Raw genomic sequence first — 59,055 nt, forward strand, 5'->3', positions numbered from 1 at the left:
CACTAAGAAGAATCAAAATCCCACCAATGCAACAAAATTGAAGGAATCCCATGAAGAAGTAGCCACCATGAGTTTAAGAGATAGTGAATTGGTAGCAGTAGTGAATGTGAATTTAGGCAATCATGGAGGCATATCCTTAACTCACCACTATTTAAGCTCATTGCATTTGGATGCATCCTTTTTCACATCCAAATTGAAGAGTGCTCATTCTTTTTTTCTTTTGCATTTAGCATTCTCATAGCTCCCCAAGACTTACATAAGCTAACCTTACTGAGAGCGCTCTCAATGGAAGCAAGAACAGAAGAAGGAGAGAGACAGACAGAGAGCCACACAAGTTTGGTGGGTACAGAACCACCCTAATCTTCTTTTTCATTCATTTATATATGTATTTGAGTATTGTACATAACCGGGGTAAAGGCACAATGACCTTTAACCCCCACAACCTCCCACTTAAAGGACAATGTGCCTTTAAGGGAGAACAACCAGTGAGCATACTATCCAATACCCATCAATACATGACAATACTCAAACCGCTGACTAGGTAGACTCTTCGTCAGCATATCTACAGGGTTATCATCTATATGAACCTTGACAAGCTCTATGCGCTTGTCCTCAAGTACCTCCCTGATGAAATGGTACCTGACCTCAATGTGTTTGGTCTTTGCATGAAAGACCGGATTCCGTGCTAGCTGAATAGCACTCATGGAATCACTATGCAATGTCGGTACACCTGTATGAATCCCCAAATCTCCCACTAGCCGATCAAGCCATATTGCCTCCTTGCAACCCTCTGTGGCTGCAACATACTCAGCCTCTGTGGTAGACAAAGCAACGCACTTTTGTGCACGAGACATCCACGACACTGCACCACCTGCAAAGGTGAACACATGACCAGAAGTGGATCTCCTACTATCCACATGCCCTGTATAGTCTGAATCTGTGTACCCAAGTACACACATGTCTCCTCTACCAAAGTAGATGCACATCTCCTTGGTATCCTTCATGTACCTCATGATGCACTTAACTGCCTCCCAATGCCTCTTTCTTGGATTAGCCATATATCGGCTAACAACTCCCACTGCAAATGCAATGTCTGGTCTAGTAGCTATCATAGCATACATAAGACTCCCAACTGCTGATGCATAAGGAACCTTGGCCATCATGGCCCTCTCCTCATCTGATTTGGGACTATCTATATGACTTAATTTCACATATGGAGGCAATGGAGTACTCAATGCCTTCCCCCCCTCCATATTGAAACGCTGCAATAGTTTTGTAACATACTCTTTTTGTGAAAGCCAAAGGAGTTTCCTACTCCGATCATGCGTGATGCGCATACCAATAATATGACCTGCAAATCCCAAATCCTTCATATCAAAGGCCTCATGCAGCTTGGCCTTTAATGCATCTAGCTCATAAGTATTCTTGCTAGCCAATAGCATATCATCCACATATAGTGCCAGGATTATCAGGCTACTATCCTTAGCCCTTTTAGTGTAGAGGCAGTGATCAATTTCACTCCTAAAACCCTGGGACCGAATGAAAGCATCAAACTTCTGATACCATTTTCTAGGTGCTTGCTTAAGACCATAGAGACTCTTCTTCAGCTTGCAAACTAAATGCTCTTTGCCCTTTTCTTCAAAGCCTTCCGGTTGCACCATGTAAATTTCCTCATGCAAATCCCCATGCAAGAAAGCTGTCTTGACATCCATCTGCATAAGCTCCATATCCTCTGATGCCACTAGTCCAAGCATGCATCTAAGTGTGGTCATCTTCACAACCGGAGAGAATATCTCATCAAAGTCCACACCCTTCTCTTGCTTGAATCCTTTAGCAACCAAACGGGCCTTGTACCTAGGCACATCGTCACCTGTGACCTTCATCTTGTAGACCCATTTACATGGCAATGCTTTCTTTCCATGTGGCAAAGAAACCAAGTCCCAAGTCTTATTCTTCATAAGTGAATTAATCTCTGATTGCATAGCATACTCCCACTTGTGTTGATCCTCATGCATCATAGCCTCTCTGTAGCAAGAAGGCTCCCTGCAATCAGTAAGCATCACATAGTCTACCCCTAGAACAAACCTATCAGGTGGTCTAGACCCTCTAGATGATCTTCTCAAAGGCATTTCAGCTTGCTGTCCCATTTGCATATCAGCCACATTTGGCTCATTATTTCCACCAATAGATGATCCATCATCTACCCTTGATTGTATACCTGTGGGAGTACTTGGTGGTACCATTTCTTGCACATTTGGTGCATGGACAGCTTGCTATCTATCAACATATGTAGGTGGATTCACATTCTGGAAAGTGATTCTTCTCATTTCCACATCCCTCATGGGTGCCTTATGCATCTTCTTCTCATTGAAGACCACATCATGGCTGCGTATGATCTTCTTTGCTTTTGGATCCCAAAGACGATAGCCCATCTCTCCACTTTCACCATCACCTAGAAAGATGCATTTCCTAGACTTAGGATCTAGCTTCTTTCAAAGCTCTTTTGGCACATGTGCATATGCCTCACACCCAAATATACGCAAATGAGAGTAAGAGGGCTTCTTGCCACTCCATGCCTCTTCAGGAATACCACCATCCAAACTCTTATTACTAGGTGATCTATTGATCACATGCACTGCAGTCTTCAGCCCAAAAACCACCAGAAAGACTTGCTTTGGAAAGCATGCATTGCAACCTTTCTTGAATGGTACGGTTCATCTTTTCTGCTTTGGAGTACAAGGGGATGTGAGCTCCCTCTTAATCCCACGTGTATCACAGAAATGCTGAAAGTCATGAGAGAGATACTCTCCACCATTGTCAGTCCATAGGCATTTAAGCATTCTACTTGACTGATTCTCAACCAAGGCTAGCCATTTCTGAAATACCTGGAACACATCACTCTTCCGAGCTATAGCATAAGCCCACACTTTCCTAGTTGCATCATCAATGAATGTCATAGTATTCAGCCCCGCCTAATGACCGTGTAGGCATGGGACCACATACATCTGAATGCACCAAATCAAGGTTTTTAAACTCTTTCTTTCCCCTTCTTTTATGGGCTGATTTAGTCTGCTTCCCATAGAAACAATGCTCACAAAATTCAAAATCAGAGAAACTCAAATGCGGTACATAACCCAAACGGCATAAGAGTTTCATTCCATTCTGACTCATGTGCCCCAACCTGCAATGCCATAAAGAAGTGCTTGGCTGCTCGGTTATTGCAACAACATGATCAAATACCCCTGATACATGTAAGGGATACAAAGTCCCACACTTGGCACCCCTAGCCAAAAGCATAGAGCCCTTTTGAATTTTCCAACTCTGAAAGCCAAAAGTGGTGTGAAGACCAGCATCATCTAGCTGACCCACTGAAATAAGACTCTTGGTCAGCTTAGGCACATGTCTCACATGTTTCAAAACAAATGCAGACCCATTTGCAAAAGAAAACTTTATGTCACCTGCTCCCACTATGTCACATGCATAGTCATTTCCAAGATGCACACAACCTGTCTTTCCACTATCATAAGTGGAGAACCATTCCCTATGGGGAGTAACATGGAATGAAGCACCAGAATCCAAAATCCAATCCTGGGAATATGCATCATCTGAAGTGGTAAGCAACTCTGCAGATAAAGTAGACATGAAGAGAACATCATTGTCTTTATCATGTGTGACTGCATTGATCTCCTCGATCTTCACTTTTCCTTTGTCCTCCCTTGGACTCTCTTCCTTTTAATTTGCACCCCAGTTTGCATTCTTTTTCTTATCCTTTTGCTCTCTTTTCAGCTTGTAGCAATCCTTTTTCATATGGCCCTTCTTGCCACAATGGTAACACTCAATGTTCCGTGCCCTAGATTTGCTACGTGACTTCCCTCTTTCTTGGGACTTCCCCCTGAACTGTGATCTGCCCCTTTGCACATTTAAGGCTGCATCCTGCTTGTTGCCATCCATAGACTTCCGTCTAATCTCCTCGGCCAACAAGCTACCCACAACATCATCAAATTTCAGTACTCCACCAGGTGCAGAGTTACTGACAGCTGTACGGAAGGTATCCCATGAGGATGGCAATGAACATAAGAGAAATATTGCCTTAGTCTTCGCATCAAAATTCATTTTTTGAGCCTGAAGCTGGCTGAAAATAATATTGAATTCATTCAAGTGAGAAGCAATGGAGACCCCTTCCTTCATCTGCAGCTCAAACAACCTCTTCATGAGGTAAACTTTATTAGAGGCAGTTTCCTTCTCATAAGTGGCACACAGTTTCTTTCACAAATCTTCCGTAGTCTGCTCATTTACTACTGTGAAATAAACTGACTCTGCAAGATGAAGTCTAATAGTAGACTTTGCTAATGCATCCAACTCATTCCAATCATTCTTAGACATATTTGCAGGCTTAGCTTCAATCCCTGCCAAGGGTTTAATCTGCTTCTTTTGAATAAGCACATCCCTTATTTGTTCTTTCCACAAAGAAAAGTTTGCCCCATCAAACTTTTTAATGTTGAAAAACTCCTTTTCAGACATGGAAGAGGATGCCATGATGCAAATGAAACAAAATCCCAAATGCTAGTCCTGCAAGAGAGAATCACACTAAATACCAGGTGCACCCAAATGTGTATGCCACAATAGACTGAAATATCACCAAAACTCAAAGCTCAAAGCATCTAACTCATGTGCATATACTATGCATCCATATGAGCAAATCTGGCCCAAAAGAAAATGCCAAGTGCAATGGCAATCCAAAATGCCAATAAGTGCCAAATGACTGGCATATGCATTAATAATATCTCATCCAAGAGAGCATAGCACTATCAGTGCATCACCTGCAATGTGTCAAAGCTGTCCCTCATCATAAAATAGCATCCATGTGCAAAGCGTCCATAAAAATAGCATCCCACAAGACAATTTGTGCCTATCAACGCATCCAATAAGGACCGTAATGCATCCAAATGGCCTATAAATCATCCACTGCAACCCAATGCATACCACGAATGAGCACACACTGCTCAAACTATAACCAGAGTGATCTGCATAAGGTATGCTCAAGAAATCATAGCCCCACGGTAATGACCGCTACTGAAAGTAGAACCTGAGATGCCTCAAAACATGGGCGCCATTGCATAATCGGACTCAGCAAGAAAATTTGCAAATATCTCTCTTCTGCTAGAACTCCAAAATCCCAACCGATGAGTGAGAAATGGGAGTCAACACTTATCCACTACCATGTGGCATAAATCTAAGGTTTCAAAACCTTAGAATGAAAAATGCATAACAGAGAGACGAAATCGAATACACAGAGATCTATAACTCTGAAAATCCTCTACCGAATTACGCAAGAACTGACAGGTAGTGGTTTTTGGGCGTCCGAAACGCAATGGGACAGACGGTTTTGGAAACCGTGGTCTCAATCACTGGGTCCAACACACGGACTGAAAAACGTTTTTGGAAACAGAGCTGTTTGTAAACTCCACCGGAGTGTGAATGATGAGCAACATAGAAGTTTTAGGACCTCCTGAGTCCACCGGAACTGACAGATCTGCAAATGGTTGCTCCAAACTTGAGTTCTAACACTCGGGCAAAAAAATGCAGGAACTGACACAGTGAGTCAGAAATCCAATGAAATGACCCTAGATTCAAGAATGAAGGTGTTTCCAAGCTCCTGAAGTGAAGTGGATACCAAAAGCAAGCAATAGTTGCCTCTACAAGTCAATATGGGGTCTCTGTCGTCGAACGGAACAGGAAAAAGCTCAAAAAACGACTTTTTCTTTGAAACCACTTAATAGGCTCTCAAAACCACTTCGCAAAGCCAAAGTGACTTTTCCAAAGGTTCCTCCAAGGTCTCTGCACACTCGGATGCAAGTAAAGTCACCACAAAGCTTCCCACAGAGCTTCTCCTTCCTCCCACAGAGCTGCTGAGCTTCAAGCATTCACGCACGCTCAGCTAGATCACCCAGGCTCTGATACCAGTTGAGAGTGCTCTCAACGGAAGCAAGAACGGAAGAAGGAGAGAGAGAGACAGAGAGCCACACAACTTTGGTGGGTGTAGAACCATCCTAATCTTCTTTTTCATTCATTTATATATGTATTTGAGTATTGTACATAACTGGGGTAAAGGCACAGTGACCTTTAACCCCCACACTTACAAGAAGTAGAAGTAGTAGAATTTAACACTAGTTTGGTCTTGAGACTAGTTTGGTAGGAGGACATAAAAATGTCCAAGGACACTTTTAAATCCTATTAACTCAGCCAATTCCTAGGATTATTCAAAAATATCGATAAGGTAATTTGGTTTTTGATTATTTGCCATAATATTTTTTATGCTAAAAAAACTTGGACTTATTATGGATTGGAAGTTGCACCTATTACTTTGAGTTCTACCTAAATCTTTAAGGTCAACCTAACACCAAAATTTCAATTTTTAAGGTAAAATGGCCATACTTCTTAATTAGAATGAGTTTTTTTAGAATTTGTATGTTTGAGAGTCTAAGGATAACTATAACACATATGTTTAGATTGCTTTGGAGCTACATAATCGTACTTACTATGATCTATGGTCCCATATGTAATTTTAGTGAATGCTGATCGTGAGACAAAATTTGATCTTTTACAATAGGATATTATGGAGTAGCATGAGTTTTTAGGGGACCTGATATCATGTAGAACACCAAATTCAAACCGTGTTTTGATTGTTCATAATGCTATAATTGATGCTAAATTCAACATATAGGGGTTAAGTGATATCATAAGAACCTTAAAGACTGTAAAGTATACATACATAGTGACTCTAATAATGAATGAGTGATACTAATTAGAAAAAGTTATATGCAAAAAACTTATGTGCAGGATAATTCAAAACTATAAAAGTGAGGTTTAATGCAGAACTTGTTTTGGTAGTTGAGATTAGGAGCATTTAATCTCTTTTACTTGTAGCCTTTAATGTTATATGGTGAATTTTCCTTATGATATAATGTTGTTATAGCCAAGATATGACACTTTGTGTGGCTATTATGTATAGTATATAAAGATGCTTATTTATGAAACGTGACTTACAATGCAACCCGCTAGGCTAGCCACTCTTGTTAATTGCTAAATCAATCTTGCCAAAATGATTTTTTAACAAAGTTTTTTCACTCTTTGGTGTTTGATATACTTATAAACACTTTGTAAAAAATGATAGCTCATTGAGATTTTGTTTATTTTCAGTCATGCTAGATGAAGTTTCAAATTTGAGTACTATTTGGGTGAAACACTCTCTTACCATATACATAGTTTTTTGTGCTCCTTATATTTTTTTGAAGATAGTCCTATGAGTCTACCTTAAGCTCAAGTCTAGAGGAAATCACCCAAAAAAAGTCCTATCATTTTTATGTTAAGACACTTTTATGTCATGTTATGCTACCAAACTAGTGTTAAGAACATGGTAAACATCTTGTCTAAATGATAGATGCCCAATAGAGAGAGAGAGAGAGAGAGCCTTCCTTTATCCTTCGACATGATTGATGACTTCTGGCCTCTGGCCTTCTCTTATGCCTCCACTCTTTCTGATACTTGATCCCTGTAGCTTCGAGCACATCTCTTTTTAGTGCTCCTCATTAGATATAGAGCTATTGTCTACATCACCTGAGCTAGAGTCATCATTATTTGAATCAATATCTTTCATCCTCGTATATTCTTTTCTTTCTCTGACCCTCTATACCTTCTCTTGAATACTACTTTGCTTTCTTTGGCACGTTCATCTTCAAAGTGCATAGTGCAATCCAAATACCCATCAAAGAATCCACTCAATATTTACTATGAATGATATTCACATCATTATCCTTTTGTAGCAATGGATAAGCAAAACCCATGCGATATAGTACTACCATCCATCCATCATTCAAAAGGACTTTGGCATATCATTTGTCAGGGAGGAGGGATGCTTTAGCTTTCGATGGAACATTGCACCTCGTATGACAAATTGTACAAGATCAATCCCCAACATTCCATTGTCTTGTAATGCATCAAAGAAAAACACACATGGCTTCTCCCACTCATTAGTGGTCATCATCATGAAAGGAGTAATGATGATCTTTTTTGGTGTGCCAAATGGAACATTGCACCTCGTATGACAAATTGTACAAGATCAATCCCCAACATTCCAAGGTCTAGTAACGCATCAAAGAAAAACACACACGGCTTCTCCCAATCATTAGTGGTCATCGTCATGAAATGCTCTACATTAATGCCATTGATGTGTACCAGGTTTGTATCATCCTCTAACAACAAAACATCAAGACCCTGTACAGTGCTCTCCAAGGTTTTCTTCTTGATGTTTGGATACTACATCTCCAAACCCTTTGGCATATTTGTTGCCTCATAGGATATATGCCCTATTTACATGTTGTACTAACATCCATCAAAGGTTGATCCTATTTACATATGTTATATGAGCATCCATTATGCATTCAAAGGTTGATTTCCATGAAACATAATGCAAGTATAATCTTTGTATCTTGCAATGGTTGCCTTTAGATCCTAGGGACTCGGCTACACATCATTACTATGCTCTTCAAGCATCAATAGAAGCATTTCTTCTTTGCCACAATTCAATTGTAGGTCTGATGCCCTTTATTAGTGGTGCTTGCCACACCCAATCTGTAACTCCCTAAGAATTTTGAGAGATTTGAACTTTCCTACATGGTATGCAGTAAGAAATTCAACCTTTTCAATCCAAGCATGTACTTGGAGTTGTTTAGAAAAAGACGTATATAAGCAATGACCCTTGAAGACTTCGCCATGTATTCATCACCAAGGAAGTTTCCGTTTTGCACTTCTTTAAGTCCAATCCTACATGATTCACAAAAATGCTAGCTCATCAATGGAATCAAACCTATAAGTGTCAAGGAACCTATTTTTTTACAACATTTATCTCTATGCCATGTCATCTTGTATCTGGTCTAGCACAATGCAGCTTCATGAAATATGTCATTGATCTAGAAGCCTTCAAAGGCTTGGAAAAAGTCTTCACCCTTTTGAAATGTGGCATTAGGCAATAGTGGATCATCACCTTGAGTTCTCCTAACCACCATAGGATGTAGAGTGATATTGCCTACAAACGGTGCTTTGATTATCCTCGTATCTTCATAGAGCAAAGCTTTAGTCCACCAACTCTTGTTGATCGATGAGTAAGGGAGCTCAATCAATCTACATTATGGCCATGGTAAATTGGGATGATCCCCAAATGTATTCCTCATATTTAGGACTATGTAAGTTTGACATGCATATAGAAATCTTAGATAGTAGAGAGAATTTGCAAGTGCATCTTCTTTAACTGCTTCAACTACATCCTCTTAACTATCCAACTCCTCACTTGCTTCTAGACGACCTGCACTCAAATCATATGCATGTGCAACTAAAGTTGTTTTGGTTCTTTTTCTCAGAATAGCCATTGCAATCAAACGTAGTCCTTTGCATTCCCCTATCTTCTGTCATTACATCCTAAGATGCTGTGGGTGGCACAATGGCGTCCTTTAGATCCTAGGGACTTAGCTACACATCATTATTAAACCCTTCAAGGCTTCATCGGTTAAGGCCATGGGGAACCATGTGACCTTGGTTTCATTTGATTGATCTCCTCCTGCTCGGCATGTGGCATCAAAATGCTGGAGGAATCTTGCTAGATCACCCCAATGGGAATTTTGAGTTTTCTCAGGGGGTGCCTATTGTTGCGACCAAAATTATTGCGAGGGTTAAAGAATTGGTTCCCATTTTCTTTGAGTTCAAGGTCACCATCATCGCAACGATGATCTGCCATGTCGTGTCATGGAGGAGTCCAAGGTATTGGCTGAAGTTCAATGGGGAATTTGGGACAGAGGGTTGTCGAAGCCATTGCCCGGAGTGTAGCTCCATGCAGAGTTGGTGAGAGGTGGAACGAGTGCCTCTTCCGCAAGTGCAGGTGTTGATTTAGGTGTGTTAGGGAGGTTAGAGATGTGTTGGTGTACTAGGGACCGTCATGTTGATAATGTGCCTAGGATTGTCCTACATGAGTGTGGAAATGTGCCAGTGTATATGGATCGTCAATCCAAGGTCACAGTGGAAATTTATGAGCGAATTAGTGCAAAAAGAGGCCCACACGGGGGTGCAAATTAACGAGTGCTAGGCATAATTAAATGGTGTGAAATGGGCTGAAAAATGCCCCATAGTGTGGTGTTTCCATATGTGAAATCCTGGTTCAATCAGGGTCCAGTTTAGGTCCAAAATGAGTGAGTTACAATCTCTGAAAGTTGTAGTGAATTAGGGGCAAAATAAGGCCTTTTTTAGGTAGGGGGGATCTTTGACCTTAAGTGTCGTGTGAATGGTACACAATACTTGACTCTAGTCTTGACATATCAGTCTCTATCAAAAGCTTTGATATCATGTGATTTTGCCAAAAGTTGTCCAGAATGCTAGTTGTACCAGCTCCATGCTCCACTTTTTTGAAGGGACATTTCCCATCTCACCAGCAATCAAGTACTATATTTCTATCATCCTTTCTCAGCAGTATATGTCATAGCCCTACAACAAGGATTAGTCCGATCACCACGTTAAGCATGCACTATTTTGTGTTACATAAGACTTCTCCTTATAAAAGTTAAAGCCCTTCTTTTGCCACCTTGATTGGAGTTTAAAGAGCCAACTAATTGATACCACTTTAGTTACTCTAATTGCTTTAGTTCAACTAATCTAACTAATTGAACTTAACTAGTTGTAGTTAGTCAACTAGTGCAATTAGTTGAGCTAACTATAGTTAAGGCTAATCTAACCTAAGGCTCACCTAACCTAACCCTAATTAGTCTAACCTTACCTAACTAAGCTAACCTAACATAGGGGTTGATCTAACTGTAGTTAGTTTAAGGGGGGGGCAAGGGGAGGGGGGGGAATGTGGAGGTGGAGGGGTGGTGGCGGAGGGGGAGGAGGGATGGGGGAGGGGGCGGAGGTGGAGGCGTGGTGGTGGAGGGGGGGGGCAGGGGGAGGAGGGGGTGGGTGGTGGAAACTTGATGGACAAAAAACTTTGATAGAAATTCAAAGGGAGAAGGAGATGATCACCTCCAATGCTCTCCCAAGTATTTCTCGATGTAAGAGGATTGTTGAGGGCAAATAAACGGTGGGTGGATGGCTAGGTTATCTGCTGCGAGAAGGGCTCAAAATAATTCACCGATGAGGATAGGAGTAGGATGGTAGTCAATGGAGAGGGAGGAGGGTCTTGCGTAGGGCTCGGAATGGGAAAGAGGATGGAGGCTAGATGTGGAAGAAGAAGAATGAGGGGATAGAGTGGGTTTTTATAGGAATGGGTTTAGGGTTAGAATCAAACCCTTAACTCTTCCCGGGCCACAACTTTTCATGGTTAGCTCAGATCGCTCTTTTGTAAAAGATGAAATGTTTAAAATTGCAAGCTCTATGCATCGGTGTCCATTACATAACCTGATTGTTTCTTCAAGTGGATTATTTTTAAGAAATAAAGAAATTTTCTTAAGGTGGTAACCCAAGGCTGATGCTTGGGGTTGAATTTTTTGGCTAGAGTTGGAAAAAAATTTACTCTCCTTGCCCTTGAGTACTATGTTCATGAAAGTTTATGGTAGTTTGTTTTTTGCACATACTTGCATATGTTTACTCGTTACTTGAGACGCTAGTCTCCTCGACAGCAGCAGTGCCAAATGTTGGCTCTTTCCCATAGCTTTTGCAGGAATAGCAAGGTATAGAGCCTAGTTTTAAAATGCAAAGGTCAAATAGGATTGAGGTGGTGAAAAGATGACTATTAGAAAGGGAAAAAAGAATCTAGAGTCCGATATGTTTCCAAGTTATTACCCAAATCAATAAGACCCTTGAATGTAGAGGGAATAAATATGATGTCTAATATAGAGGAGGATGAGAAGGATCAGTTTCTTAACCAAAATCCTTTCATAATGCCATTATTTGAAATTCAAAAGTGAACGTAGAAAAGCTAGGGAGATTTGATACTATATGAAGAGGGGACAGTGGAGATGAGCAGACTTTCCCTCAGGATTTCAAGGAGTGTTCATTACAACTCTATCATGTCCCCTTAGAGGGAATGTCCTTCCTTTAAGTTAACTCAAGAGTGTGTCTATGTTGATGAGGAATTGATGTCGATGAGCAATAAGGGCCTCGAAGGTATGAACATTTTGTTATATGGATAGGTTAAGAAGTATGGAATAATCTAAAGATCAAGTTGCTTAAATTTATACAAAGACCTTATGGAATCTAAGCTACATAAGTGAGTGATAAAGAAAAGAGAATTCTAGAAAAAGATTGTTGAGATGTAATAAAATTAAAGAGCTACTAAATTGCAATACTTTTCTTGTTGGTATGACAACAAACATGACTATGGATTGAATAGGACACAAATGTAGATAAGGATTTAGTTGTACATAATTTGTTCGCCTTTACCAATAGCATAAAGAGAGTTGATTCTAAAGAAGAATTTGAATACTTGGTTCAAAATTTGTGAGTACATGGAGGCTATATTATTTGCTTTAGCAAGAATTTTCAAAACTTGCCACTGGGTGTTCCAAGTGTAAAGCTTGAGTGTTAAACTTAGTCTCTTTAAAAGAGTTATGAAAATTCTAGATTCATGTGGATATGAAAAGCCAAGCCATAAGTATGTCCTTTTTCTACTTGAGTCTCTTTAGAACTTGGCATGGATATTAGTATGAATATCGGTGTGAAGAAATGAGTAACATTGTTGTCTCGATGCCAACATGGGCTTAGGTAGCATGGAATGTGTGTGTAGAGTAGTGGCAAAGCTTTTCTTGTACTGGCATGTATAGTCAAGAAAGAAATGGGGAGGAAGGTAAAGAAGTTGAGATCAGATAGAGGAGGTGAGTTCACATCAAGTGAATTCGAAAGTTACTGCAAAAGTCACAGGATCAAGAGGCAGAAACCCCCACCACATACACCACAGCAAAATGGAGTAGCAGAGCGCAAGATGCGTGTCATCTGCGAAATGGGCACGAGTATGATGAATTGGAAAGATTTGCCAAAGACTTTCTAGGCTGAAGCATGTAACATGACAGTTTACATTCTGAATCGTAGCTACACGAAGGTTGTGAATGGGATGACTCCACTGTAGGCCTTTTCTGGTAAGAAACCTTCAGCTGCACATTTCAGAGTTTTTGGATGTGACTGTTTTATGCATGTCCCTAATGCTAACAGGACCAAATGGGAACCGAAGAGCCGGAAGTATATTTTCTTGGGATACAGTGAAGAGGCGAAGGGTTACCGTCTCTATAATCCTGTTACCAAGAAGGTAATAGTAAGTCGCAATGTGGTCTTCTCAGAACAGCCACATCAATTGGACGAGAATGCTTCCTTCCCAGACAACCAGGACCAAGATATCCATCTAGTACAACCACCAACAGTAGACCGAACTCCCCCAACGGTGCTTGGGAGGATTCAAGATAAAGAAGAGGAAGAAGAGCCTGCAGAACCACAACGGCAACGAACATTCCCAAAATCGGTAAAGCAACTTTTGGATGGTGGAGAACCTCCAGTCATTGAGAAGGAACCATCCGAACACCGCCGGTCCAAGAGATTAGAGCTTTTGGATGGCGGAGAACCTCCAGCCATTGAGAAGGAACCATCCGAACACCGCCGGTCCAAGAGATTAGAGTGGACGGCAGAGAACCTCCAGCCATTAAGAAGGAACCACCGCCGGTCCAAGAGATTAGAGGAGCAAAGAAGGGCGCAGGAACACTTGGTCAACTACGCTTTGATGACAGAGGTGATCCGTGCTAAAGAACCCAAGTGTCTTGAAGAAGCACAGGGTGATGATAGGTGTGGATGGAGGCTATGCAGTCGGAGTATGGCTCCATAATGAAGAACAACACTTGGGACCTTGTGGATCAACCACCAAAACGCAAGGTAATTGACACCAAGTGGGTGTACAAGACCAAGTACAAGTCCGACGGCACATTGGATAAGTACAAGGCTTGGCTCGTTTTGGCTCGTGGCAAAAGGATTCGCACAAGTACATGGTTTTGATTATTAGGATGCTTTTTCTCCCACAGCTCGACTAACCACAATTCGCGGTGTTTTGGTTTTAGCAGCACAAGAAAGTTGGCCTATGTTTCAGATGGATGTAAAATCCGCCTTTTTGAATGGAGATCTCAAGGAGGAGGTATACATGGAACAACCACCAGGTTTTATGATCCCCGGTTCAGAAGGTAAAGTCTATAAACTGAAGAAGGCACTTTACGATCTGAAACAGGTCCCACGAGCGTGGTACCAGCGGATTGATGCCTACTTTCTACAAAACGGGTTCAAGAGGAGCCCATTTGATGCAAATTTGTATATTTACACAGAAGGAGACAGGTGTATGATCGTGGTCCTTTATGTGGACGACCTTGTCATAACAGGGAACCATGAAGAAAAGATCTCATAGACAAAGCAGTTACTAGGAAGAGAGTTTGAAATAACAGACCTCGGACTGATGCATTTATGTTTGGGAATTGAAGTTTGGCAAGAGACAAAACAGATCTTCATCTCACAGCAGCTGAAGTATGCTGGAGAGATACTGAAGGCATTTGGCATGGCTAAGTGCAAGACAGTTGGCACTCCTATGGAGGTTGATGTAAAGCTCTCAAACAAGGATTCATCACCACTAGTGGACGAAGCGAAGTACAAAAGGCTTATGGATAGTTTGATTTACTTGTGCAACACACGACCGGATATCAGTTTTGCGATTGGTGTACTAAGCAGGTTTTCCAATAAGCCCCAGGAGAACCATTGGAGGGTAGGGATGCGGGTGCTGAAATACATTAAAGGCACACTTGATTATGGCATCACTTATACCAAGGGCAACATCTTGACCGGATTCTATGACTCGGATTGGGCAGGAGACGTGGATAACAGGAGATCAGTGACAGGTTATTGTTTCTCACTTGGATCTGGAGCTGTCATGGGTCAGCAAGAAGCAACCTACAGTTGCTCTTTCTTCTACCGAGACTGAGTACAAATCAACATGTTTTGCCTCTTGTGAGGCAGTGTGGTTGAGGAGGATTTTAGGGGACATGGGTGCAGTGCAGAACAAGCCTATGCAGTTATCATGTGACAATCAGAGTTGCATGGCAATTGCAAAGAACCCTGTGTTCCACACTCGCACAAAACACATTGAGATTCAATATCACTTTGTACACGAGCTCATCATGGATGGAGAGGTCGACTTGGTGTACTATCCGACTACAGAGAATGTTGCGAACATCTTCACGAAGGCTCTTGGAAGAGACTTGCTGGAGAGGCATCTTCATCGACTTAGCATTGGGCCGAAAAAGTAAGTTCACTTGCGGGTGGACATTGAGGGGGGCTATTAGATATCAATGCTTCACTCTTGTGTAACTACGCGCGAGAACCAGCTAACTCTACTTGTAAGCCCCCCATATGAGGAGAAGGCATTTGAGTAGCTCAACTATCCGGTAGGTCTTGGTTTGGACACCAGATGGGGGCCATGTGTGGCCTCATGGCTGGACGGCTTCAGATAGAGTTGGCACACTACCAACTAGGCTACATGCAAGTGCAGGAAGGCATCCCATGACTAACCGCACTGAGGGTAGACGGAGCATTTCCCGAGGCAATCCACTCTCGCGCTGCGGGGCCTGTTTGGAGCCCCAGATGATCTCGGATTGGCTCTAGGCTGAACAGTAACCGTAGGTTGAATGCTCTATTCTACGCCATGGTTCTAACGTGTGGTCGGTGGCCTATTTCGAGACTGACCTCCAGTTGGTCGTTTTGGGCCGACTGGGTCGGTCTCCCAATTGGGTCTAACCGACTACAACTGGTGGCTATATAGGAGCAAGCCCGTGAAGCCCATATTTATCACTGGCTACAGCAACCCTGATTCCTTAGCATCCAGCCTCTGTCCTCTACTGTTTCCAGCACGCCATTGAAGCTTCTCACACAGGAGCGCATGGCTGGGAGGCAACGCCATCTATTGTATACAGTAATTAAATTTTTGATTCTCCATACTATCTGCTTTTCTCTCTTGCATAAGAGATCCTGTTATCTGTTGAGCACAAACGTTGTATTGTTTTCTTACAAGACGAGTGAGGTCCAAATTCCCAAATCGGTCCAGCAAGAATGCCCTATTGCCCCTTTTTGCACTTATTCATGGGCTGAAGCCATGAGCATCTTTTTGAGATCAAAGGCATATATTTTTGGGCTAGGCTTGTTGCACTACTCTTTTTTTTAATGCCACTTCCCAAACTCTCACCTCCGTTAGAATAGCCTTGTATCTAGTTTATATCACAATAGATGCACATATTAATTGAAAATAAATCCAATGGCTTTTGGATCTATGAGGAAGAGATCCCAAATTGGAGGGATGATGTTAGTTTCACATAGATTCAAAGAAATGTCTCCGTCAAATGTTTGGGTTTCAGGTCGATGTGGGCATCCCTCCCTCACAATAGTCCACACCTATGTTGGAGAGCATCAAGAGGAAACCCCTCTTATGGAGTTCCTCTAGACCTTACTTCTGCTAGGCACAACCTAGTTTATTTATTGAAACTCTAGGGACTGAATCACACAACTCAAAAGGCCAATCGTGAATTTTTTTAGAGTGGCCTTGATGATTCAAGAGATGCCAGAGCCACAGTTGGCTTAGAAGACTTTAATTCTCCCAATGCACAGCCCTAAGATCATTGATCCAAAACTACAGTGTATATGGGAGCCTTTGAAAGATTTATTTATTCAATACATTAGGTCATGTATCCCCTCCTCAAGTGGTGATCGGATGGATAGCACTAGGTGATCTTTATGTCCACGCACACCTCAAGATGCCTTCCTCCCCCCCTTTCAAGCCATCGGGAAAGCTTGGAGCAACTTCAAGAATTCTCTTCAAAGAAATTCCTCCCTCCTTAAAAGAGGAGATTGACAGGCATCCTATCACATGTAATGATAGGCAAACCCCTAGATGTTTCTGGTTACATGCAACAGTCTAGATGGGAGAGGCCACACTTTCACCATGGTTTGGATTTTGGGTTTTGCATTTAAGATAACTTTATGGAGAGTTGATTAGACCAGATGCAAGATACAACTTACCCTTGGACTAAGTCCTTACAAATAAGAGACCGCACAATCGCATTAGGTGAATGGGAGCTTTTTCGAGGACAAGCATCCTGCAACTGGTTTTGGGTCTTTAATGAGATACAAATGGGGATGCCTTAGTCTTTGATATGCACTCTGGAGGCAAGTTATCTAGGTCCATGGATAAGGATATCTTGATAGTTCTACGTTTTGAGTTGGTAATGATTCTAAGGCACGTGTAGCAATGTTGCTTTGCTTTTGACTAGATGCCCCTCCACAGAAACATGCCTCACGGCTCCTAGAGCGTTTGGCATTATGGAAGTGTCCCCATGAAGTACTTACAACAGACCTCTATGAGACGTGGATTAATGCAAGAAACCATGAGAAGACTCCATTCTTCCACTACATTGTTAGCAATGCCAAGAGGTTCCCAGTTCGCATCAAGAACTCAAAGCCATTTTTTAAATTTAAAAAAGAGAAAAGAGAAAAGGCTCTTAAAACCTCTTTAAAACTAAAAAAGGCTTTGAAGTAAAAAAACCATTGTTCTCTTTGGGCTTTTAATGATCGTAGTAAATCAGTGGAGGTCCAGGTTTGGAACACCCTCTTCATGCCTGCATTCCTCTCCGCAAAAGAGTCTACTCAACATTGCCTATGAGGATTACTAATAGGCCAAGGTCATTAGGAAGGAGATTACTAACTTTTGAGTAGATTTGCTCCCTTCCCTTCTTCATCACCTAGGTCTCAATGGCTTGGCTCTATGTGTTTTAACCTCAAGTGTTTTTATGAGATGAACGGCTCCTCTTGGGCTTTTTCGGATCAACATCATTACTGTTGTATTCTCTAAACACCATTCCCTCCGCTTCCAATAACCTATACATGTCTCCATGGATACATGTTGGGACACAATCGCACCTTAAACTAAGTGAAATTGACTTACATGCAAAGTGAAGCGCCCATCCCATAAGTACTTGATATAGCATACCTAACAGCGTGTTTTTTTACGAATGTGCAAAGGATATCCGATGGGCACAATACTTTTCCTACGCCTCAACCTAGGTGGTATTGAAATGTTCTTAAAGACACACCCATCCGCTGAGTACTTGGTCAGATAACATACCTAAGGACGTGTTTTTTTACGAATGTGCATATCACTACGACAAAAACGATAAATAATGCGTGATCGACCATGCAAAGCATATCCGATGGTCACAATACTTTGCACACACCTCAACCTAATTGAAATGGACTTGCGTGCAAAGTGGAGCGTCCATCCCATAAGTACTTGATCGAATAACATACCTAACAGCGTGTTTTTTTACGAATGTGCATGACACTAAGGTAAAAACGGTATTTTATGCTTGATCGACAATGCAAAGTTAGACAAAATTTCTTCATACTTTCATGGTCATTTGATCAAGTATGCAAGGATCTTCCAGAGTTGCTTCTATCAAGAGGATTATCTTCCGAAGTGTAGAGAGGCTATCCCTTTTTCTCAAAGGTCACTATAGGTTTAAGGTGACACTTTCAACCGCAACCCTGGACCTTTTACTAGGATCATTTGTTGTGTCAACTTGACCCTTTCAAGTTTTTTTCATGCTGCGCATGGTGCCTTGCACACTTTGGACTTTCTACTTTTTTCATACCTAATAAAAGTCCTCTTTTCTTTTCTCTTTTTTTTTTTTTTGCGCTTTTTCATGCTAACCATGGAACTTATCATATTTATTCCAATGTGTCATAAGTCATCATAAATATGAGAGGCATCGGGTCCACCAAGAATTTAATGTAGAAGCTTAAACTCTTCAATAATTGGATTATGGATAGGACACAAAACTATCTACATGAAAGTCGAGCACTTATAAAAAGAGACGTCATGTGGACCAGCCAAGTAATTCAACCCAAGGGACCAAGGAAAATCAAACGTACGAATCTCCCAGCAGAATCAAAAAGCAAGAATATGCAGGAAAAAATGGAGAGCCTTTTATAGATCAAGCTGGAGTATAGATACGAACAATATTTTCCACATTATAATGATAGACTTTCTACACATGGAGAATCTTCACATAGAAAGTAGGCTGTCCTAGCTACACCTCGATCATTCTATATTTTATGGAGCCCCATATACCTCATTGCCATTGTTCTAGCATTGTTGTAAACAATAAGCCTATCAGCATTAACACATGACCAACATCAATGGCGTTGGTGTCTATTCATAGTGATGCTTTCCCATTTAACCATTGTATTTCGGTATGATATAGACTACCTGCAGATATGTTGAGATATTGCTCTTAAGTTATGTATCATAAAAAGAAGCTTCATATGCAAATAAATTATACAAAGACGAACTCCTTATATATATTGTGGTCAGGTCCATACACTCGATTTTTACTAGCCACGAAGTTCTTGGCTCTTAGCAGATCTCACCCAACTGTGAAATAGGCCTTCTTTTTACCTCACATCACATACCCACACCACCCCCAGATCCTCATCCAGGCAGTGTGTTTCATTTCAAGGAACACAAATCTGTTCCCACCATAGAGAAGTTGAACAAAATCCTCTTTGGACCTTCCTATTCTTTGATTATTGCAGAGGGGCGCTATTCTGTATTATTTCTCCATCTATCCCCCTATGAGGAGGGGGCCCTACACCAGGACAATTGTAGTCTTTAAAAAGCATATAACTGCTACTCTAGAGTCTAACGATCACATCATTACAAAAAAATTCAAGGGGTTTCCAGCTCTTAAGAACTTCAAGGAGAATATCTTAGACTTCAGTAGTGAGTCAAGAAATCGCAACTTGATCTTAAAATAAGTATCTCCTCAAAAAGTCTTATTCTCTAGTCAGCATCTGAACTGTACTTTTACTCTGAGCCTCCAGACAGGAAGCTATCGACTCCTACAACCTCAACAGAAAAATGCCCAGACTACGGTTTCCCTAACAGCACACCGGCACTACTCAAGAACCATAAAAGGAGGGTCTTACTGGGCATGATCAAAAGGGATGTTGAAAGAGCAGTCTTTCTATGCTGACAGAGGCTGTATGCACTACAGTGAATCTATACAGACCATTGGAAAGATGCCAGCAATATAAGATCCCCTATGCCCCACTTCATCCTGGAAAATCAATTTCTTCTGTGAAATAGTTGCACAACTTATTTGGCATCCAAGTACGGTACCAGAAGTAAAAACCATATGATCCGAATTCAGTTTTGAACCAAATTGGGGCTTCCTGGACATAGGCAATTTATGCATGCCATACTACCCTCACTAATGGTGGTGATGGCCTCCAGGAGGCCCGCCAGGTCCAATAACTTCCAACTGCATTCATCCAACAAAAAGGGCAAAAACAATCATTAGCATAACAATGTGTTCAGCTTACAAAACAGGGAAGATAGCAATATGCACACAGTACAATACCCATATTTTAAAACCTTCACATACATACGCTGTATAGACCTTCAATCCAACAACATCACGTCACATGTCTGTCCTTTGACCATATCAGCTTCAAATTCTTGAAACAATTGACTTCCTATAAGTTTGCCATGTTGGAAAGGTCACCTCCCCATCTGTAAGCCCCCAAATGAGGAGAGCATGGGGGAGGGAGACCTAGGGCAAGGTATGCCCAGAGAAAGGGGACAGCCGCTGTACGGATCAGTACAGGCTGCTGCAGGGCAGTGTACGGAAGGTGTGCAGGGTGCGCCAGGGTCCGGACAAGGGCTGAGCAGAGGCAGATCAGTAGCAGCATGGAGTCGGACTGTTGCAGCAGGTATTGGACAGGTCTATGGCCTGCAAACAGGGCTGGCAGGTGGCAGGATAAGCAGTCCTAAGGGGCTGGGCCCTGCATGGAACAAAGGGCTGGCCCTAAATAGGGCTGGATAGGCAGCCAACCAGCCAACCACCTGGTCGGTTGGTTAGGGCTGCTACAGACCAGCCAGTCGGCCCAATTAGGGCTGGCTGGTCGGTTGGTTCTGGAGGGCCTTGTGCCCTATATAAGGAGGGCCTTTGTGCCCTCATAACTCATCGTCTGGAGCAGCCCTCTGACAGCAGACAGGAGCAGCAAGCAGGCTAGCCTTGGGCCTATCCATAGGAGGTGAAGGTGACCCTGAAGGAGCTGCAGACTGAGCTTGAGTGGCAGCCCACCTAGGCTGGTTTCCAGACAGCAAGGTGGAGAAGATATTTGGACGGAAAGTCTACTTATGCTCAAGGTGGAGCACACGGGCTCGAGTCTAGAGATAGCCAGCAGATAGGAGAAGTACCTTGTGGTAAGATCAGAGGACCACACCATTGGTGGGACTTCGGATCTATCTCTTTTGTATTGTGTCCATAGCTTTGGATGGAAATATATTATTTTGGTGGTTTCTCTATCTGGCTGGTTCATTGTCAATTGATGAGTCTGCACATCTATTTTATGCACATAAGTTAAGAAGTTTGTGATTCCACACCCCACACCACACTGTGTGAGCTCCTGGGCTATTCTATCAGTCTTCCACTGTGCGTACCCTCTGTTGGGTCATTTATAACATGGTATCAGAGCCCAAGTAGGAGGCTCACAGGTGTGGGAGCTTGAAGGCAGGGACCTTGCTGAAGGACGACCCTGATTCAGACACTCTAGGAATCGACTTCCACGACTAGAGGATTGTGCCCTTGCGAGAAGGAGGGTGACTCAGGTTCAGTCAAGTGCATTCAGAGTTCTGGTGTGCCCTTGTGAGAAGGAGGGTGACTCAGGTTCAATCAGGTGCGTTTAGAGTTATGGTCTACTAAAATTTGAGTTTGGTTGACTTTGCTGTGTGGTATAAATAGCAGAGATGTCGACCTCTACAGCCTCTTCAGCCCCTGCTCTCCCTTTCTCCTCCCCCAGTTTTCTCTCATTCACTATCCCTAACTTTGGAGAGTCTGGGAAACTGGACGGGACCAACTACCCGATCTAGAAAGTGAAGATCCGGAGTCATTTAGTGGCTCGGAAGCTGTGGAAGCTAACAACGGGAGTGGAGGCGAAGCCGAAGGGCGTAGTGGATAGGCAAGGGAAGATATTCATGGCAGTAGACAGAGAGGAGCTCGAAGCTTGGGAAGACAGAGATGCCCATGCCCTGGCATTAATCATAGGAACTACGGAAAACTCCGTTCTTCCACATATCCAGATGGCCGAGACTTCAACAGAGACGTGGGTCACTCTGAAGGATCTATACGAGACAGACAACACCTCCCGATTTTCGCTTCTTCAGCATCAACTGTACAATCTTGATATGGAAGGAGATACGGTACATAGCCACTAATGAGGGTCAAGGTGGTGAGGGATCAGCTGGCAACAGTTGGTCAAAAGACAAACTCATGCCATTTGGCCTTGATGGTACTAAGGAGACTACCTCGGAGTTTCAAGAGCTTTGTTACAACTGTGACAGCAGAACAGAGGACCAAACCTCTGACGTTTGAGGAGTTGGGTCCATTACTGTTACAGGAGGAAGCTCGGGAGAAACTCTACAACGACGACAAAGACAACAAGGCGATGTTGGCGAAGGATTACACTGGCAAAAAGCCTAACAGTGGGTGGTAAGTCCAAGAAAGACGACTCTGACAACGAGGAGACTTCGAAGAGAAAGCAGAAGAAGTGCTTCTACTTCAATACGCCAGGACAATTTGCAAAGGACTGCAGAAAGAAAAAGGCGGATCGAAAAAACAAAAAGGAGTCCGACTCAAATTCAAAGGGAGAGGCCAAAGCAAATGTGGTAATCAAAGAGTTGTTCCTGGTGACATCACCGAGTGTTACCAAGGTTAGATATGTTGACCAAGAAATCACAGTGAGGATGTCCAACATAGAGATGTGGGCCGACAAGGAGTCAGATGCCTTTGTGAAGGTGACGAACAGCATGGAGCGCTTGGTACCTTCCAGGCGCGTGGCTGTTGACACTAACATAAGGGTGGATTCCATGGAGGGCCCTGGGGTCTCATGGTCAGATGGATGATGTACTTCAGAAGGGGACAGTACAGGATTACACAGGCTCTTGGTGGGTGCCTCAACGAGGTACAAGGTTTGCTTTCAGAGCAAACACACAAGAGGTACAACAATCTGGTATGTACTTTTTAAGCCTTTATAGCATGCTGCGAAGAGACTCTGCTCTTCATTTTTCTCAGGAGATACGAGATTGGAAGGAATTGGCCTTCTTCGAAGGCAGAAGGGAAAGTATTGGAGCTTCTTCAAATCTCGGACACAGATTGCTAGAAGGTGATGGACAAAGAGTACTGAAGCCAGAAGAATAGAACACTCAGCAAGAGTTCATGGTCTAGGTTATCTGGAAATATTCATTAGTTGCAGACCTTGCCAAAGGAAGGACGGGTTGAAACAGACCCTCAAAGCATGGTGCCTGGAAGACTCCAGGTTGTTCACTCATTATGAGGGGGACAACTGAAGATCGTGATGCCTGGATTGCTCGAGTTCAAAAGCGGGAATGTAACTGAAGAAGGTGGTGCCAAAAGGTGCTACCAAAGATGGATCTGTGTACCAGGATGGTGTGCGAAAGCAGAACCAGACCTGGTGGAACAAGAGCCACTAGATGAAAAGCTAGGAAAAGATTTTGACACCGAAATGTTCCAGAGGACTATGACCGGGGAGTTACTGGAGCATCGTCATCAACGAGTTGGCATTGGGCCGAGATGTGTTGGTGAGAGGGGGTGTTGGAAAGGTCCCCTCCCCATCTGTAAGCCCCCAAATGAGGAGAGCATGGGGGAGGGAGACCTAGGCCAAGGTATGCCCAGAGAAAGGGGACAGCCGCTGTATGGATCAGTACGGGCTGCTGCAGGGCAGTGTACGGAGGGTGTGCAGGGTGCACCAAGGTCCGTACAAGGGCTGAGCAGAGGCGGATCAGTAGCAGCATGGAGTCGGACTGTTCCAGCAGGTATTGGGCAGGTCTATAGCCTGCAAACAGGGCTGGAGGGTGGCAGGATAAGCAGTCCTAAGGGGCTGGGCCCTGCATGGAACAAAGGGCCCTAAATAGGGCTGGATAGGCAGCCAACCATCTGGTCAGTTGGTTAGGGCTGCTACAGACCAGCCAGTCGGCCCAATTAGGGCTGGCTGGTCGGTTGGTTCTGAAGGGCCTTGTGCCCTCTATAAGGAGGGCTTTTATGCCCTCATAACTCATCATCTGGAGCAGCCCTCTGACAGCAGACAGGAGCAGCAAGCAGACTAGCCTTGGGCCTATCCATAGGAGGTGAAGGTGACCCTGAAGGAGCTGCAGACTGAGCTTGAGTGGCAGCCCACCTAGGCTGGTTTCCAGACAGCAAGGTGGAGAAGATCTTTGGACGGAAAGTCTACTTACGCTCAAGGTGGAGCACACGGGCTCGAGTCTAGAGATAGCCAGCAGATAGGAGAAGTACCTTGTGGTAAGATCAGGGGACCACACCATTGGTGGGACTCTGGATCTATCTCTTTTGTATTGTGTCCATAGCTTTGGACAGAAATATATTATTTTGGTGGTTTCTCTATCTGGCTGGTTCATTGTCTATTGATGAGTCTGCACATCTATTTTATGCACGTCAGTTAAGAAGTTTGTGATTCCACAGCCCACACCACACTGTGTGAGCTCCTGGGCTATTCAATCAGTCTTCCGCTCTGTTGGGTCATTTCTAACATGCCACCACTACTATTTCTTAACCTCATGCATATCTGAAACATCGTACTTCATTTGTTTTTTTTTACAGATGATCATAACTGGCTATACATGTTAGCAAAAAAGATGCAAGCACCAGTAATGATTAACATGCAGTTGTACTTTACAAATACCTTTCTATTAAGCCCTAAGATAAAGCCCATCTGCATGGCTTTTTTCATATTTTGTATATTTAAATCAACATACTGCGCAGTCCAAGCTGTCCGTGGTTTTGGCTATTGGTTAACACATCATCAGGAAGGCCTTAGTTTCACTCATGAAGGCCGTGGAGCCTACTGTCATCTGTTCTGCAGAAAAGCAGAGGAGGGTGCCACCCACAAATTCAGCATCCAAGAAATGTAAGTCAGGTTCTTTTGTCATCCATGTAAGGTAGTTGCTATAGGACCCATATCATAGTTACCCAGGAAGTGGGGATGTTTCAGGTTGGGAGAACGGGGATGCCACGTCTTATGACACATCACATGCAAATATACCAGAACATGGAAAAATAATCACTTTTACAGCTCTAAACTTCCCATTTCAGCATTATAACTTTTTAAAACACACAAATCAATAGAAAATTGGAATGTACATTGATGATAGATGTTTATAATGTGCATTATGCCAAGGTCTGAGAATGAAATCATCGATGATACATCATGCTAGTAACTATAGATTAGAGAGCATAATAAATATGTAAACTCCACTCAAGTGACAACTCTACTCTCTCGTTTCTCGAATTTGACCTCCATCAACAGGAAAAGGTGTCATTCCTCCAGCAAGAAAAGGAAACTAAGAAAAATGTATAACAGGAAGTACCAATGAAAACACTGTTCGGTGCAGGAAGCAATGGAACCAAGTTGGAATGCAAGGGAGCAAAACGACAAGCTGAAGGAACTGATAATGAAGAAAGTACAAGAGCGGCCAATATATGGTCCCAAAGTCAACTAGTTGACTAAGGACTGGGACGTCCTAAATGAACTAGGTGTCCTAGGACTACAAGGCCATACTGTCCGCATAGTGTTGGTCACCTCCCCATCTGTGAGCCCCCAAATAAGGAGTCCATTGGGGGGTGAACCATAAAGGAAAACGTGTTACGGATGGGGCTGCCACATGGGCAGCAAACAGGCTGTCATGTGGGCAGCACAAAGGAGCTGGCACTGCCACGTGGCTGTCTGCAGATGGAGAGGGCAGAACTGCGGAGGGATTTCAAGCAGGAAGGGGGCAATTACATCAGCGATGATGTCAGCAACAATTGTCCAGGTGTCCACATCAGCAGTTCGGATCCCTGCAGCAGACTGTATGGAAGGTTTGGAGCAGATCCGGAGGCTGGAAAAGGACTGGCAGGAGGTACAACAGGCGCACCAGCATGAGGCCAGGAAAGGCAGGAAAAAACGCTGGAAGGGGCAGGTTCCTTGCCCTTATAAAGGGCCTGGGTTGGCTGGTTGGCTGGCCAGCACACAAACCCATGGAGGGTTCCCACAGTCTCAAATATAGGGCTGTGGGTCAGCTCACAGACCAGCAGCAGGTCGGCCCACTAGGGATGGACCCATTTTAAAGGCATCCAGCCCCTACAAAAGGAGGCATTTGAAGCCTCATACTTCATCCACAAGAGCAGCATTTGCAGGCAGATTAGAGCAGCAGAAGAGCCTTGCTTGGGCCTATATCCAAGAGGTGAAGGAGTGACTAAGAAGCTGCAGACAAAACTGAGGGGGGCTGCACACCTAGGCTGTCTTCCAGGGCAGTAAGGTACAGGGATCACGGACGCAGAGTCTACAGAAGGTCAGAGAGGACCACGCGGGCTCAGGGATCTAGAGGATAGTAGTAAAATTTTTGGTAACGTCAGAGGACCACGGTTTAGTGGGACTCTGAGCCTCTCTTTTGTAGTGTGTCCATTTGAGGACAGAAATATCTCTTGTTGGTACTATATCCCACATTAGGCTGTCTTTTGCAGTCCATCCAAGGTAAGGCTGCATATTCAGCAAAAATAACATATACCTAGATGAATCCAGGAACATTCCCAAACTCATCCTCTAAAAACACAACATAGTGCAGTTTCAATCTCATGATAGTCACTCACAAGGTTGAAAACCATAAACTCCACCATGCATAGCAGGGACTAGCTACTATGACATCCCCACTGACGTCATCAGCGCCCAACAGTGGGTGTAGACCATAGTATAAAAAATATGCTCTCACACATACAAATCCGCACACCCACACATACTTGAGCATCCATTTATACAAAGTCTTCGTACTGAGTTTCTGTCAGCAAAAATAACATCCCTACTGACAATAACCTTCCATGTAGCGCACTGAAACTTGTAACCTTTGCTTTGTGAGTTGTAGCCTATTAAGACCCATTTGAAAGCCTTACCCTGCAACTGTCCATGCCTCATAAGGTGTAACTGCCTTCAACGCCTAAGTAGGTGCCTGATTCAGCACATAGTCTGCACACATGAGAGCCTCTACCCAACACATAGACTTGCCCTTAAGAATCCACCTAGCGATTTCCATTAAGGACCGGTTCTTCCACTCTACAACACCATTCTGCTGCAGGGTGTAAGGAGTACATTGACGAAGATGCCCCGGGCTGCCAAAAAATCAGCAAAGTCTCGAGACACATCCTCGCCCCCCCATTCGTATGGAAGATCAAGAGTCTCATTTTTAGCCATGGCTAAAGAATTCTTGCAGCAAGCAAAGACATTGAACTTGGCTTTGAGAGGATAGACCCATGTGTGTTTGGTGTAGTCAAAATAATAGAAACCACTAAGAGAAGTCGTCTGCATTGGACAACAGACATCACTATGCACTAACTGCAACTTCCTGGATGCACCAACGGTCCCATCTTTTGGGAATGAGAACCAATGCATTTTACCCAACAATGCAGCCCTCACAAGTGCGATGTTTAAGTGCATGCATCTTTGGAAGATCCCAAACCCTTTGTAGCTGCATTTTGACCAGACTATTATAATTGAGGTGCCTCATCCTCTCATAGCATAAGTGTGTGTCTGAAATTACAGATTTAACAGCATAGGCGAGTGCATTAGCTTTAACAGCTGGCTGTCTCTCATATGCATCTAGATGAAACAGCCCTCTAAAACGTGTCCCATTTAGTATAATGCATTTATCATGCCAATCATCATAAATGGCACAACAATAACCATCAAAGACAGCCCTGAATCCATTGGTAGAAATGGCTGAAATGGAAATCTGATTCCAAGAACAAACGACCTTTTAGAAGAGTAATTGTATCCCCTGACACATAAGTAACCTCAACATAACCAATTCCTTTGACAGGAAAAGAGGCAATGTTTGCACAAGTGACAATGCCCCCCGTGGGAACAGCACTAAACGTCTGAAATATATTTCTGCAGGATGTAATGTGCTTTGAAGCACCACTATCAAAACACTAGTCAGAGTCAAAATCTGAAAGTGATAAGGCTGAAGCATCCAATGACGGATTATAATGGCATGTCATGATGGATTATAATGGCATGTCACAACAAATGCCCACTCATCATGACTTTCTCATTGCTATGCACATGGCCGGCTGGTACATTTGTGACTACAAGTCCCTGCTATTGCTTCTTTGCGAAAGAAATATGCTTCCGGCACTCAGACATGTCATGACATGGTTTCCTGCAGCGCTTCTTCTTCTTCCCATCAGAAGGGGAAGACGAGGATGGAGTGACTGAGATGAAGGTTTGGAGTTACTGTAACCCCCCCCCCCCCCTTTTCCTTTGCCCTTGCAATCTGTGGCAAAGGCCTGATCTGCATTAATAGAAGCAGCCTGGTTTTAACGGCTCTGCTCATACAAGAGTAGGGAACCAAGTTATTCAAAGGTATAGTGGCTGCGGTTACCCATGGCTACTAACCTCAATGTCGAGGCAAATCCCTTGTATGAGTCAAGACTCAAGAAACCCATCGAGTATCATGGAAACTACATGTGCATCTGATACATTCACACCCACATTGATAAGCTGCTCACCAAAGTCCTTGACTCTGGTGAGATAGCCATCTATGTTGTCCCCTTCCTGCATGTGTACACCATCAGCTGTGTCCTCAAAAAGGTAACGCTGGCCTCATTACGAACCTCATACAAATGGGACATAAGTATCCCTATGCATTCTTGGCTGTTTGCATGATCTGATGTGAGGGTTGCATGCAAATGCAATCATGGTATGTGCCTGGGCATCCCTTTGATCCTAACGGGCCTGTTCCGATGTAGGAGGATCTGGTGCAGCAACAGTAGTAGAGCCACAAGTGGCTGTAGTAGCAGTAGCACCACCGCTAATCAACAAAAGGGGCTAGCGAATCATGAACGAACCAAAGTGGCTAGCGAATCACGAACAAAGCACCTGTGTCATCAATGCGCTATCCAAGGTTGAAAACCTTAAACTCTATCACATATAGTAGGGAAAAGCTACTATGAGATCCCCAATGACAACATCAACGCCCAACATTGGGTGTAGACTATTAGTACTAACAAATTCTCTCACAATAGATATCCACACACCCATGCACACTTGAGCATCTACTTGTTGCCACATTTTTCCTAGTATGAGCCTTGTAGGCTAGATTTCGCTCCTTTAGGACAGGTAAGTACATTTAGTACTAGGCCTATCTAGGATTTACACACTTAGGACATGTAGGTCTAGTTAGTACATATAGTATATGGTTGTCCATTGTACTTTTATCCATTCTCATTCGTGCAAGTACATTGTTCTTCCATGCTTCCACTAAACAGTGGTATCAAACCAGTGTATGTTCAATTTTGCCTGCCCCCTTACATGCACATTTGCAGCCCGGCAATCACCAACAGCCACTTGCCACTTTCTAACAAGATTATTGAACCATTTGTCAGTTCATCACTTCACTGAAACAAGTCGCTGCCTATTTGTGCAAACTTTCACCAGTCTCACGACCAACAAGTGCTGCCTATTGCAACTCTAGAGCACAAGATCGCATGCTTTGATCGCCACGGCTTGTAATGAGGAGCCTATGTGATCGATGTAGGTTAGGAGTTTGTTTCGGTGTCCAGAGTAGGCCGGTGAGAGGCTGTGATCAAAGTGTATGTCGTGGTAGGCACAAGGATGCTTTTCACAGCAAAGAGCAGAGGGATGCTATGAAGGCAGAGTTGGATTTCATTCACCAAAAGGGCACATGGGAGTTGTATGACTTGCCTCCCGGCAAGCGTGCCATTAGCACAAAGTGGGTATACAAATTGAAGTAGAAAGCTGATGGCTGCATAGAGACCGTTACAAAGCCGTCTTGTTGCCAAGGGCATGCTCAGCAGCAGGGCATTGACTTTGCATAAACCTTTGTTGCCCCCAACTTCACGCATCACTACCATCCGTTGTGTCATTGCTATTGCAAGTCAAAGCATTGGGAAGACATCAAGTTGCCTTTCTTCATGGTGACTTGCTAAGGAATTCTATGTCTGCCAACCTCCTAGTTTTGCAGTTGAGGGATCCGAACATAAGGTATTCCATCTGCGTAAGGCCTTATATGGATTGAAGCAGGCACCCCAGGCATGGTGTGCCAACATTCATGCACATTTGATACGCTTTAGTTTTCACAACAGCCCTACTAAAACAACACTTCATGTACGAAAGACTAGAGCTAATTTGCTCATTCTTATGCTTTATGTGGATGATATGCTTATCACTAGGCCATCCACTAAATAAATTGCAGCCTTTACACACAATTTACTATTATGACGACCCATTGCTTAATATTGCCCAGCCGTAAGAAAGACTTGTTGTAGTAGTTTGTAACAAATCTACATGAACTTTGACTCTTGAGTCTTAATCAACCAAATGACTACTTTTTGCCACCATTTCCAGTGATAGAGGCATCAAAAGTCTCTAAAGATTGGTTAATATACCTTTGATAGGGTGACGCGCCACTTAAGATGGAAATATTTTTTATCTTTAAGGTTAAAGTGCTTGTCCATAACACTTAAATGCAATACACACATTTACTATTACGAAGACCCATTGCTTAATATTGCTCAACAGTAAGAAAGACTTGTTGTAGTAGTTTGTAACACCTCTACATGAACTTTGAATCTCAATCAACCAAATGACTACCTTTTACCACCATTTCTAGTGATAGAGGCATCAAAAGTCTCTAAAGATTGGTTAATATACCTTTGTAAGACTAGAATATATCCAATCGTACAAATTTAGAGTTTTTATTGTTCTAAAGTCTAAAATTCTACAAAGATAATAAAATAGAAAACGAAAGAGTTGATAAATTCTCTAAAGATTCGTTAGTACCCTCTTGCATCCCATCAATTTGGATGTTTACATACCACACTGATTGATCAAAAAGGAAAACCAAGATGGGCCATAGGTAACCCTAAGATCAAGATGGATTTATTTTGAAGTGATGGATTACTTGACATTGCCATAATCAAACCAAGGTCAAGATGAATGTGTTTACACGGCCATTATAGCACAAGAGTAACAGTTCTATCTAATGAACACTCTATTCAGTGATGTAGCTATAGCCCTACGATACTTTTCAAAACATCCTACAAAATACGAGTACTTCCAAGTTCCTAACATCTAGCAAGAAGGCTTAGCATGGTAATTCCTCAATCCAACTCTAACCTCTCTTTAACTCTGATAATACTAATTTGGGGTAGAGGCGTTGGCAGAGAAATAATAGAAGAATAGTGTTGGGATTGAAGTTAGCAATATATAGCCATGTTTCCCATCAAGCTGGCAATGTTCCCGCATCAAGTTAGCCTACTAATCTTCTACATCCTCATATTCGGAAAACCATGTCATCAAACGGGAGGATCTATTTGCTTTATGTCAGCCATGATCTTGGTTTATTTTTATGTGCACTTGAGATGAACCCATTCTACCAAAGGTAGCAGTCATAATTCCATCAGTCAACAGTCAATGCATGCTAACCCATTTGACAGACGAAAAATACAGCTCTTTAAACTAATTGAGGGCCTGAAGTAATGAGCTAAAACAGAAAGCCACAAAATGCAAATGATAAAATTTAAAATCAACATAATCGCTTGTTACTCTTGGGATGCAGACATAAAAAACATGACAGAGAATGAAATATGGGAGACAGGCAGGTTATCTGAGCAAATACCTTAAAAACTTGTGTGCAAACCGTGCATTCATACAATTCCCCTTTCTTCAGCTTGAACCAGACAACATCGTGCTCATCCTCTACAGGAGATGAAGGAAAATCCTTGTCAGACGCCCAACCTTTTCATTTTGTGTGCACTTTCAAGAGGCCCAACCTCACACAGAAAACCATCCATTTGAAAATACGTACCGCCTACTCCTCCAGAGCAACCTACAATACGCTCATCGAATTTTGAAGGGATGATCGCCGGGCTTTCCTGAAGTAAAAGAAGCTAATTAGCTTTCACCAGAAACCAAAAGTAACAAATTAAATTGGAGAACCACAGCATCACCTAAGAACTCAAGGGCTACTTGTACAATCTCAGGTGGCAAACAGCCACCCATGCTCAGTCACATAAACATTTTGGAAACAATAGAAAATTCTCTTAACATTTGGGGATATAATCTGGCAAGAAACCTGGGAATGAGAGACAATCAAAGCCCACGAAATCCTCCTCTTAAACCAGCACCAAGTCTCACTTTTTCCAATTCACTTCCAATGAAGTGCCAATGTCTCTCTTGTAATACTCAAATAGGCCTCTCATTTTGATGGTATCCAAGTGTTTTTTGATGAGCACTTTGCTTTATGGAGAGAAAATCAACTCGTTCCGATAGGAAAAAGGGGCTGAAGGTAACGTCCTGGCAACCACCAATGAAAAGCATTCCGAGGCCTCCTTCCGGCCGCCTCACTAATTAGCTTTCGCCGTAACTTGACAGTTTCGACATTCTACTGGATAGAAAGGAAATGCCTTTCCTTCTCCCCTCCATTTTCTTCCCATAACAGGAGGGTCTGGCCCCCCAGAAAGCACCCTCAGCCAGAGAAGATGGCCTGTAGGGCGCTTCTTATCTCAAACTTGATTGACTTGGCCAACGAATAAGGCCTGTAGGGTGCCCGATCTTTTTGTTGGATCAAACAGGAGAGTGCAAGTTCTACATAGTTTTGCCTGAGATTTGGCGTACATAGCAGTAAAAACAAATTCTTCTTACGTTCACCCTGACAGAAAAATAGAGGGAGGTTGCTTTCTTGAGGCCAACACTCCAACGCAGCAGAAGATTCACCCCAAGGTCACAAGATACTAAAGGTTGATGTAAGGAGGGCAACTCAGATCGAAAGAGAACTCAGATGTACAGCCAAAACAGAATAGATATATAGGTAGATCTCAAGTACAAAAACTTGCCAATGTATGTACGAACACCTCTAGAACAATCCCTAAGGTAAGGTAACAAACAAGTCTCTGTTTTGCTGCACCCTCTGGAGGAAACTCCTCTTCTACCACGTGCCTGTGTGATGGGCTTCAGTAGCAGCTCAAGGCTGAGCACTCCTGCAAAGATACACTCCAATGGTGTACTGCAGACTTTGCTGCACCCCTTATGCTCTCCTACTGTAAGTAGGTCTGGGCCTAGATGTATTGGAGATATCTGGACTTCTGCTCCTGCAAGGACACTCTGTGTACGTGGTCCTGACGATATAGATCCCTAGCTTCATTGCTGCAATCCTGCCCTCGACAATGCTGTCCAAGATTCTGGTCTGCAGGTTGGAGTGTCCAGAGAATGCTGAGCTCTTCCACCTTTGAATGATCCAAATGCCTCCAAGGGAGGCCGTTATATAGGGCCAGATCTGGCTGACCTCCAGTCTGCAAGCTGACCCAGACCGGCCAATCTAGAGCAGACCGACCTGCTCCAATCTCCACCGACTCAGTCTGCCCTGCTGCCAGTTCTGAGGAGGCTCTGTGCAGCCTCTGCTGCCCCAACCTGGTCGTTCTTCTGCTGACCCGGGACCAGGGCCCAACCTGCCCTTTAGATGAACCTGTTCTGCAGGTCCTGTACCAACCCCAAGGCCACATGGATGCCCATATGACTGTGACTGTTCCAGTCTCCCAGTCTGCCCTAATTGTGGTCAGTCAGCCCCCCCTCCATGCTGACCTGGATGGCCCCGTGGGCTGCCCCAAAATAACACAAAGAAGGATTCTGACCTTCTGCCCATATTGCAGCCATGTTGCTGCCCATATTGGAGCCTCATCCCATTCCCATACTGGTCCATCTGCCCACATTCTTACGTATGATGGCTTTCCTACTCGAGACCCAGTGACTCCTTCGAGTGCAAAGGCGAGATCAAGGGGACCCATCGGAGTCCCAACCAGAGGACAATCATCCCAGTGACTCGAGCCAAAGGCAGCAGAGGACACGCCGCAATTGGGACCCAGAGAGCACAACATGACAGACTGGCCCTCAAGTTGACCCACACGAGGACCGCATATATCTCCTCTATACTATTCAATTAGGGAGACAACCCACTGGAGTGATGGTAGTGCTCATCAGCCAACGAGCTACCTCCTGGACACCATAGAGAAGGAGAGAAGGGCCCAGACAGACTAATCAGACGGAGCACCAGCAATGCTCTATTCTTTCCTTCCTCAAAGGTGCGGCCGCCAGTCCTCACCAAAGCCAAAGCCAGTACCGATCTAGATCATCTCTTCTATCCTCAGCCGACCGACGGAGTTGGTCCCCAGCTAGCATACATAGGTTCCATACTCAGTTGGTCAGCAGACCAGCTGGCCCATTAACTGGGGGGGTTTCCCTCCCCTTCCTTCCTTTTGGTGCTTTGGGTTCTCATACAGACAGGCACTCGTGTACCCTCCCATAGAGACAGCGCAGTGTATCTCTCTACTGATATTCTCCTCTCAGACATCAGCCTTGGGTGTGGACACCATCTGGTTTTCCTTCAGTCTCATGGACCCTTCGGTCTTTCGAAGACATTACTAAACTTTCTTTCTTTCTCTCACAAGGTAGCTAATGGGGCATATCAGCGACAATACCTGAGAGTACTTAATGTCAACATCCTCCATATGTGGCTCACTTAATCATACAGCCACTGTGTGTCAGAGAAGAGAGTAGCTTGCTCTAACAAACTCCCACGCAGCAGAAAGAGGTGGATTGAGATCACACAACAGCACTCCAGGAAACAGCTCACTCCAAGTGCATGCATGTATGGAAAGACACTTCAGAACTAGAGAGGATACTCAGATAAACAGCCAAGAGAATATGTAGAGAGATGAAAAATAGAGTACAACATGTGCCCACTAAGGTGCCAAACCAGCTCCTATGCTGTCCTACTAGGTCCTCACACTCCAGCCACAGTAGACTCTTCTACATAGGTGTAGATCTGCCCCTCTCTGTGTAAGCCTAGAAGGGCCAAAAGGGCACTGACTGTACTCCTGGACTGCCGACAAAGGGTCCCTTTAAAGAGGGCATAGACTCTAGAGGCCTCACAGACTGGCTGACCAGTCTGTCAGCCAGCCAACCCGCTGCTGACTGGGCTGACCCAGTCTGTGGGTCCTGAAGGCTGTACCGCCGACAGGAGGATGTAGCTGAGCCGTGTAAGGCAGAGTTAGGAGGGAGCTCTTCACTACGCATCCAATGCAGCATCTTGCTGCAAGAGTTGTAACTCATTAGAGATTTGGCCTCTATTTTGAGCAATAATCTTTGAGGTAATTTGGCTGTTCTACTAAGATTTATGTGTCCTTTGTTGAGTAAACCTTGCACACACAGTGTTGCCATTGGGTTCTAGATTATTCCTTTGGTAATTAAGTGGAGGAAGGTCTAGCAAATATATCAAGCTCATTAGGTCCTTTGTGAGTGATTCTTGTGCATAGAATGTTTCCCTTTGGTTCAAGGTTCTTCCTTTGGTAATTAAGTTCTGCTGCTGCATGGGAGGTCCAGGAAGGCATCAAGCTCATTAGGGTACATGCCTAGGTACCCCAACATGGTGTTAGAAACGATGGAAATGAGACAAGGAAGTGAGACTAAGAGCCAAGGACCTAGAGGGAGCTGAGATCTGAAGCGAGGAAGCGTATGCCTTGGTGATCAAGCAAGCCATCCAGTAAGGTGACTTCTGGTCACTGTGACAACTTTGACAATTGGAGAGAAGTTGGAAGCCATTGAACTTTGAGGAGCTTGAGCCAAGAGGAAGCAAGACAAAGATTGCATGAGAATGCTGGTGATGAGAAGGCATTTGATGCTACCACCCATGATAAAAGGTAAAGATAAGGGCAAGCACGAGAAACGTACGTACTACGGCTATAACAAGAAGAAACAAGCTTCAAGGTCAGTACCATTAGCTAACCTTTTTTGCAATACATACGGGCACAAGAATCATATGTGCAGTAATAGCTCTACATCATTGACTGCCTTCAGATCCTTCCTGCTCAAGCAATTCTGCTCTCAACTGAGAGCATTAAGACCACCAAATTACTACTCCTTGACCAACATGTCTAACATCCTTGGGAGTCACTAGTTCTTCACTAGTTCTGGAACACCTTGGCAAGCCCCTGGCTTGTCTTTATAGGTCTAGCTCTAGTGACTTTTAAGAATCCATGCCCCAAATAGCCTGCTTTTGTCAAAATAGTGTTATATACCTAGATGAATCCAGGAACATTCCCAAATAGTCACTCATAAGATTGAAAACCGTAAACTCCATCACGCATAGCAGGGACTAGCTACTATGACATCCCCACTGACGTCATCAGTGCCCAAAATAGTGTTGCCTTTTCTAGATCAAATCTATCCAGGGATCTATACCTCATCCACGCTTAGCTCTATTCTCAACTTCAAGTCAATTCACACCCCTAGTTTGACTGCATCCTAAGTCTCAGCCAATATTGGGCTCAACCTTGGCCATGGCCAACGCTCCACGCTTAGCTCTATTCTCAACTTCAAGTCAATTCACACCCCTGGTTTGACTGCATCCTAAGTCTCAGCCAATACTGGTGTTATGCTGTAGCCGAGATAGCATGACCTCGGAAAGATCGGTGGGCATTTTCCCTAATATTTTATGTGCGTAAATAAAATGGTCAAGGGAAGTAACTGCCAAGGTCCAAGGTGAGGATGTATTGGCATCAACTAGGTGGTTCTGAGTGCTCAGGCCTAGGTGCACCTAAATGTGTAAGAATGCCAAGGGGCAAATGTTTTAATTGTGCCCCAAGAGAATGGTAAATGGTGTACCAAGCTAAAGGTCTAAAATGATGACATGTGGCAGGAGGGAACCATCTAGGGAATTGTGGATGTTTTATGTGAATGTTGATCATGATACTCTAAAAGTCTAGTGAGCAAGCCTGGTTAACTCAAAGTCCAACTTCTCAACATAGTCCTGTATTCAAAGTTCCAACTGGGTAACCCTCTGGTCCCATACTTCAGTTGAACTCCCATCCGCCATCCTGACCGTATAAGCATAGTCAGACGGACTAGTTTTCAACTTGAGCCTTTTAATAAGCTTCGAGTTAATTACATTGTGCGTTGACGCTGAGTCAAACAACACAATCACATCATGATTGGCTACTTGCCCTTTCATTTTAATCAACTCGGGCTCATTGAAAACCGTATACCCCGTTGCTGCAGGCTTTGAAAGAATGTTATCGGGTGCACCGCTTACTAACTTAGTAACAAACACACTTAATAACACAAGTACTAACCTTTGAGAAGGTCCCGCCAATTGCATCTGCATATGTTCCGCATTGGGACTCTCCTGCATTTCCGCGTTGCATTCAAATATTATCGTATTAGCCGTGCAACGGTCTTTGTTTAGTGGACAATCTTTCCACTGATGTCGCTGAAGGCAGCTGAAGCACAATCCTTCTTTTCTAGCTTTTTCTTTTTGCTCAGGGGTCAATGAGGACTTTAACCAAGCCCGGGCTGCCATTGGAGTTACTTTTCTTTTCACCCCAACGGTGGTACTTGTCTTTGCTTGTCCCTCAACCGGCTTCACCTACTTGGTTTAGCCACTTGGCTGCGAGACACTTGCCTTTGAAGTCCATTTCCTCTGAAATCCCCCTTTTCTCAGGTACTCGTGCTAAGTCCCTGCCTGCACAAACCCACTAGGTCTCTGCCTCTGGCATCCTCATAGTTCAGGGCTACTACAATAGATTCATCTAATGTAATCACATATTTAGCTCGAACTTCCATTTTAATCTTGTCATTCAGTCCATAGATATAGTCTTTCAACTGAACCGACATAGGAAGAGGGGGTCTGTTATTTTCATAACACATTCCCTGAACTTGTCGGTGTACTCTGCCACCGACAAATTCCTCTGGCGAAGGTTTCTGTAAGCATCCCAAGCTCGGGACTCTTCGTCAAGTGGAAGAAAGTGTTTCTAAAATTCGGCCTTAAACCCTTCCCAGGTGGTAGGGGCAACTTGATCTTTCTATTGCTTTATCCACCATCTATCCGCTGTCTCAATAAACAAGTGCGTGGTCTCGCGGATTTTCTTTAGATCAGATCTAATTTCACAAATGGCAAAGGCTTCTTCCCACTTGTGTAACCAAACCTCGATCACATCAGAATTGCGCTCGGTCATCCGACCAGCGTACTTTTCCGGTCTATAATTCGCAATATTAGGTACCTTGACCTTCGCACGTTCCGACGAGTGTATACTGGGCTCTCGCTCTGCTAGAGCTTTGCCCTTTTCATTTCTAGATGGTCTAGCCGACAAGGCTTGCACCATCTCTCTAATTTCATTTTGACCAACGTTCACTTGAAGCTGTTGGTTCATGATCTGTTGTAAGGCACCTTCTAATACAGAAATCCTACCCACCAGAGTAGGTGTTGTGTGATGGGACATTTGTTGTGTAGACCACACTCTAGATTCACCAAGATTTACCCTGGAATCTTGTCTCTCTGCCTCCATTCTTTCAAAAGGAACAATAGAATATTTTTTATTTTTTTTTAACTTCTTTCCGTACATCAAAAACCCCAAAAAGATATCACACTTCGAATTTCCCTTTTTTTTTTTTTGGTACAGGAATAATAGACTGCAACTGAAAAGTTGTATAGAAGGGAAAAAAAAGATGCTCCCTAGAATATCCCGGAGTCCCGAATTCCTTCTTCTGCCAAAGCCTTGCAAGTCTCGAAAATCCAAACTATTCGCTTCTCTCTCAGACGTAGTCCCACTCTTTCGGAATCATCCTGGTCTTCTCCATCCTGCTCTCTGTTTCGGAATCCGCCTCAGCCCACGGGCTATCTACGTGACCACAAATAGCACACGTCGTCACACACCCTGCGTAAGATACCAAAATGATACGCTTCCGCAACGTAATCCTACGCTGAAGCCTTGCTTCTAGTCCCGTCAACCGAACCGGTACCCGACCCCTTCGTTAAGGTAATCAGCCACGTATCGCCGTCCAACCACCACGTAGCCAACCGTCTTACGTATTCCCAACGACAGTCCAAAACTGAGCTATGCCATGATCTGCCCACGGTGCACCGCTTGCTACGTTTGCCCAAATCGTCACAACAGCTTTTGCATCATGATCCTGCGCGGAAGTCTCGAATTCCTTTGCGTAATACCACTACAAGCCTGTGGCTGTGCAGCTACAGTAGGTTGATACACGCCCTGCGCTCCTCGCCGTACCTCGTCGAGCCAATCAGCCACGCTGATTTCCGTCGTCACATATCCCGCGCCTGCGCTCCCTTCATACACAATCCCCTCGTCCAGCCTGATGCTCTGATACCAAAATGATAAGGTCACTTTATTGTTCTCTCTTTTCCGTCGATTCACGGGTTAATTCACAGGCGCTGGCATCCGTATTTCCTCCCAACCTCTCTCATGGATTACATGCACATCCATACAAACATGGAGACATTATTTGTATGGATCAGAGTTTTATGTGGATGTTGATCATGATACTCTGAAACATTTTTGTAAACAACCTGACTTGAGAGGCCGCCGAGCTAGCTGGGCAGAGTCATTTTCAGGTTTCTCGTTTGAAGAAATTTTTGCATACACGTGACTCACTAATCGAAGGTGTTGTTTTGTTTTAGGAGATAGAGGATAATGCAAGACGCAAACCAACAAGAATCCTGGACCGAGGAACAATGCAAGTGCGAAATCGGAAGATACCCACGGTGTTGGTTGCATGGCATGGTCTACCTCTATCAGAAGCTACCTAGGAATCCGTATACCAGTTACAGAAAGTATTCCCAGATTTCATCATCGAGGACGCTGATGCTTGAAGAGGGAAGGAATGTTATGCTCTAGCCGAGATAGCATGACCTCGGAAAGATCGGTGGGCATTTTCCCTTAGATGACCGACTTTTGTAATATTTTATGTGCGTAAATAAAATGATCAAGGGAAGTAACTGCCAAGGTCCTAGGTCAGGGTGTATTGGCATCGACTAGGTGGTTCTGAGAAATGTGTAAGAATGCCAAGGGGCAAATGTTTTAATTGTGCCCCAAGAGAGGGGTAAATGGTGTACCAAGCTAAAGGTCTAAAATGATGACATGTGGCAAGAGGGAACCATCTAGGGAATTGGTGGCTTGTGGATAGGCATGAAGGAATGTAATTACGTATCTTTGATGTGCATGCAATCCATGAGAGAGGCTGGGAGGAAATACGGATGCCAGCGCCTGTGAATTAGCCCGTGAATCGACGGAAAAGAGAGAACAGCAAAGTGACCTTATCAACTGGGTTCAACCTTGGCCATAGCCAACACTGAGTTAGACTATTCCTAAGCAGTGATCTATCCGAATCTTAGATTTATCTTGCCTTAATCTTGGATCTCCAATCATGGTTAAGCCCTAGTTAGTACCAGTAGAAATGAGATAGTTTGTCAAATTAGTGTCTATCTAAGTACATTCCAAGGTGCAGCCCCTAGGATAAGGTAGCAGATAATAAACGTGTCTAACACAGCTCTGCTCTACATCTCTAGTACAATGAGGCCCAACCTCCTCTGTGGCTAGGGATCAGTGTTTTATGGGGCTACTCGAGTCTTGGTGTTACATGTGCCATTCACACAAAGCTGCAAACCATTCATCGAAGCTTACCCATGAATCCTTTATGAAAAGCACTAGCAAGGTGCAATGTACCACAAATGCCAGCAAAACCAAGTTCTACTAGCAAGTGAGAGTTTGGCGGAGCTCTAATACAAAGGCTTGTGGCTAATACTCTCCATATTGCCACTCGGCTCAACAAATGTCCATCCCCACCTATATCGTAGATAATCTCACCAGCTGCCCTCTAGGAATCTACTTGAAACAAAGGGGCTCCCCCTATGTGAGAGAGTTATCCTCCTCTATGAAGAAGCAAACCCACCTTTACCTATTGTATTGAGCCCCTAAGGCCAAGCAATAGGGTTTAACTAGTAGGTCTTACTCTTCATGATTGGTAATCACATCTTGACCAAGCGGGACCGAAGAAGTACCTTGGGGCCTCTAGTAGGTAGAGCAAAGGGAAGGGTGCTAGCAAGCAACCTTGTTGAACTAGACAGGAAATAGAGAATGCCCTGTCTAAGGAGCTTGAGAGAAGTTGAAAGAATAGTCCACTTGCTTTTCCTGGGTCACATGTTAGCTCAATCCATAATGACAAAGAAATATCTGTAATCTGAATACTTTTCCAAACATATTACAGAAGATACAGCCTGACTCCTAGACCTGCACCCAAAACACAATTAGACTGAGGTTGATCAGCACTCTCAGAAGGTAAGGATACCACCATACACTATATAAGAGAGCAAAGTAAAGTAAACGGTACCTTTGTTCCAAAAGGCCCACTGGGAGGATCAAGATCGAAACGTTTTTTGCCCTGGGAAAATAGTTGATATCTCAATTAGTACAGAGCAGGAAAAGCAAACCCAAAAGGACATACAAGTGTTGAAAATAAGAAAGAAGCCTACCTCACGTTCTGCCAACAGTTCCTCAAGTTCCAGACCTGTTGCTATACCTAGATCCTCAGCATCATTGTCGAGCAATTCTGCCTCTGACAATTTACAAAATTACCATGACGCTTCAGTAATACATATTGGATGTTCCCCACTTCACTTTACAGAAAATTCGAGAAACAGTTACCAGCCTTGAACAGAGGTGCAAAGCTTTGCCTTAGACTATGATATGTCCGACCTTACAGATTCCAAATTGCAACTTGGAACAGAGTTCACAATGCTAAACATAGATTGACTGGATATTAAAGTAGGCTGCCTTAAACAGATGCGCCACTAAATACTTCATAAGATTTACAAATCAAGACTCAGCAATTGAGGAATGTTGATTCGAAAGAAAAGAACAAAGAGAGAAACATAATTGTTAGAAGTCAATGTTCCCCACCTGTGAGCCCCCATATGAGAACATGGGGGCATCTGACTGTGGGGGAGGGATCTTGGAGGGGGCAATTTGGGCTGCAGCAGGGCAGTATGGGCTGCATTCCAGGGCCTCCTGGGCCGGCTGTAGGTGCAACAGCAGTAAGGGGCAGAACTCCTTGGCAGCCCCTATTTATAGGCTGCCCAAGGGGGTCGGCCAGATCCAACCTGGCTGGTCGGCCAGCCAACCGTTGCCTCGTCGGCCCAGCCCTATAGAACCGACCAGGGGGTCAGCCAGTTCAAGGGGCTGTCAGCCCCCTAAATACACCCCCCTTCCCCCCTCACGTCACTCATCAAGTACTGAAGCCTCTTCTACAGGCAGTGCACTCTAGAGTGAGGAGATCTCAGCAGTTTTATCCCAGGCCCCTTTGCTGGATGTTTGTGCTCATCTCTGTGTTTTGCCAACAGTTTGTGAAAGAATAAAGTCTGAATTTCCTCTTTATTCTTTGCTGTTCTGAGTGAGTTGTTTCAATGAGATCATTGTGTGTTGAGCAGAGCTGCTGCGTGTGTGAGGATTGAGTGATTCTTTCTTCCATTTCCAACAATAAGGAGGGAGGAGAGAGCTATTTTTAAAGCCGAAACTACACGTATGTTCTCACCATTACCCACACATAGGCTGTAGTCAAGGTTACACAAAATTCCAGAATCCGTGGCTGGGCCTAGTGCTTACTAAGATGTAAGACTCAAATTGCCTCATCTCAAAAGCCGACGCTTGGTGTCCTACATCCATCCTGCCAGGATCTGTCACTTTAAACTTTCCCAACCTTGGATTTATGGAGAGATTGATGGATAGACGTTAGTGAAAGTGTATATCCTTTCGATGGGACACTCCCATGAGGCTTTTTCAAATCAAAAGAGAGTGACCACCTTATTACCGAAAGTCTGAGCCGCATGCCTATTGGCCACCTTAGGCCACACCCTCAAAAGATCCCACGGGGATATGAGAGAGAGGACCAATTGTGCTTATATATCATCCACCTACGGACATCCTTACGTACGCGGGTCTTACCTAGTTTCAATTGTCTCTCACAGGTCACCATCGCTTGTCCAAGGCCATTTTACGCTTCACAATCCACACGAATTTATGCATAAATGGCAGTAGCAAAAGATACACCTCCAAACATCCATTGCTAGACAAACTTTCCCCGAACTTCCAAGTTTTTCGTTCTCAAATTTCAGCTCTTCCATTACTTTGCTGCTCCTTCCTGAACTCCTTGTGCATCTCTTGGTAGCTTGGTTCCCATGGCTTGCATTTTGTCTTTGAGGCTGTTTTTTCCTGATTCCCATGTTGCTCTTTCCTTCTCCCACTCCTCTTTCTTGCTCTTCTCCTTCCGTCATTCATCTTGCAGGCGTCCGCTTTGTTTCTTGAGTTCAGCCAATGCCTTGTCTACATGTGCTTTTTCTGTCAACAACGCTCTACATTGATGGCTTCCAAACCTTCCACCTTCTCAACCAGTACAAGGCAAACCTTGTGAAAGTGAGAGATCACCTCCAAGATCCCACTCTTGGCACTCCTCCTGATGTGCAGGCATTTATGGCAGCTTCCAAAGCTTGCTTTCCCCATGTATTTTCCGCACAACCTCGTGTAGGCATTTTAGCATATAATTCTGTAATTCTCTGTTGCTTTTGAATGTAGAGAAATACTCCCCCCTTCCCTCTTGCGTGCCTGGCATGTTGTTGTATCTGTTGTCAAAGTTTTCCATGTTGTTTTCCCTTCACATTGTTGTATGCTTGTTTGCAATCAGGTCCTGGATATCAAGGGGTTTTCAAAGAGAGGTAGAATTCCCTGTGAGTGCCTCTTTCTTGCAATCTTGATTTTCTTGAATTTCTTGCTTTGATCTGAGCCTTTCTTGTTTGTTGTGCAGGGGCAGGAAGGGCTTGGAGTTAGCTGAGGGGTCGTGGGGGAGATGGTGGCTAGGGGGGGTAGGCCCTTGGCCTACTTTGAGGTAGGCAGGAGCTATTAGAGCTCCCCGTCTGGGTTTTGAGGGTGGCACAGACCCGTGGTGAGGTTGGCGGGAGCGCGAAGCCCCTGCGGTGTGTACAAGAGGGGCGCGTGTCCTAGAGGGATACCGATTGGCCACGCGACAAGGCAGCAAGCCACGGGGGCTGTGGCGAGCTCACAAGAGGGGGGCTCGATGGCGCAGCAGCAGGCTGTGGCAAGCTCACGGGAGGGGGGCTCAATGGCACAGCAGCAGCAGCAGAGAGAGAGAGAGAGAATTTTTAAGGCATCTCTTACAACAAAGGAAAGCATTCGGGGAAAGCCACCACAAAGAAAACAAAGAGAAAATGCCCATATGAGATGGAATGCCATGCCAACAACGCATGAAGAGACAACCAATAGGAATGACATACTGATGGGGCAGAGTTCTTACTTGCAGATGTAGAGTCCAAGGATGAAGCAGCACAATTCAAGAAGTAGAAACTGTATGTTAAAAGATGCAATGCCCAACCTTATGCCCACGTAACTAGCAAAAGCACCCACAACTACAACCTACTCTACAATTGGCAAAAAAAAGTTCAAAAGAACAACTGTTTCAACAGCCACATTGATAGCGTAATCTCTAGAGGATGACCTCATATATGCTTCAGAGTCGAACATAGATAGCCGCCAGTTGCAATGTATCGTTCCCATGCAAACAGCAGCTTACCTTGATGTAACAAATGACAGTTGCCAAGGTGAGAGGAAATGAGATATGAGGAACTATTCAAATGAAAATGTAGATGGATCTACAATCAAAGTGATCCAAGGTGTTTTTGCAATCTTTTACGATCGCCTTCAAAATTCTCTTCGCTTAAGCTTTGTGTGAAAAGACACATAAAATTGCAGTAGCGCAACAACCCATTCATTTAACCCAGCACATTGTGTACGATACTACCCTTTGGGTTATCTACGTTCCAAAAACATGGAATAGTTCAATTGATCGTTAAACAAACGTCCGTTTTACAATAATCAACGTTTTGAACCTCGAGTGAACATAATTCATGGAAAAAACACTCCGGGGAAAAGCAAACGTACAAAAAACCTTCTCAATAGTAGCTAAAAGAAGAAAAGCGCAAAGCGTTGCTAAGGAGTGCCTCGTTATTTTATCATCTGTATAAAGGTACGCGTTTAGAAACCTCCCTTCCCCCAAAAAACAAATAAAAGGTGCAAAAAGGAGCCGAAGATTGGAGCTCTGCGCCAGAGAAGATTTGTTTAGGTGAGCATTGCAACAGATCTTCATAATTGAAAGACTACTAGATCATCGGTGCTGTCAGCATAGCGATGCTGAATGCACACTGGTGTCCGGTTACCATTTCATTCATTTCCGCTGAGGCGTGCCAAAAAAGTGTCTCCGAACGCAAATGCAGGAGCATAGCGACGTCGTACCTTCCCTGGGCTTGGGGGGTTGTGAGGAAAAGCATCTAGTAACACGCCAAGGAGCAGCAGCGGAGATGGCAACGGGCTGGAGGCATTCCGAGGGTCGAAAAGATCCAGCGAGGGAGGGCAATGCGCGTGAGGAGAGGAGGGGCACAATTTTTCTGGCGACGCACCTCCACATCTTCGATTGAATCGCCGTGGTGATCTTCCGATGCTGCCCGATTTCTGCTGCTGCTCAAACCCTAATTTTGTCCACACATAAATGAATTGGAAAAAGAAGAGGAAGAAGAAGGAGCTCCTTTCCTGATTGCAACGCAGTTTGGAACCGGTTTGGCTTGTTTTCTTAACCCCCCCAACTTGGTCTCTTCCTTAACCCTTCTTGTACCCGGCTACAGCTCCGTTCACACCACCCGCTCGCCCATACTGATTGGAGGATACCATCATCAGACTGCTAATTTATGTCACCAACATGTGATCGGTGTAGCATTGCAGGAGATGGAATGGACCAATCGTGTCGCTATTGGAGGAGTTGGGACTGCACAGTCACCATGGGCCAAACACAGATCTTTTGTGTCCGTGTCCAAGCCCATCCCTCCCATTGGGCCACCTTCACACCACCTTTTGGAGGATTGCCAACAGATGGTATGAATCCAACCTATGGCACTTGGACTCTTCTTTAACCCCTCTACATGCACCGGAAGAGCATAGAGTCCCCAAGCTCCACATTACCAGGGGCCAAAAATGGAGGTGCGGGTTGGCATTCGTGCAATTAAGGCCCCATGCACCGCTAGGTTTTGCTCATCAGCTCTGCTCAAGAACCATGTCGACTAGCTGTAGGGGGTCACAACAAAGCAAACAAACCATGGTGAGAGGGAAGAGAACGACGCCCCCATGGCAAGAGGCAGGAGGCATCCAGTTGCTTGTCGGCAAGATAATTGAATGCAAGCCGTATTTGCATGCAAAAGGTGCAGTGAGCATTTCGAGTTACTAGGGGTGCCCCTAGCCACCCCCTAAACTGGCTGATAATATCCTATGGGCTAGCCCCAATTTGACAACCGCAATCCCTTGTCTATATTGTTGCTTGAACCGTGTTGGCACACAACACAGATTGGTGGGCTCATTGTGCTTGTTGCTTCATCACCCAATCCTTCAACAACTTGCTTGCTTCATTGTATTGCCACATGTTTAACTTCAATACAAAAATGGGAGGCTATACTCAAAATCTAGAAAAGAAAAGGCATGAGTTGCAACACAAAAGCAACCGGTGAGTCTAAGGATAACCTTAGCAACACAGAAAGACAATCGATGAGTCTAAGGATAACCTTAACACAACTCGAGATGTGTTCATTGCCAGTAGTACCTTAAGGTAATGCTAACAACATTGAGATCCCACATTTCTATTGAAGAACAATGGAATTATACGAGGACTTGATGGTTCGGTCTAGTAAATATGAGAAAATGCCAATTTCATGCATTCAATCATACAAATGTCAACTTCGAACAATTATACAAGCTCAAGCTTCTATTGTTGAGGTTAAGTGGCACCCCATTTCAATCATACAAATGTCAACTTCGAACAATTATACAAGCTCGAGCTTCTATTGTTGAGGTTAAGTGGCACTCCATAGTATGTATGAAGAAATGCTCATATCATGAGCATCAACTTGAGGTTAACTGGCACCCATAGTATGTATGAAGAAATGCTCATATCATAAACATCAACTTGTAAAAAACTAAACTTGGAGCAAGAATCTTTAAATAGAGATGTGTTGGCCTCATGAGTTTGGCATAGTGGGTATGTTTATTGAAAATGTGGGTATGAGAATGTCGATGTTAAAGGTTGGATAATACAAACGTTTGTTAAGGGCAGTTATGTCAACTTGGACTAGGAACACATATCTTAAATGGGTAGGTGTGGTTGAATTCTATGCTTGGTTATTCAGGTGTGTTCTAAAAATTATGTATAACTATCCTTGAGCATCCCACCAAGGTCAACTTACACTTCATTGAGGGGCTTGCATGTAAAGGGGATTGTCTTTGACAAGGTCATCCCTTCAATTTCTATGTTTCTGTAATTGTCTATGTTCCAAAAGCAGCCTGTGAGTACCCTTAAGACCTAGCATTTGTGCATGTTAACAACCAATAGCCACAGAATGCATGGTAACGAGTGATTAGAGGTGATTAGACTTCATGATTTACTTTAACGACTGCAACCATGGAGCACAATTACTGGCCATGCGGGTTTTGAGCTGCAAATGGCTCAAGATCACCTCACCATCCGGGTTTTGAGCCTCAAATGGCTTAGGACAAAGTGTTACGGAATTGTATTTCCAATATTTCTTGCTATGGAAATTATTTTATTTTAGTCGAGTGTGACTATGGCAAAGTATTCCATAGGAGTGCACCAGTGGATGCTTTGTGGGGTTTAGTTGGGGATGCCTAACTACCTGTGTTTTGCCAGGCTAGATGGTTAGTATTGTGGGTGATTCCATGTTAATACTAATGTTGGTAGTGTTACTAGTATTATTACAGTTGGTCGCAAGGTATGTATTTTGATGTTTGTATATCAAGCGTACAATTGTGTTGGGATTAGTTGGTGTGATGATTCATCAATTGATTGTAACAACTAACACAATTGGCGGCTTGAGTACAGATGATGAGTTGGATAACGAGGAACAGAGGTGGTGAATTTGGATTGATCGAAGTATCTATTGGCTACTAAAGGCCATGGGCTGCCACATTGTAAACTAATGAATTTTAAGCCGTGGGTTAATTTATTTTATTAATTGTGGATGAGGGCATATTAAGCCTTGTGATATTTTAAGCTCGTGGAGTTATGTTGACCAAACCCTCTAATTGTGGACGAGGGATGCTTTTGGATGTACTATTATTGGCTCTTTTCTTTTTGGAATTACAATTATAAATAGTCTAGATGGGAAGCAAGAGCCACCATCTAGGGGGGGCAGATTGGACCCCATGTAGTGTTTCTCTTTCTCTTTCTCTTCTCTCCCCCACTTGTCTCCTAGTTCTTGGTTTCTTTGGTTTTTGGTAAATCTTGAATTTGTAAGCATGTTTGATTTTAGTTTTCGTAACACAAAGGCAGGCACTGGGACCATCCATATTGGTGAGGTTAACACAAGAACTATTTGGGATCCTAGCAGGAGAACCTCCTAATGCCAGGATTCTCCCAAACGCTATTATATGGTTAATACATGTGCTATTTTCGACACACGGAGAAGCGTAACAACAAGGGCTACAATACAAAGAGGGAAGGAAAGGATAGAGAAGATGCCTTGGCACCATATGGGCCCAAGAGCCTTGTAAATGTAAAGAGAGGGAGAGTGCAAAAAGGAAAAGGGTTAGCTATATAAAAGGCCAAATGGTTGACTTTGGTCTTCATTGTTGTATGCACAAGTTTGGAATACAAGCTCAAGAGTGTCTTTGGGTGTTCTCTTGTTTCCCTTGTAGTGCCTCTATGTTTGCCACTCCAAATTTGCAAAGCCTTTGGTGCTCCTAGAGATCTAGAAATGGTTAATGCGTTTAGCCTCAGTCTAGATGGCAAGGTAGGCCAATGGTATAGGGCACGTAAGAGAAAGTCAATTGGGAGGCATTACGGAAAGCATTCATTTTAGGGTTTGCCCCCAGTGGACATAAGTGGAGCCTAATTAACCAATTGTATGAGGTGAAAAAGAATGACAAGGAATCCTCTGGGATAACATTGCTAGGATCAAACACCTCAATTCCCGTTGTGAACTATATGAGAGGATGAGCGAGACAAATGATTGCTACCACGCTTCCTTATCGGATTGGTAGACCCGAAGCTGCATGACCATTTCATAGTTATGAATCCCACTTCCTTCAAGCTCTGCAGCAAGGTGGCTATCCATATAAGCGATAATATGATGGATAAGGTTGTCCAAGAGAAAACTACAACTCCATCAGAGGTATCACAATCGGTAAGGTCTTTGCAAAGCCTACTAAGAAGGAGAACAACGAGCCCAAGTGCTTGGATATGAGCGAGTTGGCCTCAAACCTAATGAATCAGCTGGGCCAGTAGTGGAAGTCAGGCACCTCCAAGGAGACACCGAGTAAGAGACAACGTGTGGTGCGAGGTATGCAACGGAAATCATCCCTCCAATGAGTGCCCCTACCTTAGGGTAAGGCAAGCACTGTACTGCACACACTTCCACAACACCTTCCAATGCCGATTCTCGAGGGTCCTGTAAGAAAATAATACAACATTTGTGCTCAACAGATAACAGGATCTCATACGCAAGAGAGAAAACCAGATAGTATGGAGAATCAAAAAATTTGATTACTGTAGAATTGATACAATAGATGGTGCTGCCTCCCAACTGTGCGCTCTTGTGAAAGAAGCTTTGATGGCGAGCTGGAAACAGTAGAAGAAGGAGGCTGGATGCTAAGGAATCAGGGTTGCTGTAGCCAATGATGAAATGGGCTTCACGAGCTTGCTCTTATATAGCCACTAGTCGTAGTCGATTAGGCTCAATTGGGTGACCGACCCAGTCCACCCAAAACGGTCGACTGGGGGTCGGGGTCCCGAAACAGGCCACCAACAATATGATAGAATCGGTGCACAAAACAGAGCAACTAACCTACGGTCTCCGTTCGGCCCAGAGCCATCCGGGATCATTTGAGGCTCTAAACGGGCCCCGCAACCCGAGAGTGGGCTGCCTCGGAAAATGTTCCATCTACCCTTAGTGCGGTCAATCAATGCCTTCCTGCACTTGCATGTAGCCTAGTTGGCAGTGTGCCAACTCTATCTGAAGCCGTCCAGCCATCAGACCACACATGGCCCCCATCTGGTGTCCAAACTAGGACCTACCAGATAACCGAGCTACTCAAATGCCGTCTCCTCATATGGGGGGCTTACAAGTAGAGTTAGCTGGTTCCCGCGTAGTTACACGAGAGTGGAGCATTGATATCTAACAGGTCCTTCCCCAACCGATTTTTCAAGCAAGACCCCCATTAGCCCTAATGGCCCCACCCAACCCAATGAATGCACAAGGTGCCCCTTTAGCCAATTTAGGGCAGTATAGGGCACAACAGACTCCCTTACCGCCACCATACTAGGTCCACAACCTCCCCCACCTTGTATAAACCCAGTCAATCAAGTGTTAGTGGAAGAACTACCCAATGACTTGGGAGGAGCCGAAACAGGACCACGGTCACTCCGAGTAGTACCCTTGTGAGGAGGGAAGTGGCACGATAAGTCACTACCTCCTACATGAGGATCAACATGTCCCAGTGTTCTAGACAGATCCCGTGGATGCAAGGGCAAGAGACATGAACTCTGTAACACGAAGGCCCCCGATCCAATGTTATACTTGCCAATGTCATGCTTTAAATGCCAAGGGCCATATTTTTTAAAGGACTGCCCCTATAGGGATCTTACCCCAACGGTTCCACCCACGACAGCCCTACAACCTTGTGTGCTGGTTGCGGAGTAGAGCATTTATTTAAGGATTTCCCCCTAAGGAGACCAACAACTCCGGCCACCTTGCCCAAGAGCATTAGCATCAATTTGTTGGGTATTGAATAGGGTCAAGTAGCAGAAATACCCTTGAAGGTCATCACAAGGATGCAGGCTGAGCATAGGCAAGGAAATGAAGAAGTAGGCAAGGAAGGACTAAGTGCTTGTGCCGTAAAACCCCGAGGTGCCCCAACCCCCATAGAGTAGGTCCAAGAAGGCCACCCGGGTAGTCGAACGAGCGAACCAAGTGCTCATCCAAGACGGGTCAAATGAGGACATAGCCACCCTCACCACCTCCTCTACCTCCGGATGAGCCCTCTCCCTCTTCTTTGCTCCCATCGCCGTAGCTTTTTTATCCCTTCTCTACTTCCATTGCCATAGCCCTCCTTGCCTACCTTATTCCTCCCTCTTTGTTAGCACTACCCCTAAAAGAGGCAGGCTATAGCATTGATTTAGATGCCCTTTGAAATCGGATGATTCGCCACTTGGCAAACATGTACTTGGTGAGACTCGAATTTGCTAGAAGATGTGCCAATTCAGTTGTCCGCATGCAATTCACGTTCAACCCAAAAGCATATGTTTCATCTTTCTTCCTCATTCTGACCTGCTTCTGATTATCGAGGTGTTTCGATGAACCAAAAAGTGAACTACAGTGACAGTTTCAATAGTAATACCATACACTTTGCGAACTGGTAAGCGATCCTAAAACTAATGCCTTCATGTTGTGATGAATAAGCCCTCAATGGCCTCCAGGAGATTATATTTTTAAGAGTTGATTTTTCCCATATGAGAAAACCCTAAACCCTAATTTTGTCTAAACTAAGCCCTTCTTTCATGTTTGAAATCATAATACTACACTACATAAAGCATGCCAAGCCAATTTCAACTTAATCTATACAAAGCACCAATAAATACATTAAAAAAGAAAGAGCACATCACATACAATGATGCATATGCATATTCACAACAAACTTTTAAAAAATAAATAAGCATACATTTCTTTAGCTTGTCAACTAGATCTAAGAAACTTGGTCCTAGGTCGTGGTGCCTCTTAGCCCCCTACCTTGTGAGCATAGGAACTAGACACCACTTCCTGAACCAAGCCCTTCTTTCATGTTTGAAATCATAATATTACACTACATAAAGCATCCCAAACCAATTTCAACTTACATTATACAAAGGACCAATAAATACATTAAAAAAGAAAGAGAACATCATAGACAATGATGCATATGCATATTCACAACAAAAACTTTTACTGGCTAAATATAAAAGGTAATTTTATGTCTTTTCCTAGAGCCTAGGGTATCATTCAGCAAAAATATTTTCATATAGTTTAATTTATTGGGTTCAATTTATTCAATTTCTTCAACTGGTAGGGAATAAAAAATAGGGTTTATGATCTAGGAAGCAAAACCCAACAATTTTTTTTTCTTTTAAACTAAGGATATCCTACAGGTATACAAGGTATGTGTACGCATTATCAACCCAAAATATGCTTGGAAGCAAAAACTAGGCCCTAGTTGCATGATGTCAGATATTATGATTCCAGGGCATATTTTGGGTTTATAATGTATACACATACCTGGTATACCTGCATGATATCCTGGGTTCAAAAGAAAAATTGTGTTGGGTTTTGCTTCCTAGATCCTAAACCCTATTCTTAATTTCTTACTAGTTGAAGATAGAACATGGATTTTCTTGGACACCTAATGTTAAAATGGAACCTAGAATTATATAGATGATATTGAATCACATGATGCAATTGGCAAAGCTACATGGCTTTTTTGCCTCATCATGAATGGTGTCAGCTAGGCATCCAACTGGACTCCCTTTTGTGGTGGATCTTGAACTTCATGTTGGCTTAAGCTATCAGCTTCTTCATCTCTCTCCCTGAACAATGCCCTCTACAAATTCATAATTGCTCATCGGACATGTCATACTCTAGTGTAGCGAAAACAAAACCCTGTAAGGCCTAAATTGGCCATTGTGCAACCAGGGCCTAGTTTTTAGGCCCTGGTCACAAAAACTAGGCCCTAGGCACGATGGCAAATTTAGGGCTTAAAACTAGGCCCTGGTTCGCAAAAGCTAGGCTCTAGTTGCACGATGGCAAATTTAGGGCTTGTGACTCTCTATCTTTTGTCAGGAATTTATTATGCTATGACCTCATCAAGATTTGCGAACTTCGTGATATGAGTATATTTATTTTTTGACCATGAACTACCTATGATCTACTCAAGATTTCATCCCCTCTCAATCTCTACATTGACATTGATTCTAAATTGTTTTTCACATTCAAAAGCTTTTCGTTTTAAAGTTTGTCTTTTGTTTGAGTCTTCCACATGCTTTCACGAATTCGCACCTCAAAATGGTTCAACAGGTAGTCAGGTAATGTAGTGAAGTTCATGAAAAGCAGTGTGCACCCATAGGGAGGAAGAACATGTTCTGCGATAATTGGCATGCAACGTCTTACACAAGAGTTTGCAAAGAGGGCGGTGGGAGAGGCAAGGATAAGGCAGTTTGCATCCTCATCGCGGCGGCCATCTTTTGAGTCTTATCACATACCCCCCTTGTTATAAACACTAAATAAACAAGAGGTGAGACGTAGGGACCTATCAATGGGGAAAGTAAGGAAACACCGGTAGTCAGAAGGGGGGGAAGCGAGAGAGCCAGACAATAATTCTTGTTGCATAGAGAGAAATATGAGAGGAGTTCTATTGCAATAAAGAGCTATCTCTCTCCCTTGTGCTGCGAATTCCTTGTACTGGTCCCCCACATTTCCCAAGCTGAATTACAATTTTTTCTAGCATCCAAATCCTTGTCCCTTCACACAAGTGAGGTCCAGAGATTGATGAGGACTCAACCTCTCTTGACACTATAGTTTGGCCACTAGGCTCTAGCTTTTAAAGTAGCAAACTTAGTTTTTATCGCTTGTGCTAGTGACACTCATGTCAATTGTTCCGAGGCTCTATGCATTGTTTTGCATTTCAACAAAGGCTTCAATTTTACACACCCAGTTGTTTTGTCAGATTGTTATATATACAGCTCTGTAATTTTCAACCATTGAGAGAAATTTGATGAAAGATTTTGGTTAGTTTCTTTGTTAGACTTGTAACTTTATTAGGACAGTTATTCTTTGTTTGCTTTTTTTTGGCCGCTATCAGCTCTCAATTGGAATTCTACTAGAATTTTTGTGGACATGATTTTGTAGTGCATTATCCAATATTGGAGCACTTCATCAATTTGTTTGCAGTTCTTTAGGCATGAGTCAATTGTATACTTATCACATTTGACCGATTATCTTTACATTCCATTATGATGGAATAAGATTGAATTTGTTGTGGCATCATGTGCTATTTTCAATTATGTTTTGCATGCGTCATAATGCCTTAATTTTAGGTGTTTTGTATACTCCTATTTAAACATTAATGCTACACAATAGATAACTATTATGAATGCAAATTCAAGTTAAGGCACCAAGTTGTGAAAGAGGAATTTTAAAGTTGAGCTTAAAGAGGCATCCATGTAAAGTACAATTGATGATTACAAATGTGACAACTTGCCACATTTATATATATAGATAACATCATTAATACACAAACTTGGGTGGGGCTTTCCATTGCTTTTTAGTCTTTCAATTTTCTAAATTGTTAGATTCAAGTTCGAGAAAAGTTTTTTTTAACTCCGACTCTTTTTCACGATTATTCTAATGATGCAATTACATGAACATGCTTGAATTAGGTTTGACTGACCTCTAGTACTTGCTTTAAGAGCATTTTTCCCCTTTGAGCTCGCTTCTCTTACTAGGTATGTAAAAAATTGCCCTACTCCATTTATTTTGCATTTGCTACTTTTTGTTTTTTGAAAGGTGTGTATATATTCCTATGACATGTGTAAATTAAGTTCCTTTGAACACAAAGAATATGAAGTATGAAATTTTTGTGTAGCATACTTTAATATTTTTTAATGAAAAAGTATTAAATCTTTACTTGTGATTTTGATTTTAAATAGCATATTTTCCTATTTCTTTTTAAAAAGCATTTAACTTTATTTATCTCTATAAGCTCACCAAAGAAAGGGCAACATTATTAACAATACTTTAACTTTATGCCAGACGGAAAGAGAGAGAGAAAGAGGGAGGGAGGGGGAGAATTACCTCTATGTGCAAACTATTTCTTTTTAAAATATATTCTATAAAATTTACATTTTATTATTGATTAATTTTGCATGACATGATCTTTTAACTAAGTTTTTTATTGATATGATATATAATGTGGAAATTCAATATAATACTATTCTAATATCATCATTATTATTTTGTTTTGCATGGTATGCATGATCTTTGATCTAACTTTCTCTTGAAATGACATATAATGTAGACATTCAAAATCATACTATTTTAGAGTGATATTGGAATTGATTTTAAATAGCATTATTTTTCTATTTCTTTTTAAAAAGCATTTAACTTCATTAATGTCTTTGAACTCATTGAGGAAAGGGCCCCATTATTAAACTTTTTAGTTGAGATTTAGAACACGTTTAACTTTATTTATCTCTTTGAACTTACTAAATAAAGGACCCAATAATTGAACTGAGAAAATACTTTAACTTTATGCTGGGGGGAGAGAGAAAGAGAAAGAGGGAGAGAGAAAGAGAAAGAGGGAGGGAGAGCGAGAGGGAGAGAATTATGTCGATGTCCAGACTATATCTTTCACTCTTTCAAAATTACAGCCAGAGAAAGTACTTTAAGTTTATGCCATTTTGCATGGCGTGATCTTTAAACTAAGTTTTCTCACGATTTTTAGTGTGCATTCGAAGGGTTGGTATGTCTAGTATGTATGTTTTATTCCACGATATTAAGAATCCTTTATGTGTACATTCTTTTCTACAATGGACATTCTAAGGTTCTCATAGATAAGAGATGCAAGATCCAAAAGGAGGGTGAGATCTTTCATCTCCTCGAGATCCCAATGGGATTCAGATGTACAAACAAAGACAAATGATATTGAGTAATCGACAAGATCAGGAGTGAAATCAGTAGGTGGCAAGGGCTACAACCTTCACTGGCTAGGAGAAAATTTGTGTTGAATCACTACATCTACTCGTCCATTCTATATTTCATAGTCTGATGGTTCCTTACAAAAAAACAATTTGACCAACTTAATAGATTGTTTCGAACCTTTTTATGGGGAGGCTCCTTAGAACACAACAGAAGCGCCAAGGTCAAATGGAACTTTTGTACTCTGTCGAAAGCAGAAGGGGGGCTAGGAGTGGTGGATGTCGAAAAGTCATCGGCAAGATTCATGGCTCAGTGGATCCTAAAAGCCTACCAAAACCCACAGTCAGTGTGGGCCTCTCTGCTTTTGAATAATGTGAGGAAAGTCAAACCTGACCGGTGCAGACAGTAGAAAGAGATTCCACTAGGATCCCTCCTTCTCAGGCAGGAAAGATGCATCACGAAAGGATCAGAGCTTTGGAAAGTAATGTGGAGGGCCTGGGAAAGTATGCAAACTTTCTTGAAATGGAAGGGATTTACAAGGAAAACAGGCACCTTTTGCAGCCAAGACTCAATTTGGTTCCCCATCTTGTTTAGCGCCCACCCGCTACAAGATGACCAACTTAAAGCAGCTCTCACGCTAAACAAGAGAGGGATAAATATCTGGGGAGATTTGTGGGACCGTGCTCAAGCTAAGTGGCACAATGATAACTTCCTATTGGAATCACACAGATTAAACAGAATCGACCTCCCCCTGATAAAGGAACGGCAGGCTCTATGGTTCAGAGAAAACCTCCCCTGGCTAGGTGGTCGTCTACCTCTCACAATGAGAGAATTTAGATGGGTGGGGCAACGGAATCTTTCTCTAGTTCCTATCATCAATGATGGACAGGAGGAGCTGATAAGTAGACTAAACAAAACGTGGTATCGAAGAGATGACAACAACATTTGGTCTCACAGATTCTCTAAAGTCTAGGATCGAGAAATATCTAAAAAGCAATCGTGGCTTCTCTGGCTCATCCTACACCGAGGTATATGGACTGCAGCTCAAGCCCAAAAGATTGGGCATGGAAATGGTTGGTGTAGAAGATGCAACAGAGCAAGAGAGGATATCCCACACTTGTTCCTCAACTGTTCCTATTCCAGGGAACTTTGGGATTTGATACACCAACACAGAGCCCCCTTACCTTTTAGCTACTCAATCATTCTGCTTGGAGACTCTCCTAATAGAGCTCCGCAAAACTAGAACCTCATAAAAGCCTCAACACTCTAGTCAATTTGGCTTCAACAATGCAATAAATTGTTTAATAATGTCTTAATGGATACTAAAATTGTATTTGAATCATCATGTGTGCTCACAGGAACGAAGAGATAATGTCAAGAAGCTCGGCCTTCTGCACACTCAAGCCGAAGATTTTGCCTCAAGATTGAAGAAAAGCTCGCAAATGAGGAATTGAGTAGCTACAAGTGAGTATGGGATCTAGGGTGATTCGGTGCAAGCCCTCAGTCCTGCATGAGATAGTAGAGGTAGAGTTCACCATGACACCACTACAGATTGATGCCATCTTCCAGAGAATGTCATTCATTCATAAAGTTTGGGACATACTGCAGTGGAGACTACTGAGGCTGCATTTAGATGAGTAGTTGAGACAAGGCAGACACATGGTATGCATGTATATCCACATGGCTTTCCAGACATGGGATTCACATGGACAGGCTCCCTCCCTTTCAGTATAGTATGGATGCACCCCATGAGTCAATCCCATGAGATGAGATCAACTATATCATACGGTTAGACCACCTCTAGCTCCACACATCTCGAAATGGGGGGGGGGAGATTAGGAGCTCCCTACCAAGACAACCCAGTTCTACCTCAACGACCTCCAGAGAATCTTGAAGGAGGGATTCATCATCGCACCCTAATATCTCGAGGATAAAGGAGTCTAACATGCATTGAGGATTGCCATTGGGTAGATGCAAGTTTCATCCCATCCGTTGAGGATTGAGGCAGGGACAACGTCACGTATACCGAGAGAGCAGCAGATCTGCATGCTATGCACACTAGGAGAAATTGACACAGAGGAGCACTTTCTCTGTGTTTGCCCAACCTACTACAAGATCCGGGGGCAATACCACTGTCTCTATCACAATGGGAGTGGGTTCAGCCCATAGTCATGATAGGTCCACTTCCATGTCTGGGTTTACATTCGCTCGAATTGACCAAACTACAGGACATGGAGTCTGATCAGACATATCAGCATGAGACATATTTCTATCCATTTGAGTCAGCTCTAGGAAAGTGGCGTGGAGGAGGAGGAGCTAGCTGATATGCAAGCAACACAGATTGCGAAGAGAGGATTACAGAGGCCACCCGTGACATGGAGAACGGCGAGAGCACACTCAATCAAGGTTCAACCTATCACATCTTTCCTCTGAGGAGACCGTCCGAGATAAGGAATCACTCCAAACATTGCTGATCGGGTTTAGAGATCGAGGAGACCATGTTCACCTCCGCCACCATAGCATGAGATAGCTAGACAAATGCATATCCAATACATTTTCGCCACGCATAGATGAGCCACCACACTGCTAGGTTTCAGATTTTGAGTTGTAGTTCCAGTTCCAGCTCTCACCCTACTTCAGAAAGTACATGATATGATATGATATAACATGGTTTGTACTTAATTTTGCTTGAGCCATTGAGCTCTTTATTTCATCATAGTACTCTCAGCAAGGGGGCCTTAGCGTGCCCTTTGCTCCAACCCTTTGTGGTTTGTACAAGTTTTTTCCTTTTGGTGTATTCCACACTTTTTCCCATAGGCTGATGAGGCCTCCTGTGGACATTAATCTCCCTCCCTCCCTCCCTCCCTCCCTCTCTCTCTCTCTCTCTCTCCCTCTCTCCCTCTCCATCTTCCTTCCCCCCCCCTCTCTCTCTCTCCCCCTCCCTCTCCCCCCTCCTCTCTCTCTCTCTCTCTCTCTCTCTCTCTCTCTCTAGCATAAAGACATAGCATAGCATAGAGAAATAGCATAAAGACATAGCATAGATTACAAAATTAGATAGCATGTTATATGAAAGAAAATTAATTACAATACCAAATTACAAGTATAACATAGCATCTCTTACGTGTTAAGATTCCAATACACAAGCCAGGAAATATGAAACAAAGCTACTTCAAGATTAAAGGAAGAGCTCATTCAAAACACATTGCTTGCATTACAAACTATGCAAGTAT

At 43.4% G+C, this 59,055-nt stretch overlaps 1 protein-coding gene across 1 annotated transcript; it reads right to left on the reverse strand.

The window, feature by feature from the left end:
* Positions 1-19,789: 19,789 nt before the first annotated feature.
* On the reverse strand, positions 19,790-45,696 carry LOC147884377 (cytochrome c oxidase subunit 5b-1, mitochondrial-like). Its single transcript, XM_087399172.1, has 6 exons — positions 45,342-45,696; positions 41,516-41,598; positions 41,374-41,424; positions 32,003-32,069; positions 31,814-31,893; positions 19,790-20,366 (listed from the first exon to the last, which is right to left on the reverse strand). The coding sequence occupies exons 1-6, from the start codon at positions 45,511-45,513 to the stop codon at positions 20,316-20,318; spliced, it is 504 nt and encodes a 167-aa protein (XP_087255298.1). The 5' UTR covers positions 45,514-45,696; the 3' UTR covers positions 19,790-20,315.
* Between the last annotated feature and the right edge of the window lie 13,359 nt (positions 45,697-59,055).

The sequence above is a fragment of the Dipteris shenzhenensis genome, chromosome 27, assembly GCF_047967505.1.
Source record: "Dipteris shenzhenensis isolate YYH24624 ecotype China chromosome 27, Dip_SZ_1.0, whole genome shotgun sequence".
Classification (NCBI taxonomy): Eukaryota; Viridiplantae; Streptophyta; class Polypodiopsida; order Gleicheniales; family Dipteridaceae; genus Dipteris; species Dipteris shenzhenensis.

Excerpts from the sequence above, each read along its gene's own strand:
- LOC147884377 (XM_087399172.1), bottom strand. The coding sequence starts at position 45,513 with ATGTGGAGGTGCGTCGCCAGAAAAATTGTGCCCCTCCTCTCCTCACGC. Across the intron at positions 41,599-45,341 it reads ACCCCCCAAGCCCAGGGAAG|AGGCAGAATTGCTCGACAAT; the intron begins GTACGACGTCGC and ends GTAAATTGTCAG. Across the intron at positions 41,425-41,515 it reads AACTGTTGGCAGAACGTGAG|GGCAAAAAACGTTTCGATCT; the intron begins GTAGGCTTCTTT and ends CTATTTTCCCAG.